The sequence below is a fragment of the Schistocerca serialis genome, chromosome 5 (genome assembly GCF_023864345.2).
Source record: "Schistocerca serialis cubense isolate TAMUIC-IGC-003099 chromosome 5, iqSchSeri2.2, whole genome shotgun sequence".
Taxonomy (NCBI): Eukaryota; Metazoa; Arthropoda; class Insecta; order Orthoptera; family Acrididae; genus Schistocerca; species Schistocerca serialis.
This window is the reverse complement of record NC_064642.1, coordinates 541,325,148-541,397,236: the sequence shown is the minus strand read 5'-3', so window position 1 is coordinate 541,397,236 and position 72,089 is coordinate 541,325,148. Positions and strand designations below refer to the sequence as shown.

At 37.9% G+C, this 72,089-nt stretch overlaps 1 protein-coding gene across 1 annotated transcript; it reads right to left on the bottom strand.

Moving 5' to 3' along the window:
• Positions 1-29,382: 29,382 nt before the first annotated feature.
• Positions 29,383-32,477, bottom strand: LOC126482068 (uncharacterized). Its single transcript, XM_050106044.1, has 8 exons — positions 32,418-32,477; positions 32,206-32,327; positions 31,991-32,160; positions 31,565-31,907; positions 30,118-31,475; positions 29,879-30,042; positions 29,590-29,761; positions 29,383-29,462 (listed from the first exon to the last, which is right to left on the bottom strand). Exons 1-8 carry the CDS (start codon positions 32,475-32,477, stop codon positions 29,383-29,385), a joined length of 2,469 nt encoding a protein of 822 aa, XP_049962001.1.
• Positions 32,478-72,089: the final 39,612 nt, after the last annotated feature.

Below are 72,089 nucleotides of genomic sequence, written 5' to 3'. Positions count from 1 at the left end.
CTTCCTTGCCGAATTGCTGGAAAAGCTAGAACACCTTGCTCATTCTTCAGTTTTCTCGCTTGCTTTACCATTCTTTCTGATACATTAAATGCTGTTGTCGTATCTTTAATTGTCCAGCTTCTTGGAACCAAGGTCAATATTTGAACTTTTGTCCTACGATTTGACACTTTACATTTTTCTTTCAACTCTTCTATAAGATTATCAAGATCTGCACAATTATTGCATGGGCGACTTTTACTTGAACTTGGCTGTTCATCGTAATTGATTCCTACAGCAGCAGCAATTTGATTCCCAATTAAACTTTGTGCATCCAAGATCTTTCTTTTTGCATAGCTTTGCTTATCTCTTTTACTTAGTTGTCTTCTTTTCAATGGTGAAGCACCAATAAATGATAAACTTTTGTTGATGGCTGGTTCAGTTTCATCCGTTGTGAAATCTTGTTCAGATTGGGTTGATAGTGATGATGAATCTTCTAGCTTTTGGTTCAGTGCCGACATGCAGCGAGGGCAAAGCTTCTGACCAGGTTTTATATCAATCACTTCTTTTTTCTTTAACAGGCAAAGTTTGGCAGCTGTTTCATTATCAAGCAGTCTAAGTCCAGCTTTTACATTGTGATTCCTCTTCTTGAATGGATTGCAACATTTCTTTTGCATCGCTTGATATTCATGTAGGAAGAGGGCTTCATGGTGGAAGCAAATGATGGAATTTTCGTCAAGTTTGGCTTCTGAACGCGAAACAAGCAATTTCTGGTCACATTCTGTGAAATCACTAAACGCTTTGAATCCAGTCTTCTTAGCATAGAAGATAACATGGCACTTCGATGCAGCAGCATCTTTTCCAATTGAACAGGGGGCCAACGATTCTTCTTCTTCATTAACTTCTGACATCTCTCACTGGCCAATCACTGAATAAAACACGAATGAAATATCCAATTATATCAGTAATTCTAAGCGACTATTAAGATTCAAATTCCTAGAAATGAAGAAAAATTAGTGCATCGCGCATACAAAATATAACAACTTTGATGTGAGTTAATGAGTACTTAATGGTCGCGTTGCAAAAAAAACAAATGTCAGTCTTGTAGAGCAAGAGTTTCTCTTTTAGGTGATACTATTCACAAGCAGATTCAGGCCAACTATTTTTTAGTAATTGGCTTGAAACTTTGGTAAATTTTACCGTTTGTGCTGACACTGCCTAATTTGAAGAGATACTGCAGGGCGACCATATGGCCTGGATCATTGCAAATCCGGCTGCATTATGTCTAGCACAAGCATGAAGCTTGGCCAAAAGTTCAAGTCCATATCTTCAACTGCAAGGAAATCATTGCAGTCTTAATATTGGTCAAAATTTGTCGCGTTGTGTCACGACAAATTTTGAAGTATACTTTGAGTCGAGTTATTTGACCGGGGTTTGCATGAGTAATGTTATACATAATTTCGTTGGAATCAGCAAAAAAAACTGTACAGGGTCGCATCTTACTAACCATTCTTATGAATTAGTTTCGATTTTATTAGACTCCAAATATGACATTTTTTTTATGTTGCATGCACACGGACTAAGTACACTTCAGACAAGGGGGTCTAGATCAGCAGCTATTGCAGCTAGAGGCCTGAAATCTTGGGAAACTTACTTCAACACTTGACTAAAGCTACAGTTAAAATTTGACGAAAATTGGAGACCATGATGGTGGGAACTTTTTTCAGTTTTAGACCACTTGGTGTGGAATGACCCTATCGCGAAATTTAAGAGAACTGGCAGTATTCTACTAATAAATAGAGATTTGAAGCACATAGTGATGACAGTGTCTTTGTAAATCATACTGAGCGTACTGAACAGGATGGCCCTTACTTTTCAACTTCCTGGAAGTTTAGCTCCCACCCCCTTCATTTGTCCCAGTTGATCAATCACGCAACTATGAGACGACCTTCATCGATCATGAAGTTTTGAATTTTTTCTGTGTGAATTTTGTTATAGTTTCTCATGAACATCATAATTAAATACAGTTTTATTTTTAAAAATACATGCCTTTTATCCTCTTTTACGACTTTAGCCCTAATATATTGTAATATTTAACCCCAATATATAACAAACATCATCCAACATGAGAAGGCATGTAAGTGATAGTGGTGATGACAGTGAAAATTCCTCTGTTGTCAGTCAGCAAATATCAATAACAGTATAAAGAATAACAAAAACTTGAGGTAAACCGCAGTTTTCTACTATTTCTCTTCCTGAAGCTTTTGACAGGTTCAAAATCAGTGATAGACATGGGGTCTACATATTAATGGCTACTGCAGAAGTTTTTGGGCATGAAATTGAAAACCTGGTTATCAACAGAACTTCTTTCTAACATCTCAGGTAAAATATAGAGAAGCGAAACATGCAGAAATTCAGCACAAATCTAACATAAATGATTGCCAAGAATTACGAGTAGTGTTGTACTGGGATGGAAAGATGTTAAAAAAATTAGGTAGAGGGGGCAGTATTAGTAACCATTCAAGTCAAGCAAGTTGTCTGGAGTCCCTGATATCCCAATAGCTTCTGGAGATCAAGCCACTACTGCTTACCAGGCAGTACGGTATGGCTGACAAAATTCAAGTCCTTGCTGTGATACAACTAAATGGTTGTGGCAGCTGTAAAAACCCGGAAAAAATGATCATTCATGACCTGTTAATATCTCCATTGCTATCATCTCATTTTTCAACTGGTGTTACAGAGCTGTTTCAATTTACTTATGGGGGCAACTTCTGACCCGGATTTGGATGTTCATCCAGTTATAAAATCACCTCTGGAACTTAGCTCCAGAAAGTGTGGCTTTAGCTTTCTTTAATGATAATGTTCCCACAAGGATGAAGGCAAATATAGCTGAAGTTATCTTGGAATTAGAAAGACGTCCAGAAAAAGAAGGAAAAAAAAATCAAGTGAAAAGGTATATTATACACAAAAATGACCTTTCTTCTTTTACAGATGTTAATTTTCATCCTTTTAACACCTGCTGTGAAAACTTTCTTCATGAGGTTTTTTTATCAATACCAATTTTTACCTCAAAGACTCTTCAATGTGGGAAGATGATTCCCATTACAAAACTGCAGCTCATAAATTTGAGGGAACAATTTGTTTTATAGATTGTTGCTGCATACCGTAAAAGCATGCCCAGCTGCTACTAAATCTTTTCTTAGGAATAAATAATGTTCAGTTTTCATTCATTTAAAGTATCTTTTGATTCTACAGAAATGAATGTTGTAAATAAAAACTAGATACTTCTTAAATTTTTCAAGTCATTTTTTGAATGCCTCAAATGATTTTTTCAGTTATAGGGATCAAAATGGTTTTATACAATTGTTAGGTTTACTTGAATTGGAACATACATTATCCTCATGAAAGGCATGTATACAGTTGAGATAAGGAAGAATACAATTTAATTTTAACAGAAATAGGTGCTGTTCCAACCTCAAGGTATTTGAGGGCTTTCGGAAAAAAAGTCAAGGGTAGGGAGAAGCAAAATTCTAGCTTTCAGAAAATCACTTGTAGCTAATGGCCACATTAATACACAAATGCTGCATGTTCAAATAATGCTTCTCGGAAATCTACTACTTGTAAACCTTAGCGTAAAGACATCCCCAAAATATCAGCCAACATGATTCGGACTGTAATCGCCTGAGGAAGCTTGTGACTCTTCCTGATACTTGTGAGTGTGAGATTCCTTCTCATGTAAATAATGCAGCAGAAACAGCGAGAGAAGCAGATTTTTTCAAGTCTAGTGCATTACTATCTCGAATAAGAAACCCCCTTCATTTGGAAGAAATCATAGCTTGCTAAGAACTATTGGAATGCTTGCACTGACTGGGACACAAATGTTATATATGTAAACATTCTGCACTGTTACAACTTATCGCCATGGTCACGACACAAACAGTCTTTAAACGTTAATGTTCTGGATACAGCTGTGTTGGTCGAAGGTTTCATACCTCACGTGGCCTTCATTTGAATTACCTTGGAAAAAAGATTTTAACACAAAAAGTAGTCTAAAACAATTAAATGCAACCGTTGTATGTCAAATGCAGGAGAAGTGACACCAAATGCTATATCATCTCCTGATGAACTTGGTGGGCAAAATAAATGTAAGAAGATTTTTATGGAGTACGTGTTCCATCAGACATAAGTAGAATTAATGATAACATTACATCTGCAAATAAGTATTCTAACGTGTTACAGCTACTACACCACAATGTTCAATCTCTGGAAAATAGTTACTATAGTTTGAATTTTTCCCAGGAGCTTGCAGCTTTACTGTATGGTTAAATGATGATGACGTCCTCTTGGGTAAAATATTCCGGAGATAAAATATTCCCCCATTCGGATCTCCGGGCGGGCACTACTCGAGAGGACGTCGTTATAAGGAGAAAGAAAACTGACGTTCTATGGATCAGAGCGTGAAATGTCAGATCCCTTAATCGGGCAGGTAGATTAGAAAATTTAAAAATGGAAATGGATAGGTTAAAGTTAGATGTAGTGGGAATTAGTGAAGTTTGGTGGCAGGAGGAACAAGACTTTTGGTAAGGTGAATAAAGGGTTATAAACACAAAATCAAGTAGGGGTAATGCAGGAGTAGGTTCAATAATGAATAAAAAAATAGGAGTGCAGGTAAGCTACTACAAACAGCATAGTGAACACATTATTGTGGCCAAGATAGACACGAAGCCCATGTCTACTACAGTAGTACAAGTTTATATGCCAACTAGCTCTGCAGATTATGAAGAAATTGATGAAATGTATGATGAGATAAGAGAAATTAATCAGGTAGTGAAGGGAGACGAAAATTTAATAGTCATGTGTGGCTGGAATTCGAGAGTAGGAAAAGGGAGAGAAGGAAACATAGTAGGTGAATATGGACTGCGGGTAAGAAATGAAAGAGGAAGCCGCCTGGTAGAATTTTGCACAGAGCATAACTTAATCATAGCTAACACTTGGTTCAAGAATCATAAAAGAAGGTTGTGTACATGGAAGAATCCTGGAGATACTAGAAGGTATCAGATAGATTATATAACAGTAAGACAGAGATTTAGGAACCAAGTTTTAAATTGTAAGACATTTCCAGGGGCAGATGTGGACTCTGACCACAATGTATTGGCTATGAACTGTAGATTAAAACTGAAGATACTGCACAAAGCCGGGAATTTACAGAGATGGGACCTGGATAAACTGACTAAACCAGAGGTTGTACAGAGTTTCAGGGAGAGCATAAGGGAACAATTGGCAGGAATGGGGGAAAGAAATACAGTAGAAGAAGAATGGGTAGCTCTGAGGGATGAAGTAGTGAAGGCAGCAGAAGATCAAGTAGGTAAAAAGACGAAGGATAGTAGAAATCCTTGGGTAACAGAAGAAATATTGAATTTAATTGATGAAAGGAGAAAATATAATAATGCAGTAAATGAAGTAAGCAAACAGGAATACAAACGTCTCAAAAATGAGATCGACAGGAAGTGCAAAATGGCTAAGCAGGGATGGCTAGAGGACAAATGTAAGGAGTAGAGGCTTATCTCACTAGGGGGAAGGTAGATACTGCCTACAGGAAAATTAAAGAGACCTTTGGAGAAAAGAGAACCACTTGTATGAATATCAAGAGCTCAGATGGAAACCCAGTTATAAGCAAAAGAGGGAAAGCAGAAAAGTGGAAGGAGTATATGGAGGGTCTATACAAGAGCGATGTACTTGAGGACAATATTATGGAAATGGAAGAGGATGTAGGTGAAGATGAAATGGGAGATACGATACTGCGTGAAGAGTTTGACAGAGCGCTGAAAGACCTGAGTCGAAACAAGGCCCCGGGAGTAGACAACATTCCATTAGAACTACTGATGGCCTTGGGAGAGCCCGTCCTGACAAAACTCTACCATCTGGTGAGCAAGATGTATGAGACAGGCAAAATACCCTCAGACTTGAAGAAGAATATAATAATTCCAATCCCAAAGAAAGCAGGTGTTGACACATGTGAAAATTATTGAACTATCAGTTTAATAAGCCATGGCTGCAAAATGCTAACGCCAATTCTTTACAGACAAATGGAAAAACTAGTAGAAGCCGACCTCGGGGAAGATCAGTTTGGATTCCGTAGCAATGTTGGAACACGTGAGGCAATACTGACCTTATGACTTATCTTAGAAGAAAGATTAAGGAAAGGCAAACCTACGTTTCTAGCATTTGTAGACTTAGAGAAAGCTTTTGACAATGTTGACTGGAATACTCTCTTTCAAATTCTAAAGGGGGCAGGGGTAAAATACAGGGAATGAATGACTATTTACAATTTGAACAGAAACCAGTTGGCAGTTATAAGAGTCGAGGGGCATGAAAGGGAAGCAGTGGTTGGGAAGGGAGTGAGACAGGGTTGTAACCACTCCCCAATGTTATTGAATCTGTATATTGAGCAAGCAGTAAAAGAAACAAAAGGAAAATGCGGAGTAGGTATTGAAATCCATGGAGAAGAAATAAAATCTGAGGTTCGCCGATGACATTGTAATTCTGTCAGAGACAGCAAAGGACTTGGAAGAGCAGTTGAACGGAATGGACAGTGTCCTGAAAGGAGGATGTAAGATGAACATCAACAACAAAATCAAAGGGAGGATAATGGAATGTAGTCGAATTAAGTTGTGTGATGCTGAGGGAATTAGATTCGGAAATGAGACACTTAAAGTTGTAAAGGAGTTCTGCTATTTGAGGAGCAAAATAATTGATGATGGTTGAAGTAGAGAGGATATAAAATGTAGACTGGCAATGGCAAGGAAAGTGTTTCTGAAGAAGAGAAATTTGTTAACATCGAGTATAGATTTCAGTGTCAGGAAGTCGTTTCTGAAAGTATTTGTATGGAGTGTAGCCATGTATGGAAGTGAAACATGGACAATAAATAGTTTTGGACAAGAAGTGAACAGAAGCTTTCGAAATGTGGTGCTACAGAAGAATGCTGAAGCTCAGATGGGTAGATCACATAACTAATGAGGAGGTATTGAATAGAATTGGGGAGAAGAGGAGTTTGTGGCACAACGTGACAAGAAGAAGGGACCGGTTGGTAGGACATGATCTGAGGCATCAAGGGATCACAAACTGGAGGGCAGCATGGAGGGTAGAAATTGTAGATGGAGACCAAGAGATGAATACACTAAGCAGATTCAGAAGGATTTAGGTTGCAGTAAGTACTTGGAGATGAAGAAGCTTGCACAGGATAGAGTAGCATGAAGGGCTGCATCAAACCATTCTCAGGACTGAAGACAACAACAACAACAACATGTAACTAACACTGGTTCATTGAACTCTCTGCCAGGCACTTTATTGTGAACAGCTGAGTGATCATGTAGATGTAGACAAAGACCAGATTATGTCAACTTGAATGTTGGTAGCATACATGTAACTAACACTGGTTCACTGAACTCTCTGCCAGGCACTTTATTGTGAACAGCAGAGTGATCACGTAGATGTAGATGTAGACAAAGACCAGATTATGTCAACTGTGATTCCTGGAAGAAAACTTGAGAGTTATTATTGTAGAAGCAATAGTAAATTTACAGCAGTAGAAAAGCATAAAAACTTGGCAAGAGACAAAGACTTTGAAGTAGGTTTAGTTGATTTGACAGATGTTAATATCTTAGCTGTAGCACTCCATAGATCTGGGGACTGGAAAATTATCATTAAAAATTTAAAAAGCTTGCTAAATAATACAACATCAAGAGGGTTTCATTTTATACCGTTTAGGGGTGACATAGGAGGATGCCTTTGGTGAAACAGAAGTAAATTGCATATTCGACAGTTTAAACAATGTGTTTTTGTATTATTTGATATAACATTTCTAATGAAAAAGACGATGATTAAAAACAAGGGTTGGATATCGAAAGGTTATTACACTTCCAGTAGAAAGAAAAAAAATTATCCAGTCTTTCACAAAAAACAATAAAACTAATCCAGAATTTAGAAATTGCGTGAAAAAATATAACACAATATTAAACAAAGTTATAAAAAACAAAACAATGAAATACTGATAACTACATTCCAAGTGCAAATAATAAAATGAAAGCTGCCTGGAAGGTTATTAGAGCAGAAACTGACATAGAATGGCTGTCATCAAAGAATATCTCTCTGCATATTGAAAATAACAGTCTCTCAGATACAAAAGAGGTAACTGATCAGTTAAATGCATTTTTATTAATGTAGCAAATCAGTTAATCCCAAACCTGTACAAAGACAGACCTATGTGTCTACCAAATGCTAGTCATAAATTGTCATTCCTTCAAGCAGTCAAAGAGACAAAGTTGAAGTAAACAATAAGGTTGCTCAAAAACAAGTATCCAAATGGGTTGGATGGTGTGTCAGATTATGCATTTAAAATGTCCTCTGATTATGTAATAAAACCACCAATGTATGTAGTAAACACATCCTTATCAATTGGATCCTTTCCCAGTAGTTAGAAACAGTGAAAGTAGCTCCCCTATTCAAAAAAAGAAGACACTGAAAATATAAATAACAAGCCTCCAGTATTCCTATTCAGTGCTTTCTCCAAAATATTTGGAAGAATTTTCTACAGCAGGCTTCAAAGTTACATTATAAAAAATTCATTACTCTCACCAAATCAGCACAGATTCAGCAAATCCAAGTCTATGTTAAAGTATGCGTATTCAGAAGTTCTTTTCACAGCACTGGAGGATAAAGCCATGCTATTAGTGTTTTCTCTGAGTTTCAGAAGCATTTGACATAACTCATCAAGACTTTCTTACTCACAAATTAGCTGAAAAAGGTGTCACATAAACAATACAGGTTATATCGTTTTTGTTTCTCCAGAAGTTTTGAATTAGTATCCGAACTTTAGGCCTAAACTTTCTAAGAAATTTAATATATTAATTGAGTAGTCTACAAAGTTATTCTTGTTTTAACTCAGACTAAAGCTAATATTTGTTTGCCATGAGTGGGAAGTGTATGACTTGTCATAGGATTGTTAGTTCCGGGGTGTGGTGTGAGCGTTGTTGCGGTTCTTTCATGTAGGTGACTGTAGCAGCATGGGAATTGGGGAAATAAACAAGGCTCATTGGTTGTGCAGGATTTGCTGTAGAGATAGGAAGATGGAACAGGATAAGAAGATTGCTGCCCTTCAGGTGGAAGTAGATAAAGTGGAACTAGATCTGGAAAGATTAAGGGGGGAGAAGGGAAAAGAGAGGTTGGAAGTGACAATGGGTTATAGAAGAAATAGAAATAGGACGTTTTCAGACAGTGTGGTTATGAATGTGGAAAACAGGTTTGATCTATTGTCACGGTTGGAAACTGATGAGCCACAAATAGATTTAGGAGTGGACAGGACACAACAAACTTTCAAAAAGTGTTTGAAAAGTAACAAGTCATAAAAAGCTGTGAAGAAGAGGAAAGTTTTGTTGTTAGGTAGTTCACATGGTAAAGGTGTTGGCCATCTATTGCAGGATGAACTAGGGTCAGATTACCAGGTCACAAGCTTTTTTAAACCTAGTGCAAGTCTGGGTCAGGTGATAGAGGATGTAGGTTCACTTTGTAAAGACTTCACAAAGGAAGACACTGTGGTAATAGTGGGTGGGGCGAGCAACAGCATAGACAGGAACCGAAATTATTCAATTGAGGGTGAACTGGTAAAGATAGCTTCAGCAACGAGACATACTGGTGCTGGGCTTGTGTCTGTTCTGAGTCGCCATGACTAGCCTCATTTAAACTTTTCTGTTAGGAGAGTTAATTTAGAGGTGGAACAGCTGCTTGGATCGGGCATGGGGTCTCATATCGGTGTGGTTCCTGTTGACTCTATCAGTGGGTGGGACTATATAGGCATGGCCCTCACCTCAACAGCAATGGGAAGGGAAGGGAGAACTGTTTGGGCTAATAGCAAATAACTTAAGGTGGGGGAGGGGGGGGGGGGGGGGGGTACTGTCACAAGTGGTTAAGTACCAGTGGTTACAAGTGATAGATCAGCAGTTTTTTTTTTTTTAGGGTAGGAAGGGCAGAAACAAAAGCTGTACAGAGATAGGTTGAAAATAACATTCACACTGATAAAACAGGCAGCCAGAAAGCAAATTTTAATGTACACAATTCATGCAGACAGCCTCCGATTGAAACTAAAGATACTCAAAAATTGGTAGGAAAATTAGGTTCATCCAGTTGTAATTCAGCCAGTGCACAAAAATCAGCTATCACTGTTGCATCGAAATATGCGAGTACTAAGGAGTAAGCTTAATGAGCTGCTTATTTGTGTTGTCACTATTGCATCGAAATATGCGAGTACTAAGGAGTAAGCTTCATGAGTTGTTTATTTGCATTGAAGAATTAGAGTTGGGCAAACCAGTTGATATAATCTGCCTCTCTGAACATTATGTAACCACTGGCATAGATATGTTAAATGTTACAGGATTCAAGTTAGCTTCTTATTTCTGTAGGGGAAGTATGGAGAAAGGAGGAGTTGCCATATTTGTCAGAAACTGTTTTGATTTCAAGAATATTGACATTAATAAATTTTGCTCAGAGCAGCACTTAGAAGCTTGTGCAACAGAAGTAGTATTTCATAATAAGTCCTTTATAATAGTAGATATTTACAGATCTCCTTCAGGAAATTTTAACCTCTTCATAAAAAAATCCGGAAGCTCTGATGTCCCACCTCATAGCAAAAAACAAGGAAATGATGGTTGCTGGAGATTTTAATGTGGATTTATTGAAAAGCTCTGTCAGTGAACAATTATTGCAGTCAGTAACACTATCATTCAATTTAGTTCCTACTGTGAACTTTGCTACTAGGATATGTAAATGCTCTGAGACTGCTACTGATAATATCTTTGTAGGGAATAATATCTTTCTAGGGAAAAAAGTCATAACACAAAACCAATAGTAAATGGGCTATCTCATCATGGCATGCAACATCTTGTGTTAGATGTTGAAACTTTTCAGTATAAAAAAATCTATTAAATGTGAGTACAGGAGGGTAAACTGTGATAGTGTTAGCTCTACAAACATACATGAAAAATTGAACGAAAAATGTATGACATATGCAAAAATTTGTGAATACTGCAATCGTAAATGCATTGTTCGTGGTATTATAACTCAAGTGTCCGGAAATTCACTCTAGAAATAGTGAACTACTGGTATGTATATGAAGTCAAATGAAATGGCTCACGAGTGTGATGTGCGCAATGTTCTGCCACACCGAAATACAGCCGTTGAAAGTGAAAATATACCGTGTAAAAAATATGTAGCAGATATTGAACATTTAAAAGAGTTCATCATAAGTATGCAAGCAGCGATTAACTCTTTAAAGAGTGATCTAACGAAACTTCGAAATGAAAATACTGAACTGTTAGGTAACCTGAAATCGAGTGCACCAATCAAAACAGAACCTACAAAAACTCAAAACAGCGAGAAAGAAAAGCAGAATGAATGGATCAGAAGCAAAAATACTACAGCGAAGGACTCAAGTGCTTGTGCTAGGAAGTGTTCTGATAAAACCAAGTGTCAATACAAATGAAAACTGTAAAAAAAGCGATCAACCAGTGCCCAAAAAATGATACACAGTGAAAACAAGAGACAGAACATATTAATTGACGTCATGGTCGTCACTGTGCAAAAATTATGATCCGCTCTCAAAATCAAAAACACTACACCTCTTCCATTATAAAACCTAACGCACAGTTACACGACGTGGTTTGTAACGTAGATGGGAAGATGAAAGAATATACGAAAAATGACAGTGCCATCATTCTAGGAGGGACAAATGACATCCTAAAGAAATTTCAGGATTTCAAATGTGCCTTAACAGATTCTCTTCATATGACAATCCACACAAAAGTTATCTTGTGCACAATTCTGTACAGATACGATGTACTAAAACTGAACAACAGAATCTATGCTGCAAACGAATTCTCAATGAGCACTGCAAAAAATTATGAGCATGTAATGGTAATGGATGTCAATACATTCCTCAGCAGAAGCGATTACACAAAGCATGGACTTTACTTGTGGATGGAAGGCAAAGACAAATTATGTAGACATTTACAGCTAGCAGTAGGTGCCAATCTGCAAATACCAGCTCTAACCCAAATACAATGTGAAGACCTTTCCGCAAATATGACAGTGAAAACACAAGAAAAATCAGCAGCAAAAAGGGACTTATACAACTCGATAGTTATGAAAGATAAACGAGGAGCCGCAAAAAAGAACTGTACTACACCTTCATCACTCAAAGAAGACACAGCGAAACAAAACTACCATTGACTAAACCAGGCTGTGATATGGGCAAAAGCATCTAACCAAAAGAAGCAACTGAACCAAGTTCCACATCTGAAGATATTCAAGATACAACAAGAAGAACTGGGCACTGGAAACCAGAAGCAGTATCCACAGGAGACCCACTAAGGACACCAGCACATCCAGTCTCAAAAGTATCACCAACGACATCTAATTTTACATGTATCAGTGAACACCAACAATCAACTACTACCATCCCAGCAACAGGAGGAAGTTCAGCAATTCCAGTGAGAAGAAATGTAAGGCGACCATGTCATCTACATGAATTTTTATTCCCAAAAAGCCTCAAAACCAAATTAGGATAACTAGTGCACCTATCAACATAACCTCCAGTAGCAGTCCTTGCAGCAAAAACAGAAACCACCTCAACATCGACCACACAAGTAAAATGACCAAAGAGGTGGAGAACTGCCCCTTTTCACCATCAGGACACTTTCTTATGACCAATGGAAAAAAACCAATTCATGCTTCAAGATGAGAATGAAGATGTCCCACATAATTTAAATTCAGGAATAAAGGTAAGTTGTCAACCAAGTACAATCATAACAAACCTAAAATCTCACCAGGTCACTCTTCTTCATCAGAATATACAGTCACTTAGGGATGAAGTAAGAGAGCTGGAAATCTTGCTATCAAGTGAACTCAGGTATGTTAATATACTTTGCTTAACTGACCACTGGCTGAAAGAAAATAAGTTAAGGACAGTTAAAATAACGGGCTACGTGTTAGCAGCACAAAGTGGTAGAAATCAGTTTACACATGGAGGTAACTGCATATACATAAATTAAGATATAAAATTCAATAACTTAGACAATGTTGAATCCTTAATTCAACACTCAGCTTGATACATTACTAAGTAAAGTAGTAACAAATCGAAAAACAGTTCTTATATGTGGAGACCTAAATGTAGACTTTAACAAGCAAAGCAATTCAAAATCTGAGCTGATAAACATATTAATAGTCAATAATTCGGAGATTACAATCCACTCCCCTACACGTGAAATGAATCATTCTAGTACTACTATAGACCAAATAATAATTAGCTCCAAAACAAAATATAAATCAGTTTTAATTAAAGCTGGACTAGCAGACCATCATGCACAGGCTATAAGCTTTTGTGTAAACACTAATCCATCCTATAATTATGGAGCTAGTGAGTGTATAGTACAGAAAATATTTCTGGTAAGTTTCAGACATTCATGAATATTTTTAAATATTATTTTGATCTTGCATTTCCATTGAAAGCCAAAACAAGCCAAACCACTAAAAGCAAAAAGTGGATTACTAGCAGTATAAGGAAATCTTGTGCTAGAAAACGGTACCTTCACAATATTGCAAGAAGCTACAACACAAATCAGGAGTTCCATATTTACTTTAAAAAATATAAATCTATCTTAAATAAAATAATAAAGCAGGCAACAAAACAAGACAATGACAAATACATAGAAGATGCTTCAAACAGAACCACAGCAATCTGGGAGGTTGTACAGAAACAAACCAAATCTTACAAAAATAAGAGTTAATAACATAGTACTAAAGGCAGGCTTGGAAAACATTAATAACCCACAGGAAGTAGCTAATATGTTTAATAACTATTTTATAAAAGTAACAGAGAAACTACTACAACAGAACTCTAACAGAAAACAGCATACACAAACAGAAAAAAAGTCTCAAGCAAATCAATGTTTCTGTACCCAACAAATGTAGAAGTAGTACAGGTTGCAATAAAAAGTCTCAAAATGAAACACTTTGCAGGCATAGATGATATACCTGATTTCACTATAAAGAAATGTGGGGACTTGATCACTGAGCCCTTAACTCACCTATGTAACTTATCCTTTGCTACAGGAACTTTCGCTTCATGTTTGAAAATAGCAAACGTAAAGCCATTATACAAGACAGGAAACAAAGATGATATTTCCAACTACAGACCAGTGGCACTTCTGTCTGTTTTCTCAAAAATATTAGAAAGGCTCCTCAATTAGAGACTAACAGACTTCTTACAGGATAACGGCATTCTGTCAGAATCTCAACATGGATTTAGAGCAAACTGTTCAACCAAATCAGCAGTTCACTCCTTTCTGTTAGAGGCACTGATAGCATTAGACAACAAAAAACTTACCAGGAGCATATTTTTAGATTTGTAAAAGGCATTTGACACCATAAATCATGACAAATTGCTACACAAGCTAGAAAATCTTGGCATTAGGGGAACAGCTAACAACTGGCTCATCTCTTATCTAAAGAACAGGGAACAATATGTGGAAATAGATCAGGAAAGGGATAATGTCATTAGAAAATATAATTCCAAGCTACTGACTGTCAAATATGGAGTGCCACAAGGATCAGTAATGGATCCTGTTCTATTCTTACTCTATGTAAATGACCTAAACATAAGCAATGACAGCAGTAAAATATTTCAATTTTCTGATGATACGAGCGTTCTAATTACAGGAAACTCAGAAGAAACTCTTGTAAAAAACATAAGAGAAGCCACTAATACGCTAACTTGTTACTTTCATGACAATGACTTAATAATAAACACTGGAAAATCTGTAGCTATGGATATACACACAGCACAAACAAAAACTCTGATATCACCCAATCTAGAGCTATATAGACAGACAATTGCCAAAACAGCCTGTACCAAATTTCTTGGACTTCATCTACAAGACAACTTGAAATGGAAAGCACATATTGAGCAAAAGAACAAAAAATTAAATATGTTCTGGAGAAATTCTGGAGATCCATCAAAACATTCAAAATTTTAAAAAAATTATAACAATAATGGAAGGGGTAGATAATTGCAAATCATGTAGACCATTGTTTCAAAAACGGATGATACTGCCAATTCCTTACATACATATAAACTTGAAAATATAATGTATTCAAAGTAAAACTTACATACAAAAAGACCACTCATCACTCAAAATCACAAAATACACAGCTATGATACAATACAAAAATTGCATGTACATGTTCAAAGCACCAACACAAAGTTATTTCAAAACAGTCTTATCCATCCTAGTATCAAACTATACAATGTCTTACCAGATACCATTGAACACATACAAAACATTGGTCACTTCAAATCTAAATTGAAGTCGTGCTTGGTCGATCACTGCTTTTACACAGTAAATGAATACCTACAAAAATAAATTTTACTATGTTAACCCAATGTAGTCTCATTAAGAAGAAGATTTGTATTTTATCTCTCTGTATATAGCGTAACAACATTTATTTAAGTTTTCATAATTTATTAATATATTATTATGTACAAAGGTATATTATATGTAAAACTGTTAATATTAACATAAAAATCCAAATATCTCTTGCACATTGTGCAGCTGTAGATGAAAATGGATCAATAAACCAATAATAAATAAGTAAAAAATTGAGAAATTCAGGAAACTGCTCAAAGACATGGACTGGATGGTTGTTTACAATACATATAACTCAAATGGAAAATACAAAGCTTTCATTGATAAAGTTTCCTCCACTTTTGGGAATTGTTTTCCCCTAAAGGTAACTCAGCTCACACACAAGAAAAAAAATATTTCGTGGATTACACAAGGAATAAAAATATCATGTGGGACAAAAAGGAGACCCTGTCTACTATTTAGGAATAACTCTGAGGTTAGAATTGTAATGTATTACAAAGAATACTGCAAAATACTGAAGCAAGTAATACAGAAATTGAAGCAGCATTACTATGAGAAAAAGATATTACATCAGGTAACAAAATAAAAACTGTATGTGATATTGTGAAGACAGAGGCAGGCGGGGCCAAAAAGGGAGAGGAACAGATAGCTCTAAAAATAAATGAAGCTTGGGGTTATCAGGTTCGGTGAACAGTGGAATGGAGTATCTAATACCAGTTATTAATGATAACTTTAGTAAAATAGAAATGACACATCTCCCAAAGAAGTAGCATCCATCATAAAATCCTTAAAATCTAAGTATTCAAGTGGGTATGATAACATATCAACAAAGCTAATCAAAGAGTGCTCATGCAAGATAAGTTCTATCTTAAGTTGTTTTTGTAATCAACCTCTTATCAGCAGAACATTTCCAGACTGGCTAAAATATGCTGAAGTTAAGCCTCTTTACAAGAACGGGGACAAAGAGATACCATCAAACTACCAACCAATTTCACTTTTGCCAGCATTCTCAAAAATATTTGAAAAGGTTGTGTTCAAGTGTCTCCTTAAGCACCTGACTGCAAATGATATATTGTCCAAGTCACAGTTTGGATTTCTGAAGGATTCTGATATTGAGAAAGCTTACACTTACAGTGAGAATGGACTTAATTCTTTAGATAATAAATTACAGGCTACTGGAATTATCTGTGACCTGTCAAAAGCCTCTGACTGTGTGAACCACAGCATTCTCCTAAGTAAATTAGAGTATTATGGTGTCACCGGCAGTGCTGCGAAATGGTTCGAGTCTTATCTATCTGACAGGAAAGAAAGAGCGTCATTCCGAAATACCTGTGCAGTAACCCGTCAGTTTTCATCTGACTGGGAATTAACTACATGTGGTGCTCTTCAAGGTTCCATTTTGGGTCCAATGCTTTTTCTTGTGTATATTAATGACATTGTTATATTGCCAGATGCTGCCTTTTTTTTTTTTTTTTTTTTTTTTTTTTTTTTTTTTGCAGATTATACAAACATTAAATAGCAAGTCAAGTACATATTTAGAAATAGCTGCTAATTAAATTTTCAATGACATTAATAAGTGGTTTAAAGCTCATTCTTTGTCATTACACTTTGAGAAGACCCACTATATGCAGTTTAGAACCTGTAAGAGATTTCCTTCCAGCATAAAATATGAAGACATGCAGATCGAAGAGGTTGACAGTGTTAAATTTCTGGGATTACAACTCAATAATAAATTCAGTTGGGAGGGCATACCACAGAATTGCTTAAGAGCTTAAACAAGTCTCTATTTGCCATGAGAATGATGTCAGATGTAGGAGATATAAATATAAAAACTTTGCTTACTTTCATTCTATTATGTCGTATGGGATCATATTCTGGGGCAACTCATCGAACCGAGAAAACTTATTAAGGTGCTAAAGCGTGTGATAAGAATCATTTGTGGTGTAAATTCAAGAACACCTTGCAGAAACCTTCTCAAGGAACTTTATATTCTAACCACTGTTTCTCAGCATATTTATTCCTTAATGAAATTTGTAGCAAGAACTACATCTCTATTTCCAACCAATAGCTCAATACATAGTATCAGTACCAGGAATAAGAATAATCTACATAAAGGCCTAAAATCACTTACTTTGGTCCAAAAAGGTGTCCAATATTCAGGAACACACATTTTTAGTAAATTGCCAACAACAATCAAAAACTTGGTTTCACATAAAGCACAGTTTACAAGAGTTTGAAAGACTTTTTGATAGGCAACCACTTCTACTCCATAGATGAATACCTTAACAGAGACTGTTAAGTCAGCTTAAATAAAAATATCTGTTAGATTTCAGTTTTTACAACACATTGTCACAACAGTCAAGATTAGGTGTTTTGCATATGAGAAATTTATTAATAGTGGATAACAGTGTTTCATTGTGTCTGTGTTAATTCTGTAAATATTAGCTGTCCCAGATTACTGTATCATATTGGCTTATTTTCGGCTATTTCCTGATAAATGATCAGAGTAGTAAGTATTATATTCAAATGTTTTATGTTATACTTTCTGATATGTTCCACACGCACGAGAATCATCTCATTTTTTGGGCCTATGGAACGAAAATTGGATCTAATCTAATCAGAGACATCCCAAATCAGTGGATGCAATCTTATCTAACAGACAGGCAACAAACTGTCATTTTACAGCACGATAATATTAAAGAAAATGTCATAACAACAACACATCTATCCTATAAATCACCAATAATGTTTGGGGTGCCACAAGGCCCTGTCCAATGACCTCTATTGATTCTCCTTTTTATATTGATGAGGTAGGTGACTTCATTAAAGTGAAAAAAAACCCTAACTGGTTTAAACACAAAAAAAAGCAAAAAAACTGTCTTTACTAATTTCCATTCTTCTCCACTTGTACAAGAATTTGATACAATAACCCTATCTTGACGACACATTACTGAAATTAAAATGCTAGGGATACGGGTACGAGACAATTTAAAATGGCATTGTCGTGCTAAAGAACTTGGAAAAATCAAACAATGGAAACTCCAGGTTAGAATATCAACTATGTAGGAAAAGACAGACTGCTACTTACTGTAAAGAAGACACATCAAAAGTTGCAGACATGCACCTGGAAAAAAGCTTTAAAAGGCTCGTCATGATGAAGTGTAGGAAGAACAAGTCATTCAGGTTTATTATGTATACTTCCATTCATTACTCAAATATGGGCTAATCTTCTTGTGGATCTCTGCCACCAGCACACAAATCTTTAGGAAGTGAGCAGTTAGGGTTACCTGCAACCTAAATAAACTGAAAACATATACACCCCATTTTATGCAGCTGTAAATAATAAGGCTGCCAACCCTTTACATACATGAGTATACCATTTGCAAATGAGTACCTAGTACTAGATATCTGTGACAAAATAAGCATATCTGTCGCCACACCACAAGAAATATCAGTGATCTCCACATTTTGGTGTAGAATAGTACTGTATCAAGAAAGTGTTTCACAGATAACAGTTAAATTATTCAACCTGTCGAGTTAAAATTGCAGTGAGATAAAAGTACAATTAAATAGGAATTTTAAATTATAAAGAGCAGCCTTGTAAATTGAATATATAATTATGGCTAAATTCAAACTGTGTTGTTGTTGTTGTTGTTGATTGTAATTTAATCCTACTACATTCTTCAGTAAAGTCTAGCTGTGTCATCATGACCCAAATAATAAAATCTACACCACTTATTTGTTGGAGTTTTCAATATTGGAACCATTATGATTGTTATATAAACAATTTTGTATAGTATCTGACTGGTCCCATAGTCAATATATGTACTATTTAAGTACGTAATGAATCATGGACCAAATAAATACATGAAATGAAACAACAGTAACGGCAATGTGAATGATTTGAAAAAACATATTCAATAGATCCAATAATGATTACTCCGTAACTCGTCTACTGTATGAAACATTCGGCAATGTAATACAAATGCATTCGCAGAACATTTAGTATGCACTGATTACTGCCCAGCCTCTCCGTAATTTACGTTATTATTATTTTTTAAATACACTGGAGTAAACTTTTGATCTGCGATTGTTTACCAGGAAAATTGGTGATTTCCACATCGATGTGCTTTTGCACACAGATAACAGTTAAATTATTCAACCTGTCGAGTTAAAATTGCAGTGAGATAAAAGTACAATTAAATAGGAATTTTAAATTATAAAGAGCAGCCTTGTAAATTGAATATATAATTATGGCTAAGCCGAACTGAATAGCTTATTTCAAAAATCACATACCGGACACTCCTTCGCGAAAAGTTCCCAAATTTTGAGCGCCTCTTCCACCGTGTAACATACTTTCATTACCAACTTCTCGAACCATTCCTTAATCTTTAGTAGTACTCCAGCCATGCTACCTGCTTTTACGTTTTCGATTTACTTTAAAAGATAACCGTACTCTCTACCCAAATTAGGTCCGCAAATAACACTAGCATTCGAACGTGCACGATTCCAAACGTCAATCTGCTCGTACGCGAGAAGATAACGAACACGAAGACGTTGAACTACTTCCGGCTGGCGTTCGGGTCACGTGACGTCTCTCGCTTGCTTTAAACAATACACGTCGTTTGTTACAACTACCTTTTTATTTGGCATTCGCAATTTCGCATTCGTTGGCTTCGCAAACTCACAGTAAAACTCTCATATTTCCACCGTCGGGCTACATCAGAGATCAGTTTGCCACCATAACCACAGCGACCGAGTTCAGCCGAACGCCATTTGTCCACATTTTACCGAATGACAAATTACAATGACAATTACCACAGAAGTCACCTATAGCTCTACTTGAAAGTTGGCAGTTTCGTAATACCTACGTGGAAGCTTTGATAAATTCAACTCATATTGTATTTGAACTTATTTACAACAGCCGTTGTCATTTACGGGGAATTCCCCACAGCAATATTCAATGAAACGATAAATAGTATCGATATAGACGCTTGTGGACACGAGAACAAAGAGTAGTAACAAAAATTCTGCATTTGTGCTTACGAAGTTTTGCACACTGTTGCGAGGAGACGCTCCCGTTTATGTTGGTTCGATCTGAGAGCAATCAAAACATGATTCACTGTTTATATCAGGTTTTACGGTGCGTACACACGATACATTTTTTGTGTTCGATCTGCGTATGTGCATAAATTTCCAACAGCACAATTAGGCATGCATCATATTTCTTTGTCAAAGTTGATATGTCAAATATTTATGTCGAAGAAATTTGATTGTGTATTAAGGAACTTTTTCAAATCTCGCCTGTTGTCAAATAAATATGATCAACTCTAAAAGCTCCAAGCTAGCGACCAATGAGTGTTCAGAAGTGGGCGAAACCGAGTATCCAATCAGATAGCGCCTTATAAAAGCTGTATTGCCGGGCTGGGAACAGCTGATGATTGTTGTAGCCTAGTAGGAAAGTACATACAAAGGCGTGGATATTTATATTTAGTTGTGAAAACTTGTTTTTTTTTTCTGTGAAAGTTATATTTCTTCGCGGAAATTGTACGTGCTTCTTTATGAATAGTGTGCTAAGATTACAACAAGTACGAATATGTTGTGCCTAAGTGATGATTATCCGCCGTACACTCGGAGAACTGTCGATTTATCGCGTAGAACGTAAAGCTTTTGGTGTGGTTGTTACTATAAACTTTGAATGTAATTTACTCTTGATTTTGTATTAACACAGTGAAATATAATACTCATTCTACTATAGAACAATAAAACTGTCAGCTTAAGAAAACGTGACAAATCACAAATTTTGTTGCGCTAAGAGTTTGTTTATAAATAACTGAGCTACCAGTCACAATTTTTTCTGTTCTTATATTTTGCACGAAGCGTTGTGCTAAATAATAACCATTTTCAATTGCATTCTTCACCAACCTGTGCCATTTTTTCGTGGTGTTTTCGCTTGTAACCATATATGTGCGTTTGTTATTTTTTGACGTATGCCTGTATTGTGCTCAGAAAATTGGACCACAGAAGAATTTAAGGACAACAGAAGAACCAGAACCCCACACAAACACCACGAAAAAATGGTACAGTATACAGAACAATGCACTTCAAAATGAGAATTATTTCTCGAAAAGCGTCGTGAAAAATATAAATAAAAGTAAAAATCGTGTGGTAGCAGTTATTTATAAACAAAGCCATTGTTTCCACAGTCGTTGCTGGCTTTCACAAGCCATGTCTAACGCATAAAATCAAATTATTGCGGTATTTTTATTAATTTTTAAAGTTTATGTGTCAGCAGAGAAATATTAATTAAATGGTACGTGTTTATTTTTTAAATTACACACAGATTACTAGTTTTGAGTCTGTAAGAGTGCAAAGGATGCCACAGAACATTATTGGTGTAAATGATTCCCACACATTTGGTCAAAGATATACTACAAATTTATTAACTAACATTTGGGCTACTGCACTGTAAATGAGTATTTGAAATACCTGTGGACAACCACATATTCATCAGTACTATGTAACAACATGTGCCATAATCAGGAATGTCAGCCTAATTACAGAAAATCGAAAACTGTAAGAAACTAGAGGTCAATGGAAGCGTCCATTCCCACCTGTGTGCCTTGACTCGCAACATAAGGGTGCTGTGGTGTGACACGTCATTATGGCACAGAGTTATGAGCTGGTTTATTATGAGAAAACTAAGACATCTGGATCTATAAGAACATCATTCTATTGTCAGACATTTATGAAATATGGTCAAAGTTTTCTTAAATTTACTTTCTTTTTTTTTTAGGTGCCTATTTAAAAAAGTATTTTTCGAAGTTGCGTTTGTATTGCAGATGTTTTGATCTTATGACCCAACTTTTTACTGTGCAAAAGTAATCTCTTCAGAAAAGACTGACCAAGGCTCAATAAAACCATACATAGAGTTTCACAGCTGCTGACCAGTATTTTGGTGTATTGCTCATACATTTATGAACTTGATTTTTTTTCTCAAACTTGAGTAAGAACTCAATTACACACAAAAAAAAAAAAAAATTCCAAAGCACACACAACATATGTATGAGAGGTCAACATATGTAAGTATGCAACAGTACCTATGGGGATTTTTGGGGCATTATCCTGGATAAAAACAAGTAGAATATAATACAATACATTTATCCCAATTTTGCTAAAAAATGATTCCATGGCGGCAGCCTTAAGTTTCTGTAGATAAAGAAAGTCAAACCAATCTAATTAGTGTATTGCTCTTTCATGACCTTTTTACAGTATTAAATGTTACTATTTAACTGACTCTTTAATTGTTTCTAGGACTGTACATCATTTTCATGCACGTAGGATGAAACATGGACACATTAACAAATGTATTAATCTTCCAGTTTGTTAATATATCTGTTTGCCCCAATAGAAGTTGAATGTAGCACAGTCAGCCATGATACATTAGGTAAATTGCCAGTACCAGAACTCAAAGGCTTTTAAGGCACAGTAAAATATGCTTACTATAGGCGTGTTGTGATGGAATCATTATAAAGAAGCATAGAATGTACTTACCTTCAATAGATTTTTTTTAGTCGAATCAGAAAATAACATGTGCTCATGTAATAGTTCAGGGTAAGCTCATAATACTACATTCATGTTGTTGTTGTTGTTGTGGTCTTCAGTCCTGAGACTGGTTTGATGCAGCTCTCCATGCTACTCTATCCTGTGCAAGCTTTTTCATCTCCCAGTACCTACTGCAACCTACATCCTTCTGAATCTGCTTAGTGTATTCATCTCTTGGTCTCCCTCTACGATTTTTACCCTCCACGCTGCCCTCCAATACTAAATTGGTGATCCCTTGATGCCTCAGAACATGTCCTACCAACCGATCCCTTCTTCTGGTCAAGTTGCGCCACAAACTTCTCTTCTCCCCAATCCTATTCAATACTTCCTCATTAGTTATGTGATCTATCCATCTAATCTTCAGCATTCTTCTGTAGCACCACATTTCGAAAGCTTCTATTCTCTTCTTGTCCAAACTATTTATCATCCATGTTTCACTTCCATACATGGCTACACTCCATACAAATACTTTCAGAAATGACTTCCTGACACTTAAATCAATACTGGATGTTAACAAATTTCTCTTCTTCAGAAACGCTTTCCTTGCCATTGCCAGCCTACATTTTATATCCTCTCTACTTCGACCATCATCAGTTATTTTGCTCCCCAAATAGCAAAACTCCTTTACCTCTTTAAGTGCCTCATTTCCTAATCTAATTCCCTCACCATCGGATATAAAATGTAGGCTGGCAATGGCAAGGAAAGCGTTTCTGAAGAAGAGAAATTTGTTAACATCCAGTATTGATTTAAGTGTCAGGAAGTCATTTCTGAAAGTATTTGTATGGAGTGTAGCCATGTATGGAAGTGAAACATGGACGATAAATAGTTTGGACAAGAAGAGAATAGAAGCTTTCGAAATGTGGTGCTACAGAAGAATGCTGAAGATTAGATGGGTAGATCACATAACTAATGAGGAAGTATTGAATAGGATTGGGGAGAAGAGAAGTTTGTGGCGCAACTTGACCAGAAGAAGGGATCGGTTGGTAGGACATGTTCTGAGGCATCAAGGGATCACCAATTTAGTATTGGAGGGCAGCGTGGAGGGTAAAAATCGTAGAGGGAGACCAAGAGATGAATACACTAAGCAGATTCAGAAGGATGTAGGTTGAAGTAGGTACTGGGAGATGAAAAAGCTTGCACAGGATAGAGTAGCATGGAGAGCTGCATCAAACCAGTCTCAGGACTGAAGACCACAACAACAACAACAACATGAATGTAGTATTATGAGCTTACCCTGAACTATTACATGAGCACATGTTATTTTCTGATTCGACTAAAAAAAATCTATTGAAGGTAAGTACATTCTATGCTTCTTTATAATGATTCCATCACAACACGCCTATAGTAAGCATATTTTACTGTGCCTTAAAAGCCTTTGAGTTCTGGTACTGGCAATTTACCTAATGTATCATGGCTGACTGTGCTACATTCAACTTCTATTGGGGCAAACAGATATATTAACAAACTGGAAGATTAATACATTTGTTAATGTGTCCATGTTTCATCCTACGTGCATGAAAATGATGTACAGTCCTAGAAACAATTAAAGAGTCAGTTAAATAGTAACATTTAATACTGTAAAAAGGTCATGAAAGAGCAATACACTAATTAGATTGGTTTGACTTTCTTTATCTACAGAAACTTAAGGCTGCCGCCATGGAATCATTTTTTAGCAAAATTGGGATAAATGTATTGTATTATATTCTACTTGTTTTTATCCAGGATAACAACAACAACAACATGAATGTAGTATTATGAGCTTAGCCTGAACTATTACATGAGCACTACATTCATATGGGCCCAAAAGTCTTACTTGTGTTATTTTTATACAAATTAAAGAATTTTACTAAATTAGTTTAAGTGTAAAGAAACGTGTTATGATAACACCAGTTACCTTGGATCTTAGCGAAACAAAATAGGCTAAGACTTTTCAAATGGTAACAACTTTCAGATTTAAAATTAAATATGCCAGACTGAGTGTGCAGTACAGATTAAGGTGTTGGGTGTCAGCTTTTTTTATACCCCCATTGCTGTTAAATGATATGGATGTTTTACATCTGTCCATCTTTTGTCTTCCACTGTATTTTTTTGTCTTCCACTGTATTTTTACCTCAACTTTGAATCTAAAAATGGGCCCTAATATTTGTTTCAACTGTATTATACTACATATAATTTTAAGAACAACAGAAAATGTGGAAATATACTTTCAGTTGCTTGTTCCACATATTGTCTCAGATTTAAAAATTACATCTATCTGGAAAAATTTGTCTAGTATTACTCCATACAGTTAAAGATTTTTCTGTGGGCAATAGTGCTTTTTTCTGTTTGTGTATGCCTTGAAGACAATCTACACATTCGAAGCACTGGTATCCTAAAATATTATCACATAACTGATGTTTGAATGTTTATTTACAAAGTAGATCACTTCGAGAATTCTCAGAGTAGTGTAACATGTGCTCTGCTAAAATGTTCACATGTTCTCCTTGTTCCAGCTGGCAACACATTAATGCCCACAAATTTACTCTCACATGTTTTAATCGATCTTTGTTAACTATTAGTCAAACCTCACTATGGTTTTTATTTGAATGGAAGTTCATACAGTTAGTTTTCTTTATGTTTAGGGCCACTTTGTCTTTATGTGATGAATTTTAACCATCTTTGAGACATTTATTTGATTTCTCTGTCAGCTGGCTTGGATTTTTATTTGGGATTACTTAGTACCATCGTTAGTGAATGGAATTTATCCTCCATGCATGATAGTTTGTGGGAAACATTCATGAAGAAAAAGACTTTGTATAATATGGTCCCCTTAGTGAGACACACCTATTTAGGTTATGATAAATGTTTTATTAAGTTTTTTTGAAGTGAGATATCTCAACAACTTGAAGCACCCTGTGTGACAAGTGTGATGGAGGAGTTTCATTAGGAAGACATTGACTGAGACTTAATGTTGTAAGGCATAAGTCTTAAAAGTGAAGCTGGTATAATATTAGTTATGTTTAATGCATTTTCCTGGGCAAGCTGGTATACCTGTCCTGTTGTAACTCATTCCAGTTTCTTTCCTGATACATACTGTTGTTTCCTGTGCACCTTAATGTCACAAGATAATGACTGAAGATTGTATATGTATATACATAAAGGAAATACAGTGCATCACTTACCTGAAAGCTGATATCTGGCAGTGGTGGATAAGCATGACCACCTCCTCAGATATGGATCACACAAACAGCATGCAATCCGTAAATGTGTGGTGTGCTTGTCTCTCTCTCTCTCTCTCTCTCTCTCTCTCTCTCTCTCTCTCTCTCTCTGTGTGTGTGTGTGTGTGTGTGTGTGTGTGTGTGTGTGTGTGTGTGTAATTGCAAAATTAGAAAATCAAAGTTACTTAGGCATTACATGGTTCAGTTTTTAGTCCTTAATAGGCATTCTTTATGAAAAGAGCAATTAAAACACAATTTTACTATGCTGAAGTCCTAAAGGACTATCTTGTGAACTAAATAGCCTGTCAGTTCATTAGTAATATGTTCCAGGGATTACTTTGCATTATAGATTGTAGTGATGTGCAACACATCACAAATTAATTTGGACATATGATTGCATTCTCAACATTTTTAATTTTGCATTTTTGTTGATGGTAATATCACTAAAGTTGAACATAACTCCACTAGTCAAATGGCAGTGAGAGATGTATGTATAACCTTGCTGGCAATTTGAAGGCAGCACTGAGTGGGGTTTTAAGAGCACCAGACATCTAGGTCTAAGTGAGCTTGGTATGGGTTAGGACAGAAACACTACAGTACATTACATGAAATCCCAATTAGTTTAAATAACACAACAGTCTGTATAGCAATACAGTATCATTTTTTAAAAATGCTGTAATATGAATAACCCCAAATTGTGTTTTACTGTCAGTGTTGTTTTGTGGCAGTTGTGTACAAATTGTAATCATTATAGTCAATACCTTTCTTAAATTGGTTTCTTGAATGTAGTAAATGTGTGCCAGTGCTATATTTATATTCTTATTCTTTGTCATCGATGCATGGAGTTGGACATTAATACATATACAAAATTAAACAAATCATTACTCTCTCCTGTCCAGTTAATAGCTCTCTGTAGACTAGGCAGTGATTTGAAACACACAGTTAAATTACAAGAATCTAGCTTTCATCCACCTACTCATGCCAACTCTCATCTGCAGGTTGTTTACCACACAAGCATAGGTCTCTTTGGACCCTGATTCTGTCTTATTACTTTCTCACATATTTCACAATTTTTCCACACTCCTTTGCTTTTCCCCTTTGTCTTTACTTACCAGAAGCAGAACATTGCGTCACCAAAAGCTGGACATAAACATTCATGGCGAGTACACTTACCTAGTTCAGCTTTCTATCTGCTATTCAAATAAAAGTTTAAAGAGATTCATTGTCCTTTCATTTTCAGAATGTTAAAGTCACAAACTGTGATATGAAGACATGCAGTCTGACTAGTTGGCTTGGTATTTAATGAAAAAATTAAGTTTTTTACAACATTAATGCATTTTTTGTTTAGTTTAGGATGGTTGCCTGAAAGTGTGTTCTCCCAGCAAAAAAATAATTTACTTCCCTTTTAGTTAATTTGAGATGGAAAATTTTTGTTTAGACTCTACATGCCAGAGGAAGCTATCATCATAAGCAATTCCTTTATGCCAACCTTGGTGTAAATGGGGGCAGTCTGTTCATAATTCCTATTTAAATGTGATGCTTATATTAACATTGCAAAATATCTTCACTTAATCTTCTAAAATAAAGTTTTAATACCAATTAATAAAAATAACAGTTCGTTCCTGCCAATATTAGTTTATTATTGCCAATATATATTAAAATGCAGGAAACTTTTTTCATTATCAGCTGACAGAAGTACTTCAGAAAGCAGACATAATATGACAAATTAAATAAGCTACATGTAACCTGAAGGAACAGATGTAAATAAAAAAAAGTAATATGCAGAATATAAAATGTAGTTTACATTTTAAGAAAAGATAATTCACATTTCCCAGAAACTTGTGCAACATACACAATAAGTATCCACATTGTTGGGATATCCCAATTTAAAGAAGAACTTCTATATTTCAATAGTAAGTTTGGTCTGAGCTTTAAGAAAAAACTTATTTCAATAATCGGGTTAGAAAATGGCTCTGAGCACTATGGGACTTAACATCTATGGTCATCAATCCCCTAGAATTTAGAACTAATTAAACCTAACTAACCTAAGGACATCACACAACACCCAGTCATCACGAGGCAGAGAAAATCCCTGACCCCGCCGGGAATAATCGGGTCAGACCAGAGCTACAACAAAAAAACTTATATATTTCAGCAGTCAGGCTAGGCCTGAGCTTTAAGAGAAAACTTAATTACTACAATCATTCCCTTAATAGTTCCATTACGTTGGATCTCAGATTAAGAAAATCCTACACACTATGCTGCAGTAAACAGTCGCGCACCTTCAAAAGTCTGAAGCTGACTGGGATGATTGCGTAGCTGGTGATGGAAAGGTAGCCTGAAAAGAAATTAAAATCCACATTAACATTACTGAAAACCTTTATTTCTAAATTATGGATTACTAAGTTTGTTGCACTAATACTGGGTTAATGTTGGGGAAAAATGTTTGTGTAACATGGCTTTTCTTATCCATTTCTGTATCGAAATATTCAATGACGGAATGAAACTCAAAGTGGCTCCACATTTGTGTGTATTTACATCTTTATATTGTAATTAGCTACTTAAAGTCATAATATGTATATGCCACACCTTAAAAAAACACTTAGATAACTAATAATAAAAAATATAGGCCTAGTTAATTGTTGCAATTTAGATGTCATGTAATGAGAATTTTACTGTACATGCAAGACATACTGGACCAAAGAAACAAAATGCCATGATGTTAATAACCTAACATCTAAACAAGATTAGCAAACAGTTTGAACGTGAGTATATTAATATGGGTGATAATACCAGATGTAGTTTTTCTGCCTAGATGGTGTTATAGTCAGGACTGAGATTTTAAGCTAATGGGGAACTTGAGGCAACTGCCAATCAGGAAGTTGTGTTAACACAAGATATGAGCACTTTTACCCATCAGCAATTATTCCATAATGTACTAATGCCACTGCTTTGGAAGAAGACGTGTTGTGAACTATGTTTGAACATTCACATTTGCATGAGAAAGTCACAAGCCAATGGAAATATGCAATGCTGCTTGCACAGAAGGGAACATCATGTACACACATCAATTTTTTTTTCGAATGAAACAGAATGTGTAAACACTTTATGACTGATTTGCAGTGTATCATTCAGCTGGCTTGCTGTGTAATGGAAGTATCCACACCAAGTTCAAGGTGTGGAGTGACTTCAGTTTTTTCAATAGCAATGTCTACAAATTATTCCACGTGACAGTCACATCAAATCATAATTAAGTATTTTCTTTTTCTTTAATTATACTAACAGAGCTACCTTCAGATAAAATAAGAATTATTTTAAAAATGGTGCCAGGAACTTGCATGTCATAGCCTTTATCAATACTGGATGTGAGGTCAGTCTGGAGGCAGTTTTCAGTTGCAATTTCTTATTTCTTTTGTGGATTGTTTCGGTTTTTACACCACCATTAGCACACAGTATTAAATTTATGCAAGTTAGCCAATAGCACTGTATGTCCAGCAGTGCTCCCTCAAACTTAAAAATGTTAAATAAATAATAATTACTTTATTCCTTAATATGCCCTTTGGGGAAAGGAAAGTTGCTAGATAAATTTCAAAATGCCATACATGACTTTAGAAATGTAATACTTACCATTTCAGAAATTTCTACTGTCTTTACAAATTCATTGCTTTGCTTAGAGTGTGGTCTTAGTCTTCCCCCCGGATGACATCTGCGACCTGCCAACTTGTTTTTTCTTCTGCTTATTGCAGTGGGCTGAACGGGAATATAGTTACCACGATTTTTTCTAGATTTTCCTGTAACAAAAATTAGAATTCATACAATATTGAATTACTTGCCATAACATTTATATAAAAGTATGTTTTACTTACCTTCACCAAAATTTGCCAAATAAGATGCACATACAGATGGCGTTTTAAGCTTTCTCAATTTTTCGCACATGACTTCAAGGCCTTTCCTCATTTCCTCAAGGGATTTATTTGAAAAATCTATGAGACGAGCTTTTATCTCGTCGATTAAATTATTATTTCTATTGTCTGGAACTGTCTCCATGTGAAGTGTCTCTGGCATCTCTTCTTGGCTTTCACAGAGCAAACCTGTGTCCATTTGCTCCAAACGTTCCGAAGAACTTGAAGCCCCTGCATTCTGAGAGCAATACAGAGGCTCTAGCCACCCTTCAGGAGGCTCCTCATTTGAAGCAATAAAATAATACAGTCTGCGTATACTGTCACTATCAGTCACCTCCCTGTAGTTTCCTGATGGTAAAACAGTACTGCCCCAGTCTATATGTTTGCAGATCTTCCCTGTATTGCCTTGGCAACAAGTGCAAACAAGAACAGCCATATTAACAATGTAATAATGATTCTCCCTTTCTTCACTGGGAACGAGCAGAACATCCTCATTGACTTGTCTGATTTTTGCTAGAATCTCCTGTGAAGGAGCCTTTATAGGCCTACAGAAAGACTTAGGACTTGCTCCATTAGCAGCATCAAGAAGTCTCCTCTGAAAATACAAATTCACCTTTGTGAGAAAAAAGTCCACCATCTGAACCACATTGAAGGCACGCACCCTCTCAAAAATCCTGTCCTTTAAAATTCTCATGAAGGCCTCACTTATATTATTTGTGTTGTGCCCTTCTATAAGCATACCTCGCCGATGTGAAAGGGTCCACAGTTCTCTCCTATCCCAATACCCTTCCAAGTATTTCAATAAATTTTGATGATTTTCACCGATGTTCCCTCTTGTTACATTATAGTTTACCACTGCTTCATTTTTTGTTTGCGCAAACATTATTTTTTTGAATTTCTGGAAGAACTCACACTGTTTTTGTTGTGGTATAGCATTTTTTGCTTTGAGAAGCCAGCGCCACACTGCCTGCAGGATATGGAATATACACAACAAAGTTTTTGTGTTTGGGAAGCACCTTCTAATTGCATTTTGTTCTGACTGGCTGTCGTCAGTCAGAAACACACTTGGGCCATTGATGTTTCCCCCAAAAATATTTTCCCCCACTATCTCTTTCAGCAACTCTAGTCCCATTTCTATAACTCCGCAGCTTTCTGAAGACATAATCAGAACTCCTAGTGGTAAACCTCCACACTCACTGTGAGTAAGTAAAACGAACACTCTGCTGCTATCATGATCCAGAGAACCAGTGGAATCCATAAATACAAGTTTGGAAGCAGCTTTTACATGAGTATGGACTTTTTGCATCAGTGGTGAGCAAATGCTGAAAAACAATTATACAAATATTAATAGTAGCTAAATGTATATGCATAAAGTTTTCATCAGACTACAAATTTGTAAATATACTCTTACCATACTATATAATCATCATCTTTCTGAATCATCTTGGCACACACAGCTCCAACTTCGCTGTTGTATTCCTCTAACCTCTGTTGTAACAGCTGCTTTCCTTCTTTGTTGAAGTCTGTTGGCCCATACTTTTTCTTAAAAACTTTGTTGAACAAATAGTGGCAAAAGTTGTAATCAGGACACCTGCTTCTGTCTGCAAGGACTAAAGGGTAATCTGAACAATTCAGCTGAATTTCAACCTTTATTGACTCAAGAGCAGTGGCTGGTGAATGACCTCTTTCAAACAGGGATATTAATTTTTCTTTGACATCACTTGATGGTTGCCTAAATCTTAAAGCAGCAGCATCTCAACACTGTGGTTATGACCCAACACCAAATTAACCTCACACGACATTTCCTTGTAGAGCATTACTTTCTCTACAGACTTACCTCTGTATCTATCATGCACAGCGTGAATTGTCACTGTCATTTTTGATGGACAGTTAGTGTTTTTTGTTGCCCTTTGCACTGAACCATGAACTTTTATACTGCGAGTATTGTGGTGACAGACCAGCCTTTGTTTGAAAGCAACATACTTTCCTGATGCAGGTTCAGTGCACCTTATTGTATAAGTTGTTTTTGTTTTGTTTTAAAACTGTGCCAACCACTGTCCAAACTCCTCGCTTGTTTTAACATCAACAAGGATGTTTAAAGATTTAATTTCTTGCACATTACAATCATTTCTGTGCAGCTCCAACACACGTGTTTTCCACTGCGGGAGAATTTCCTGTTAAGAGAGAAGAGCATGTATTACTATCACTTCTGTACTTGGTTTCATTTAAATTATTTCAGAATTTTCCTCCCTACAGTAACATACATTTGATATAAGAAGTGCAGCAGGTATGTAGACACATGGTAGACCAGACCACAATTTCATAAAAACCACCAATAAGTACACATTTTACCTTGGGTAGGGAGGGGTAAAAACAAAATAATATTTAAACTTTCGAAATTTTGGGTGAAAAGCTTTTGTACTCGTCAGAATATGGTTAAAAGTGTTTCATATTCACACAAACATTTCGCTGAAAAAAGAAAAAATACTTGGGGGGCACAAAAAAAAGACCTAGTGACTAAACTGAAGAAAGTGCCTACACAGGTGACAGAACAATAAAAGTATGAGGCAAGATAAAAAGAATTCATATAATGGTCTATTAGACATATCTATGTCAAACAAATTAATGTATTATAAGTTTTGAGGAAAAGGGTAGATTTTTATACAGAGGAAATATTAACTATGTCCATTAATGTTACAAACAGTATTTAAACTAATAGTTTTGGCCTAAACAAATTTTTCTAGACACTTCAGTCTGATAGTTCCAATTCCAAATCTTAAGGGAAAGACAAATGGACATGTTGGTGTGCTCCTATAGATTATTTAAAATTTCTGAAGTTTCTGGGTGATTAGAGCTGGGTGTTTGGTAAAATCTGAAAACCAATCCTTACTGGCAAAACTTCTTTTCTCTGGTAAATATGCTTTCTGTAGTACCTGAACAAACTCAGCAACAAACTGTTTTACCTTGAATGAAGTTACAGGAAGGCCCATGTAGCCAAGCAAGTATATTCATCTTTACTGAGAACAGATCTTTGTGTATTCAGAACTTTTTAGTATTACTCTCAGATACCAGTGGTATGTTTAAATTACAGTTGAGTAACAGCTTTTATTTACACCTGGCATTAATTTTAAACTACCACAGCATACTCTGTGTCTTTCTCTTAAAGGTTGCAGTTTAATGTAATTTCTAGGCATTAAACACTACTGACAGTCTAATGATTTCCAAATTGAAATACAGAGAGTAAACAAAAAAGTTACTAATTTTTTAAAAAAAAGCAAACACTATTTGTAATTAATCTGAACTTAGGACGCAGTCAGCTGCTCAAGATATGATTGCCTTCTGTTTACTCCACTTTTCCTCCACCTTTCCAAACAATGGAAAAAAACAACTCACAGTTTATATACAAATGTGTTTTATAATTCCAGTACACAATGTTAATTAGTTTTAGCTGATTCTGAAACTTCTTACACATATACATGTTTCACATATATGTGAAACATAAAGAAAAAATGGCCTACGAAAAAAGCCTTCTTTTAAAGGATCATTAAAAGTCTATGTGGGTAACAAGTAACATAAAAACCAAATTAGTACAGAAACATGTATTAAATGGTAATTTTCCAGTACCGAGAAATGAAAATCTGTCAAAATAGGTATACCGCTGTTTTATATTACGATTTGCGAGCGCTGTTTCATACAGTTATTAAATCTCCTGCTTACTATCACACCATTTAAATTACTGGAGCCCACAGCAAGATTTTTAAATGAGGATTTCTGATCAGGTAAACAAGTTGGCTGTACCTTCACCTTATTTCCTTCCATAATTTACTCTAATAATAGCTATTTTTACCCGATCGTGCTTATTATAATTTTACCCTACCAATACCCTTATCTTTCATGTTTTATTTGATCCCCGTAATTCTATAATCTTAAGTAGCCAACATTACCAAGTTGCCAATAACAACTATCAAGTGAGCAGTCTGGATTAATAGCTTCAAAAAGCAAGCAGAGAATACACCCACTTGAGAAATAGTATTAACTATTTCACTCTGCCTTTCGTTCGCCGACAGCATTATCATTGAAAGCAATGAATTTCAACGCTTAAAAAAAACATTAAGTGCAGAAAATTCATACTAAATATGGTACTTACAAATACTTCAGCCTTTCGCTCATCCACAACACTATCTTCGAACGAAATCATTTCGAAAATACAGTACGGAGGACACGCTGACGCAGGAAACGCATACACATACAAACACAATAGGGAGTAGTGACTAACACAAAATTTAATTTCGCGCGCACGCGCCTGATGCACAGCACTTTTTCATTGGTAGTCGTCTGGTGGCTTCTTATTCGTCGCTAGCTACAGCGCTCAGACAGTGTGGAGGGGAGATGGCTAGACCCCGGGTCAAGTCAGTATTCGCGTTTTGAAGCCAGGGGGGCGTGGCTCGCTGCCATGACACTCTGACCAAAACATTGCCAGTGTGCTATAACGCTGCGTGTATTAAGGTCGCTAATTGCACCATATACGCATGTAACGTCATCAGATTGGTTGTTTCAAAGTTTTTGTTTAAAATAAAATCTCGTAAAGGCGAAATTCCGCGTTTCTTCTGATTAAAAATAGTTTTTAATGTAATATTACAAATAGCTAGTCTTCAATGTAAACGATACAATTTTGTTAATTCAGTAATCAACGTGTATCACAAACTAGGGTTCTTTCTTTACTTATTCTTACGATCATCTGATTGGACGAAGCAATGCCAGATTTACGAAAAGTGACGACGTCTTTTCCGATTTTCGTGAAATACAAACCAAAACTTTTCAGTTGTTTGAGTTCAGAATGATGTATTGTAGCAGCTATTTACTAATGTGTAACAGACTGATATAGGTTCTGACCACCACCTATATCTGAAGAGGTAACCAAATGATCTGTCTTTGTTGTTCATTATTTAAACAATGAAGCAGCAGATAAATAAGTCTGATAAAATAACTCAATGTGAGTTAATGTTTAGCCAACAACCTGTCACATTGTGCACAACTTCATTCTGTTGTCAAGTGGAATATAACTGCGGATAATCCCAAGAAATATAAATTAGGTGTTTGTTATACACAAAACAGGTACTTTCAGTTTGCATAGCATTGACCCTGAGGAAGAAAACAAAACTCTTTGCCATAGAGTTCATACACACTTCAATACATACCCACATTTCTTCTCTTAAGTGATATGCAGCAGCTCTAATATGAGACTAGGGCACTTTTTTTAGTAACTAATAAATCAACTGCAGCAGCAGCACTTAAATGACATGCCTGTTAGCCAGGGCAGTATAACAGTGTTCCAATTTTCATCTGCTATGGGACTCATTTTAATATTAGTAAGGAGTTCTACTTATTGCTTACTTACCTTAGGTTCCAATTTCTTATTTTGGTATGGAAGAGATTTCTTAACAGGGCAACAATGTCCCAGTGTTTTTAGGTAGCTTAGGCATAAACCATTCTTCATTGAGCTTTGTTTATGTCATTCCCTATTTTATAACTTTCATTCTTTTAAATGCAAGCCTTTCTTGTCAAGCTGACAGGTATTTACAGTGGTACAAAATGAAATGATGAAGGGATTGAGACAGATCATGGAGCAAAACTTTACATCATAGTTTGAAAAGTGTGGAATGTCTCATTCAATAAGCAGAAGCTTCATTGCTTGCCAATGACAAAGTTTTACTAACATTGAAACTAGGATTTGCTTTTGAAATCATTGTCCTAATAAAAATATAGGCTATATATTCCTTATTCATTCATAAAAAGTATGGGAACTGGGAATGAAATAAAGCATAAATATTAGGTACTATATTCAGAATTTTATTCCAGCAAAAAAGCTTTTCTTGATCTGTTGTTATCCACTTTGTTGAACTGCTTGTCAGTGGTATACAGAAAAATCATTACAATGTGACTTTTCAGTTAACTGCCTTTTTCACAAGATTGTGGAATTTAAAAATAACACAGTTCTATGTAAAAAAAAAAAAATATATTATATGAAATTGAAATTGTAACAAAGTCCACATCATTGCTTGAGAATGAAAGAAATGTCTCAGTCTCCTGACTGATACAAATGTAATATTATTTACCATTCCACATACATGTGATTTATCACAGTGGTCTTGCATAAACCAGGAAAGTAGTCAAGCAAACAAACATAAGAAAATATGCAATCATTTATAAAATATGTCTTACTACAGATATAAACGTTGGGGGCTGTAGTTTCTGTACAACACATGGGTTACATTTCAATGGATTAGGGGAGAGACTGCTAGAAAATTTAGTGCCCGATGAAGTAGTGAAAAACCAATAACGCCCACCTGCGAACACTACTATCTCTCATTTTTTGAGAGTAAACCACTGTTGGACTAGATCACAAAAAAATATAATTTGTAATGGCACACAAGCAAAAACCAGAACATACCACACAATGATGGGAATGTATTTCAATGTGCCAAAAATGAGGCAATTCTATTTCTCATTAATATGTTGTCACTCTTGGAAACTTAATTAACAACACTGGCTAGAACATACTACAGCATACTCTGCCAAACAATGGCCAAATATTTCAAAAAGAAATGTGTGTCCCATTTGGAAGCACACAGGTCACAAGCTATTGCAGAACCAGTACTGCATACTGGTATGGTGGAGTATCAATCACTTGGAAACACTCTACATATAATGTAGTTCCAAATGTTGGTTTGAGGAAGATATATTTGAAAGGTATTACACACACGCATAAAATTATAATTGTCTGACTCCATCACACACCAGGAACAAATTTTCATAGATACACTGAATATGCTAGTACTAATAGTTTTAAGATACAGACATCACAAACATTTTGTAGCTGGTTATAACAACATATACATAACGGAAAAGGAAGAATGTGCATCATTTATTAATTACAATAAGGTTACATTCCCAGTTTGCCTCAATATAATGAGTGCTTTATACAAGATGCCTCACACACTAGACCTCTGTGTACAAATATCAGTTACTGACCTTTAAAGAGTACCAGTTTTGTATACGTTGTCCTGATTTTATTTTTATGCAATGCATCACTTATTCTCTTGGCTGCATGTTTTTGCCGTGCCAGGAGGTATCGTGTGACAATTGTTTTAATCAGCAGTATCATATGATTGTCCAAGGGATGCTGATTTTTCATGTGGTCTGCTAACTCCTTAAACACTGGCTTGAATATGAATTCACTAAGCACCTCAGACACACATTTGGAAAACTGATTTTTCAAAGGAACTTTAGAATTACCTGTAGTATAGCACCTGAACACTTTTTCTGCATACACACAGATGTCAATAACACCATTCGATGGTAAAACCAACCATCCCCTACTCTTCCTATGAATGAGAGAATAAGCAACATGGCTACCATCCCCTCTCAACACGGATAAACATGGTTCACATTTTAAGGTTTTCTCTAAGTGACGCACCACAAATCCAGCTATATATACTACAATATGGACTGCTACTTCAGAGAGATAAATTCCAGTAGCAAAGTAATCGTGGTCGTTGTCAGTTGTCGCTGCACTATTTTCCGTGCTTAGTAACTGCCACCGTTCCGAAGTGTTATTTATGTGATCTTCAACATTGGAACTGCTGAAAGTAAGAATGGGAATCTCTTCCAAAGTTATACAATTCCCTCTTTCTGATCCAACGGATCTCACTATGAATTAGTAGCCTCTTGTATGCTGCAACAAACTGGCGAGCAGTGGGGTTGTTATTCCAACCACCACGACTTCGGATGGCACTAAAAAACATTTCCAAGTGGTCCTGAGAACATTTGTAAAGAGGCAGAAACTTCAATAGAGGAGCATGAGTTTGTGTCCCCACTACTTTGCTATACATGTGTAAAACACTGGATATACATACCAGGAATCCAATAAACTCTGTCTTTCTATTTGGGTCAACAACTCTCATTGCTTGAGGATTTGGACCAACAGTGAGTTCCTTGATGTACCTCTGTGCCTTTAAAAGAAATCCCTCTACAGCACTAAAATTTGCTGTATTTAATGCCTGTTTGAAACCACTTCGTAAAAGTGTTCTGGAATTGCAGACATCAAAGAGACAGTTAAAAATGCGTATAAACTTTACTGTTGCAGATGCCTGTTCAAAACCTGGGAGTTTCATATCACAACAGTACTGTATGGCATCTGCCACAGAATTGCTAAGCAGCTGAGTAGCCAGTTTCACCTTCATTTTATTTTTAAAAAAATTTGGGTGACTGCCAGTGATCTTGTTGCCTATGTGGAGCCCTTCCTTGACCTGTAATTTATGTAACAGTTCCAAAAAGTGCCAAGAAATGACACCACCTTGCTCATCCCAAAGAAATTTTTTATCTCCTAAAGTGTTGCGCACAAGTTTCAACATATGTGGAGGGTCTAGGAAAAATGACATTTCATGATCATTTCCTTCAACTGAAAAAGTACTTTTCAAAGTTTCACAATTGAGATTGCAGCCTAAACATCTAGCCATTGACAAATTGCTAGCTGAACCATCACATGTGAGCGAAACAACTTTCACACCACTTGAATTGGCAAGATCAATGCACTGTTTCACTATTTCTGCTTTTTGCTCACCAGTTATAACAGCAGTCAGGAAATACCCAACTGGGAGCTTCCAAGAAGCATTAATAGCCAGCCACAAGCATGAGCACAAATGCTTCTTTGTCAACATAACCGTAATAGCATGTACCATCAAATTCTACATGTTGCCTGATGGCAATTTCATCAACTACCAAGCTACATATAGTTGGAAACTTTGTTTCACGGTGACAAGCTTCTGCCGTAATTACCTTAAACGCCTCGGATGTGAAGCCAGGTGCTCCACCCACACACTGGTACCACTTTGTTAATGTTCTGGGGTGTGGCAAACATGTATTAAAACAGCGCCTAACATAATTATACGCCCTGTGGGAATAAAAATGCAGTGTTAAGGCAAAGGAGCGCAGTTCTGGGCTGTATGACCTAGGTACAGCCTGTGCCCCAGCTTTCGCAGTTTGTCGCTGCAGCAAGCCTCTCTGCATTCCAGGTATGCTTTATAGTATATTTAGTGAACTTTCATCCACAAGATGCTTGTCCTTCAGTACCTTAATGATAGCACTCAAAGAAGCCACTTCCTTCTTAAGTCATCGCTTAGATTGCTGGAGAGTTTTAATTTGTTTTTCGTACTGATCAGTTTTTCTTATGAGGTGTTCACACTTCGTCTTCAGTTCCTCACTTTCAGAGGATGTCTGACTACGTTCTGGTGGTCCTGCAGTGTACTCAGGAACAAGAGCAGGAACTTCTTCATCCTGCACTCTGCTGACGGCAGCCAAAACTGAAGATGGAACGGAAGAGCTCTCCTTCCGCAATGGTGGCTCTCTCTTCTTGTCTCCCTAAATGAAATAAATGGATGGAAAACATTAAGAACTGTTTTTGACAGATGGTTGAAGGTGTTACAGTCTTTATCATGAACAGCATGTTACAGCCCACTAATTACTCCTATTCTTAGTCCTTTCCAGAAATATAAATTTTATTTTTCCAGCAACTGTTTATCTTGTTCATAAAATACTCATTACTCTAACAAAAACCGTTGTTGTGTTCAGCAGACAACTAAAAATATAAACTTTGAACATGTAAAATATTTCTGCTGGGGTGTCTTGTTTAACTATCACACTGTATCGCTATGGGTGATGTCAGTTAACAAGTTCTCTATACAAGTGGTCCAACAGTTAATGATATAAAATTGTGTGTTATATCTAATTTTGCATTAGTGGTTGCTGCATATTCAATGTTCCACAGTAGTGGATAATTTAACAAGAAGGTACTGCCAAAGCTTTTTAATCAATGATATCTTTCAATGGAGAATGTCAATGAATAGTGCATCAAACAAAAGAAATGTTAATTTGCTGTGCTTAACCCAAATACAGAGTTATATTTAACACAGCCCAAGTGTTAATTTCTGTGACTTCACTAAATAATTATACCAGACAAACTTGTTAGCTTCAGTAGTCCCATAATCTAAACAGCGAACCTGAATTTTCTTCTCAAATATTCTCTTGTGTGCAGAGGCTGATGCTCATCAAAAAGGAGTTTCATAAATTTGTTTCTACATGACAATGTGGAGAACCAGATTATCTCTTTATAACATACTGTATAGCTGCAGAAACACTTGAGTGTTCCAGCACCTCCCCTCTTAAATTCTATATACAGCATGGAATCATTCCTAGCAAAAGCTATGTATAAGGACCTAATCAGGTGGAAAGTGAAATTAATGTATTCAAATGACCTGAAGGAATCCTCCCAAAATCAACATATATAAGTAAAACTAGAGCTGTATCAATTACTCCTAAAACATAACTGCCATTAACTAGCAAAGACAGTGCAATAAAAATGTTGTACAACACAGTAGACCAGACAAAGTGAGATGTTCACAAACTACTGCCTTAAATATTCACATAACTGATATAATTTACTTCACACATGTATTCCATTACTTTCGGAGTTAGAGCTAAATAATAGAAACTGAAAACTAAGTTAGCTATACCCTCCATCCAAAGCCCCATAAATACATCTTGTTTGTAATACGTACTGGGACATTTCAGTTAAGTTACACTACTGGGAAACACTGTTCATTACCACCAATATTTACTGAAATACGGTACATAGAATGGTAAATCTACACAGTGTCCTGTTTAGGCCTATACTTTACACCAGTTAATGTAGTGTTAGCTTTTAATTTGGTACATGATGAAGACAAAGTGAGTTACTCAACACTTCGATTACCGACGATACGTACGTATTATACTGAAACGTGAACCTGAAAACTAAGAATTTAATTCTTTGAGTTAACATACCTTCTGCAAATGTTTTGGGTGTGTAGGGAAAACTGATGGTACAGCATTTTCTCGGAGCCTTACTGTTGAAAGGGAAGTTCAGTCTATATCCTCTTCTCGGAAATGCTGAGAACATATAGTGCTCCATGTAGACGCACGCCAATTCTTCCTCCTCACGGCATTCTCCCACAGAGCTTTCCAACTTTCATTTTTAGGAAATCTAAAATCATACAGGAGAAAAACACGCTATAGTACAAGTACCGATGTAGCACACGTTCATTCACAATGAAGTTGTAAAATCACACTTAACGAGACAACTTATACATGAAATGTTATTCCCTTCGATTTCGCATCACAATCAGAACGATTCGTACATCCAAACACCACACAAGTTACCATAATAGCGCAAAATCCTTCCAAAAGCGAGCGACAAGCCTATGCACACAAGCTTACAGCAGCAAATTTTTGGTCGGACTGAGATGGCTACCCTCGGCTTCACATAGCTTCGCAGCTGTGACGTCACGGTGTCTCCCTCTATTCTTACCTCCATGGTGTAATAGGAACTTCGTTCAAATGTCGTCCAATATTTGATCAAATCTAGGGCCTTGCTGTAGATTTGATCAAAGAAATCGCTTGTCTTCTGTTCACTGCAATGTGACATGTTACCACATGGAGCGCTAGCATCGCTTCAGCATTCTGTCATCTGTAGTGTTTTATAAACATTGTCGGTAAATACAATTGGTGTGTGCCGACAACTACAAAATTAATAGAGATGTATGAAGCTGATGAGGTGCTTTACAATGTGAGGCACCCTGAATACAAAAATAGATTAAGAAAATTGGAGACCTGACCTGACCTAACATAACATAACATAACCCTCTCATGTAGCAACGAATCGGAGTGTTACAGTGAGCCTGTCTTCTGAAGATGTAGCAGTTCTTAAGTGAATATTGTGCTTTGTGATATGAGGATATACTTCACTGAGCATATACAGAAATGTATGCTCATCCATTCTTAAGTAATTGATGTACGACTTGACGTCTTCCACTGTAAACTCACGTAACAAGTTTTGTTGAATGCTTTTATCGTGTCGTTGTAAAACCCATGGCTTCACCCAGATTAGATTAGTTTTTCGTTCCATAGATCCGTGCTGAGGAGTTCCTCATGGCTGTGGAACATGTCAATTTTTTAAAACTGAAATAACAATGCTAATAGTATGAATAAATACAATACATCATTTGTTTGTATTGAAAATTTCGTCAATGGAGCAGAAGGAGTTGGCCACTAGTAAGTCTTTCAGGCTCCTTTTAAACTGATATTTATTTGTAACTTAATTTTTTATGTTTGCTGGCAAATTATTGAAGATGAGTGTTCCTGAGTAGTGAACCCCTTTTTGAACTAAAGTAAGTGCTTTTAAGTCCTTGTGCAGATCATTTTTGTTCCTGGTATTGTATGTATGAACGGAGTTGTTTATTGGAAAAAGAGATATATTGATGTAACTCTTCAGGCTTTCCCGGTGATCTAATGACATCTTGGGTTGTCGGGTGTTCTGCCGGATATCAGCGTTGTACTTGCACGATATTTTGGTCACGTAGCTCGTGGCCTTCATCAGGTGCGACCTGAGACTACTCCTCGAGTGGACCTGGTCCAGTATTTATGCCTATGGCCTTCCCCCTCCACCAACGGCTGCAGGCGCTTCCTCTGTGGTCCGCGCCCATTCCTAGCGACCTGCTGGAGCATTGCTGCTCCGTTTTCTGTCCGCTGCGGTTCTAGGTGCTCCCTCTGCGGTTCGCGCCCACCAAACCCGCTTCTGGGGGTTTCATCTATGGTATGGGGTACCAAGCGTTCCCCCTGCGGTCTGCGCCCGCTCACCACGACCTGTTGGAGCGTTGCCATTCCGTTTTTTGTCCGCTGCGGCTCTGGATGTTCCCTCTGCGGTCCGCACCCACCAGTCCCACTTCTGGGTGTTCCATCTGGTGCGCCTGGCAGTCCGTCAGGGGCTCGTTTTCCATCTCCATGTCTCTGGTTCTTCTGTTTGTGTAGTGTTGCAGCTGGCCCCGTTGCTCCTTTAACAATTCCAGAGACGGATCCCAGGCTCTGCTTAGCTGGTACCCTGTGTCATGGTTCATAAGATCGTCAGCCATTTTAATTTCTATCGATTCTCTTATAACAGTGTCTCAAAATATGGGTGTTTGTGCTAGAATCTTGGTATCCTCATACTTCATGGCATGGTCTAGTTCTAGACAGGGTTCAGCAGTGGCTGACTTAGTCACCTGTCTTAATCTAGTGTGCCTCTGATGTTCTTTGCACCTGATCTCCACAGTTATTGTCGTCTGGCCAATGTAGGACATGCCACATTGACAAGGTATATTGTAAATCCCTGGTTTTTGTAACCCCAGGTCGTCTTTGACACTCCCCAGCAGTCCCCTGATCTTGTTGGATGGACAGAAAACACACTTGATATTGTGTTTACGGAGGATCCTACTGATTCTGGCAGAAATAGAGACAGCATAGGGCAGATATGCCACCTTCTTTGCTTCATCTTGGTCTTCTTCAGGAACCTGTGGTATAGTGGCTGGTTGGAGTGCCCTCTCAATTTGTCTGTCCATGTATCCATTCTTGGAGAAAACTGTTTTGGGACGTTCTATCTCTATAGGTAGATTCTCTTGGTCTGACAGGGCACGTGCTCTGTGGACCAAAGTCTTCAGAACCCCATTCTTCTGTGTAGGGTGGTGACAGCTGCTGGCCTGCAGATATAAATCAGTGTGTGTTGGTTTTCGGTACACACTGTGGCCAATTGATCCATCTGCTTTCCTCTGGACTAGTACATCCAGAAATGGCAGCTGGCCATTCTTCTCCAGTTCCATGGTGAACTTGATATTAGGGTGGCATGAGTTAAGATGTTCAAGAAACTCATTGAGCCTGTCCATCCCATGTGGCCAGATCACGAAGGTGTCATTCACATACCTAAAGAAGCATGTGGGTTTAAATGTGGCTGTCTCCAATGCCCTCTCCTCAAAACTCTCCATAAACATGTTGGCAACCACAGGGGACAGTGGGCTCCCCATAGCTACACCTTCAGTTTGCTCGTAGTATTGGTTTCTGTACAGGAAATACGTGGATGTCAGTGTATGACTGAACAGGTCCAACAGAGCACCGTCAAATTTCTCTGCAATCAGTTCTAGTGAGTCCTTCAGTGGGACCCTGGTGAACAGCGATACCACATCAAAACTAACCATGATGTCCGAATCTGTGATGTGCAGTTGCTTGAGGCGTTGCAGGAAATCTTCTGAGTTGCGGGTGTGGTGAATACATTTCCCCACATATGGAGACAGGAGACCTTTCAAGTACTTGGCTGTTGTGTACGTAGGTGCCCCAATATTACTGACAATAGGCCATAGGGGCATGCCCTCCTTTTGTATTTTAGGTAGACCATACAGTCTAGGTGGCACTGGCACTTTTTCCTGTAGTTGTCTGATGATCTTATCGGGCATCCCTGTTTCCTTCAAGAGAGCACTAGTCTTCTTGCCCACCTTGTCCGTGGGGTCACACTCCAGAATTCTGTAAGCAGGGTCCTCCAGAAGTTGGCGTACTATCTCATCATAATCCACCCGCTGCAAGATGACAGTGGAGTTCCCTTTGTCTGCTGGCAGTACCACAATGCTGTTGTCTTCCCGTAGTTCCTTGAGTGCCAGCCTCTCCTCAGTTGTGATGTTCGATTTCGGCGGCCTGGCCTTGGTGAGGGCCCTGCAGGTCTCTCGGCAGACTTCCTCTGCCACATTAGGTGGAAGTGTGGCTGCAACTTGCTCTACTGCACTGACGAAACCTGAAATGGGTACATTTCTAGGGGTTGTAGCAAAGTTGAGACCCTTGCTGAGTACCTTTAAGGTTGTATCATCGAACTGTATGCCACTCAGATTCGTCACAGTGCATGTTTCTTCCATCTGCTGTGCTTTCTTATTCATGCGGTCAAACTTTGCAGATTGGCAAGATGAGGCATTCCTTGTAGCACACTCAGCTAAAGACCAGGAGGCACGGTCTACCCAATCCCAATCTTCTCTTGTTAAGGAGGCTGCCATGTACAGACAAATGTGTAACAGCGCCACAGGTTAGATGTTGTGGCCACACACACACACACACACACACACACACACACACACACACACACACCACCACCACCACCAGAACCCCAGGCCCACCCAACTTACCCCTGTACTTAATAAACTCAGAACATACTTCACGACAAAACGAAAACCAGTAAAGCACACTCCTCTCATTCACACTAGTCTCATGTGCCCAAAAACTGTGAGAGTATTTATAACAAAACTAGTATGTCAACAAAACAATCTCACACATGACCAACCTAGACTTCTCGAACCAGAAACTGCGATGTTTTGAGCTCCATAGGTTATCCCTATGGCACCACCACATATAACCGTCCCTGGTCCGAGATGCCGGAACTTTTGCCAGTTTCATGTCATGCCCACAAACAGCACTTCACAACCTCTGCCAACAAGCCAAACAGCTGCAGAAATTTAATCAGTTCCAACGGACTCGCCTCCATCTCAGCATGCAAGTGCACACTGTTAATTTTATCTGTCATATCCATACCTAACAAGAGCAGCAACAAATTAATTCACTCAAATTAACACACGACCTACAGCGAACAGCACTAGAATAACTTTCACACAAAAACACTAAATTGTTAACTCACTGAAAACAATTCCTCTCCACACACAGCCAAAATGAGAACCAGCCAACACAAGCAGTAACACCAAACTGAACCCAATACACCACACAACATGAAACCCCTAAACACACCACCAGAGGGTAACACAACGACACCTACAAACATGTCACACTCACAAACCAAACTCTGCGCCATCATGACATCACACATCTCAACAGCCTTACATCACGGGTCAAAGCCGATTAGTGGGATCGGACACCTCGGTCGACCCCTTTCATTTCCTTCACTGATTTCAGTTTTTGTTCACAAATCTTGCAACAAGTTGTAGATAGTTTATTTCGCAGTTTGACACCAATTCTCCTAGCACTTAATGATTTAGACAAAGGCAAACTAACTGACCTCAAGGATTTTTTTAACTGTCTACCTGTGTATTTTGAAATATTACTACGAAAACAAGCAATTTTTGGCAAAATAATTTAATTGGACAGATAAAAAAAATGTACTTGCCAAGCAGTGGCAGAACACACACATAAAAGGAGGTCATAATTAAGGAAGCTTTTGGAGCCAGTGGCTCCTTCTTCAGGCAGAAGGGTTGAAGGGAAGGAAGAGGGGTGAAGGAAAAGGACTGGAGAGACTTTCTGGTCGGGGGGGATTTACCGCATAGGATGAGAAGGAAAGACTGAATACACTGGCAAACAATGAAAATGTCACAGGCTCAAAAATAGTTAATTCCCATGTTTTTCTGTCTGCTGAATTAAAAAATCACCATAAAAATGACAGATTAGTTCTTGCATTGGAGACATTTCATTTTTATAGTCAATGTTTTCAGTTTGAGGCACATTTCGTTTTTGGAGTTGGCGCACCTGACCAGTAACAAAACACAAATGCTCTTAAGTTGCTTGTAAGTCATAAACGTAGATACTGTTGCTGTGACTGTGAATTTCGCATCATTTCTGCTGTAATTAAACCAAAATTTCTGGTTTGAGAGTGATTTTGTAGAGTAAAATTTATAAAAATGCCATGAAAATGTGTAAATAAGATGAATAATTTTTGTTACATTTGTGGTGAAATATCATTTTCCTCACATAAATGCAATCTGGCGCCTCTTGTGAAGACTGCCTATCAGCATTATTTTGTTATGAAAGTAGGGGACTAGGATAAGTCTTGGGCTCCATATATATATGTTGCAATGCATGTTCAATTACACTGTGAGAATGGTTGAGAAATAAGATATAATTTATGGCTTTTATTGTGCCTAGGGTTTGTTGGGAGCCTACAGACCATAGAGATAACTGCTATTTCTGATTGACTCCATTTATAAAGGTAGGATTATCTATGAAGAAAAGAAGAACAGTTCAGTAACTGAATCCTCAATCTGCTAATTGGCCCTTTCGCATTCAGGTAGTGTACCAGTTCCTACTCCACCCAAAAACTGTTTGAAGTAGAAAATGAAGGCAGTGTGAAACAAGAAGAAGAAGAAGAAGAAGAACCAAAAAAACCTTCAACATCCCATAACCCTGATTTTGAGGGAAAAGATGATAAACAGCACAGACTGAGTCAAGCGGAATTGAGTGATCTCATTAGGAACCTTGACCTTTCAAAGGAGAAGGCAGAAATTCTAGGGCCTCGACTGCAGCAACGGAATATTCTCGAAAGTGATGTCACAGCCTCACAGTACTGAAAACATGGAACTGCTTCCCTTTTTGGAGAAGAAAAACAGTCTTGTTGTTTTCTGTGACGTTAATAGCTTGATGAAATCTTCGCATTTGAACCATGATCCAACTGAACGGAGTCTATTCATAGACTCCACCAAGCTTAGCCTGAAAGCTGTGTTACTTCACAGTGGCAACCGCCTTCCTTTTATTCCTATTGGTCATGCAGTTCACATGAACAAGACATATGCAAATATGACAGCTCTCTTGGACTCAATGAAATATCATGAACACAGATGAAAAATCTGTCGTGATCTAAAAGTCACTGCAATACTCATAGGAATACAACTGGGGTACACAAAACATTGATGCTTCTTATGTTCATTTGACAGTAGCATCAGGAAATTGCATTATATTAAAGCAGACTTGCCTGCGAAAAATCTTAACCGAGTGAGAAAAATATCATTGCCGAGACTCAACAGATGTTATTCCTCCACACCTGCTCATCAAGCTGGGTTTGATGAAAAAATTTGTCAAAGGTATGAACCAAGATGGGCCTTTAATATAAGAGAGAAATTTCTGAAATTAAGTGATGCAAAAGTTAAGGAAGGTATTTTTATCAGGTCACAAATTCGAGAACTTGTAAAGTTTTGGAAGAGAGAGAAAAGAAGCTTGGGAAGCCTTCAAGTGAGTTGTTCTTGGGTTTTTAGGCAAAAAAAAGAGATGATAACTACACTCAGTTGGTGACAATGCTCCTGCAAAAATACCATAACCTTGGGTGCAACATGTGCCTTAAAATTAAATTTCTCCCCTCTCACACAGACTTCTTCCCTCCTAGTTGTGGAACTGTCAGTGATGAACATGGAGGAAAATTTTATCAGGACATTTCTGTTATGGAACACAGATATCAAGGTCATTGGAATAAAGCAATGCTTGTATATGATTGTTGGTCTTTGTGTAGGGATGCTCCAGAACTCCGTCGCAAGAAGCAAGCTGAAAGACAATGATCTCATGCAGCCACTACATGGTTCTCTTCAGACCCAACCATCTGTGTAGTATTCTTCCAGCAATTTAGAACTCTTAAAATGTAACTACCATTAAAAAAAATCAAATACATTTTCAGTGTTGTTGGCATGTGTAGTTAAAATTTATCTTTTTCTCTTAATCCGTTAATATGAAATACTTCCACCTAGTGTGTATCACAGAAACTTGAGCTAAGTAAAATTTTTCATTGTCATATTCATTTTTCTCGACCCAAAATTAGTAAGAACTGACTCACGAAGTGCAGGAACATTCAAACATTGTTTTTTGTTGGCCAGTGTTGTTGGGGGACCGCATTGGACGAGATTTGAAAACCCGAGATGTTAAAGGTGGAAGACAGGGTAATATGCAAGACAGAAATTACTGCTTAAACATTGTGCATGAGCTAATAATAATGAAAAGCTATGTGCATTGTATGTAACAGAGATGGGAGAGGGGCAGTGAAAAATACACAGGTAAGACAATGAAAGACGTAGAAAACTAAAACAGAGTGAAGAAAAGAGTAGTCACTGTAGAGAAATGCCGAGACGGAAGAAATTAATGTAAATTAAAGACAGGTGGGTGGCAAGAACCAAGGACATGTAACGCTAGTTCGCACCTGCAGGGTGCTGAGAAGCCGGTGTCTGGGGGAAGAATTAGGATGGCACTTGTGGTGAAACAGACACCAAGGTCACAATTATCATGTTGTAGAGTATGCTCTGCAACAGGATGTTGTATGTTGCCAGTATGCACCCTCTGCCTATGCCCATTCATCCTTATTGATAATTTACATCATGCTGATGTAAAAGGCTGAACAGTGTTTACATAATAGCTGTGTCATTTCACATGTGGCTCTCCCTTTGATAGTATGTGTTTTGGCAGATACAGGGCTGGTGGTAGGAGGGTGGATAGGGCAAGTCTTGCTGTTGTGAGGGACAGTCACAGGTGTAGGGAGATGGGTGCAGAAGGAGCACGGGGTCTGACAAGAATATTGTGGAGATTGGGAGGCTGGTGGAAAGCTGTTCTAGGTGTAGTGGGCAAAATCTCAAACAGAATGGATCTCATTTCAGAGCATGATTTCAGAAAGTCATGGCCTTGTAGAAGTAGCTGATTAATACATTCCAGACCAGGATAGTACTGAGTGACCAGTGGTGTGCTCCGAAGTTGTTTTTTGGAGGGATCAGCAATACCAGGATCGGATGTGGTGGCTTGGGAAATCTACTTTTGAACTAGTCTGGTGGGGTAATTATGTCCACTGAACACTGAGGTGAGAATGGTGGTGTGTTGTTGTAGAGAGTCTGCATCCGAACAAATATGTTTGCCCCCAATATCAAGGCTGTTTGGGAGGGAGTGTAATTTTTTTTTTCTTTTCTACGTAATTCTGTAGCTCTCAATTCGTTCGAGCAATCCATCATTCATGATAGGAAACACAGTCATAGCTCAGTCACTAAAAATGATTCAGAAATTTTACTTGTTAGAATGAAATCAGGCGATGATTCTTCTTCTTTGCAGGCTCGTGCTTTGCGGCAGTCTGCTAATCTGTACAAATAAAATGCCTCGTAATTTTGGGAGCGTTGTATAATCAGTCGGGAAACCTCAGATCAAGCAGATATTTGGCTTTGATGAAGTTTAACCTTCCGAAGAAGTAATGGAGCTCTTGGATTATTAAATGCAGGTTCGTATCCAGTCTTTCGGAAGTCCCTTCTGATTAACAACTACACAATATATCAATAAATATCATTAATTCTCAGTTGTCAAATACACACCTTTGTATGAAGGAGCAATCTATATATATATTTCCTTTTTAATCGTACAGTTCATATCAGTTATCTTCTGTTATAAATCTCAATAATCAGATTACAGTTCTTCCAAACCAAGCTCAGGCTAATCGGCACGAAGAAAATCTCTGAAGCCTTTCTCTTTCTTTTCTTCTTCTAACAACCACCAGAGAGAGTACTACAAAGAATACTTATGCGCTCATGGCATAGCTATTGTATGAACTACTTTTCGCTTGGATTCTGCGAGTATGAAGATAGAAAATTAGTAAACGTCATTCAAGGGTAGAATTGTATCAGAATAATTCATCGAATATAAAGAGATATTACAATTGCCCTCGCAGCGAGCAAAGTTAATGATAATACACTTTGCGAGCTAACAGAAAAAATTTGTTGGGTTGTTTATTCAAAAGAGGAATATTTTGAATTAGTAGAATTTTACTATAGAGAGTATGGGTAACGTGTTGAGACAATAAGTTACGAGAATACCTAAGCTGTAGCTTTTACATGTACCGGGGTATACCCACATCCCGAGTACATAACCAGGGAAGATGTAGATTGGTGTAATTACGAAAAAGGTCTACCCATTTGGGAACTGGCCTTCACAGGGAAACCCTGGAAAACCCGGAAGAATAGACCCCAGCTCAGGTATTAAAGAAGATAGGAAAGCCTAAATGCAGTAATTTTGAAATATATAGAAGCTCCATAGATTAGATTGAAGGAAAAGTGCCCCATAGCCAAAAAAAAATTTTACAATATTGCTAAAAAAAAAAAAATTTTCAAAATTCTTCTTTCGACGATGTAGCCGGCGATATCGTTGTGAAGTCGATGGAACAGGAACACTGGGTACGGACACCGGGTAGGCGACGTACAGCGTTTGGTGGAGGCGGCACAGAGGACAGGCGATGGCTTATGGTACAGGATAGAAGCTGGTAATGTGCAGTAGAAACAGGAAGATGATCTCAGGAACAGATGGTCAGGGATATGAACATGAAACAGGTTTAAAGTGGATTAAGAAAAGGTTCTGACTGAATAAATCCCTGGAAGAGAGTGGATTAAGGCAACGAAGTCCATATTTCATCGTTGAACTCAAAATCGGAGTGAATTCTTATATTCTTCCATCTGTACTAGACTGGAACATCCATCAGTCCTGACAATCGCGAATTTTTTTTTGTAGTCCTCAATACCAAAGTTGTTTTGCATTACAACTGCTGATTGTCCAAAACATTGCCAAATAGACTGTGGGCATTTAAATTTTGTTGTAGCTCATATAGAATGTATTCCTCTCAAAAAAATTTTTAATCAAATCTTCGTTTTGTTATAATGCAGGTGGAAGTAGAGCATTGAATCTGTCTGAGGTTTGCTTTCAATTACGAAATTATGGATAAAATTTAAGTTTACACCTGATGAAAAATTTTAAACATAGGCATATGACACTGACTCCACAAAAGGAAAAATTTGAAAAATTTTCATTATTCTTATAATTAATTGATTTATAGATCCACTTGCAAATAAATATCATTAATGATGACGTATGTTCATTTAACAAATCATCCAATCGCAGAATCTTCTTCATCCTCTCATGAACATTTATGGAAATATATTTCAACAATTATGTCCATAATATGAAACACACAAACTGCTATTCTTAAAAAGTTAATTAAAATTCTTAAATTAATTCTCCTGGTAAAGGAGGCATAATGAAAAATCTAAAAATTATAACAATTTTCTCTCGTGCAACCAGAGAGTTTCTTCAATTGTTTGCAACAGTGACATTATCGACTGTTGCTTCATTTCACAGTTCATTTGTTTTCTTGCTTGAACAGCGTACATCATACTCACAGCATATTTACCTACATATCCCACAATGTTCAAGTTTCACACGCAATTCTCACATAAGTGCCGTGTCTTGAGGAAATGTAGATTCACTTTCATTGTATATCACTGTGGCTTCTGCTTGTAGTCCACACTTACAAACACTAGTAATTAACAAATTCTTCTACCTATCTTAAAATTTTTGTGCTAAACTATCACAGGAGTAATCTCACTGTCTCTTAACCTATCACAGGAGTAATCTCACTGTCTCTTAACCTATCACAGGAGTAATCTCACTGTCTCTTAACCTATCAAGGAGTAATCTCACTGTCTCTTAACCTCTCACAGGAGTAATCTCACTGTCTTGTAACCTATCACAGGAGTAATCTCACTGTCTCTTAACCTATCACAGGAGCAATCTCACTGTCTCGTAACCTATCACAGGAGTAATCTCACTGTCTCTTAACCTATCACAGGAGTAATATCACTGTCTCTTACCCTCTAGACAACATAAACATCTTGATATTTATATACACATTCGACTCATAGTCAAATTCCACTCTAAATTCTTCTCCATATTTGGTATCACAGATCTACAATCCTTCAAAAAATTTCTTAATATCATTATGTGGGAATAATCCCTTTATTCTTTTCGATTTGGGATATGCCAACAAGTATGATCCAGGATTTGGTATATTTACAATAACATATTGTCCGGTATAAATAAGATTCCATTTCTTTATGTTCTTCATCAGTTTCGAGGAATGGATGTGTCGCCTCAATAAAACCTTTTCTCCAAGATGAAACGTCTGAATCTGGTGAATCCGTTTATCATATGTCAATTTCCGTTGTATTGCCTTTTTAGTTAAATTGACAAGTGCGAGTCGAATCTTTTCCTTCCATTTTAAATTCTGGTCTTCATACTTTGGCAGATGGTTTATCCAGAAGTTCTTTTCAATATGACTAAACATAAGCTCTGTTGGAAGAAAGTTAGTTGAGGTGTGTGTCAGATTATTAAATATTTGTTCAAATTCTGACAAATAATCAGCCCATGATGTTTGTTTACTGTGACAGTATGTACGCATAAATCGGTTTAATTCTCGGAAAACTCGTTCTATTGGACTAGCTTGTGGATGGTAACATGATGTCAAAATTTGTCGAATACCAAGTTGTGTTAATGTTTGCTTCCATTTAAATCCAGTAAAAATTCTGCCATTATCTGTAATTATGGATTTCGGTAAACCTACATGCGGAAGATAGTCACGCACCAATCTCACTACAACAGCTCTGGCAGTAGCAAACTTTAATGGATATAGTTTTACGTCAAAGAATCCAACAATGAATTTGACTCCTCCTCTTGATCGTGGGAGAGGGCCGCAGATATCACACGAAATTAACGCCCTTGGCTCTCGTGGAATAATTGCTTACTACCTCTATTATCTGGTTTTGCCTTTTGACAGAGTAAACAGTTTTGTATTGTTTGGTGCACTTTTCTCTGAACATTCGGAAAATAACATTATGCTCCTATTTTATTGGCACATTTAATTACACCAAAATGTCCCCATGATAAGTGGGTAAACCAAAATTAATTTTTCCTCATATTCCTTCAGGATACATACACACCACCGTGGATTGTTGTCCTTCCCACGTCTGAAGAATAATACTCCATTTACTAATTTATAATGATCTAAACTAGCCCTTGAATTTTGTTGTTCCTTTAGCTGAATTATCTTCTTCCATCGAGGGTCTTTTCGTTGTAAATTTCCCATATCTCTACAAAGATGTACATAATAAGTCTTGTAGATATTGTCCTGCAACAGTAATACTGGAAAATCCGAAGTATTTACTGATTCTATTTCCGGTGTTAAACCTTCTGGGGATCTTGACAGTGCATCCACAATAATATTTTCTTTGCCAGACACATGAATAATTTTAAGTTGGTACTGTTGTAGTATCATTGTCCAACATGACAGTCTAGGATGTAATAATTTACATGTTTGCAAAAAGGTTAGTGATTGAAGGTCACAATACACAATCATTTTCGAACCATATAAATAATAGTTAAACTTCTTGAATGCCCAGATAACCGCAAGTGCTTCAAGTTCTGTGGTCGTATAGGCTCTTTCACAGGGCGATAACACTCGACTAGCAAATGCTATTGGACAGAATGTTGGTACCCCTTTTATTTTCCTTATTTGGAAGAGACAAGCACCTAATCCAACATCCGATGAATCCGTGGACAGACAGAACTCACAATTCATATCAGGGTGATATAATAAGGATGCGTTAACAAGTTGGTCTTTAATGTCTCGAAAAGCTAGTTCACATTCTTCAGTCCATTGCCATGGCACATCCTTCCGTAGAAGCCGGTTTAATGCCTCAGAATTCATGGCTTGAGTCTTTATGAAATGACGGAAGAATGATGCCATACCTATATATCCCTTCAGCTGTCTTTTATTCCGTGGTGATGGAAAATTTTGAATTGCACTTATCTTCTTCTCGGTAGGCAGGATACCTTTCGCATCTATCATATGTCCTAAGAACAATTTGTGGTAAAGCAAAATGAGACTTTTGTAAGTTTACTGTAATTCCGGTTTTCTTGAAAACAGCAAAAATCCTTTCCAAAATATGCAAATGCTCTTCCCATGTTTTCGTGACTATTAATAAGTCGTCAACAAACACAGTTATACGACTACACAATTCTGGTTGAAGAACATAATCCAACGCTGAAATAAATATTCCGGCACTAATATTAAGTCCGAATGGGACAACTCTAAATTGGTAACTTCTCCCAGCATAGATAAATGCGGTATATTTCCTAGATTCTTCATCCATTTGGACCTGCCAGTACGAACTTCTCAAATCAACACTAGTAAAGTACGAATCATCCTGGAAATTTTGAATTAATTCATCTATATTTTCCGGGTGAGCTCTTACAGGTACTATTATTTTATTAATCTCTCTCGCATCCAGAACTAATCTAACGTTACCGCCAGGTTTTGGGACAACTAAGAGGGGAGAACAATATGGACTAGTTGATGGCTCACTCAAGTTCCATTCTAACATTCTATTTATCTGCCTTTGAACGGATTGTTTTAAATGTCAGGGGATTGGATAGTGTGTGTAACAGTAAGTCTGATGTGGCTTCACTTGTAGGTGACAAATATACCCTTTAATAATTGCTGGTTTCTCATCAAAAATCTCTTCATATGCCTCTAACAAATAATGAAGCTGCTGCCTTTGTTCTCCGGTAAGCTGATTTTATTCACTAGCTTTTATCATTGTTGTTTGGTTAAAGTCCTCCTGTTGTATCAAATCCTTTGAAAGCTCCTTCCAACGACCATTTGTAGTGTCAATTAATTGAATTATGGCACCGTGACAATATTTCTCATGCACCGTTTCCTTTCTATTTAAATCCAGTGCTATGTCTTCTCCATTTAATCTAAATTTAACTATTCCCTCCAAAAAATCAATCTGACAATCGTACTCCTGCATACTCCCAATACCAAGAATACAGTCCACTAATAACTTCTCCACTACAAGGAATGTGCATTTTATTGCTACATTTCCCATTTTCATCTGTAATTGTGTTTGTATTTTGACATTGGGAGAGCGTGCTCCAACAGCTCCGATGATTTTGCAGTTCTGTACTGGCAAAATTAGTACCTTCTTCTTCCTAATAATTCTCCAAAAAAGAGCGCCTGAGATGACATTGGCGGAAGCGGCGGTGTCTAATATCACATTTGTTGGAACTTCCTCTATTTCAACAAATACTTCCAATACCGGAACACTCGATCTGTCATTATGACACGTTATTAAATCCTTTGTTAACTCTTCAGTCAACAGCTCACCATCATTATATCTTAACAATTGTAATTTTACTGTTTCGCCCCTAACTGATCCCCTGACCGCTCCTCCGGGGCACGATGCGGTCATGTTTAGTTTGACTAATTGTTGGTCCGATTGGTGTTTGTCTCTTCAGCTACTTCAGTGATTATCGGTTGTTGTGGTGAATTCTGTCTATGTTGTCTTGCTTGATTCGTGTAATTATTGTTGTTGTTCTGCTGGTGTTGGTAGAACTGTCCTGTGTTGCCATACATTGGATTATATCGATTAAAATTCCTACTGTTCCTAAAATAGCCCCTCGCTGCACCATTACTAAAGTTTCCATTATGGTAATAATTATTGTTTGCATTTTGTCCATTGCTAAGTCTCCTCGGAGAGTGTAGTTGGTTATGATTATTGTTACTGCTACCATTACTGCCATTCCCACTCGAGTTGCAGCTCGGATTCGCTTCTATTGCTCTTCTTTGATATGACATTTCTCTTGCCCTTTTATTGTCCTCCTCAATTATATCAATACGATCAAGCGTAGTCATAAATCAGTCTATATCCTTATCATTTATATATAACAGCTGACTCCTTATACTGGTGGGTAGTCTGGACTTGAGTATTCTAAGTATATCCGGCAAAGGAATCAGTACATCCCAATACAAAGATTTATTAATGTATTTCTCAAAATATCTCTTTAGAGATCCTCTAGAAAATGAAAAAGGCTCAGGATATAATACTTCCTGCCTAAGTCTTTCTTGTATTCCAGCAGACCAATATTTTGCTAGAAAAGCCTGCTCAAATTCTTTGTAACATTTACAAGAAGATGTTTGTTTGGATGCCAACAGTGCTCCTGATCCTTGTATATATCCAAAAACAAAACTAATCTTTTGCCATTCTGTCCAAGATCGTGGAAATAGACCTCTGAACTTCGAATAAAGACTACAGGATGAACATTCTTTTTGTCAGGGTTAAAGATTTGAAATTGTCTCTGTTTAATCATCTTTTCCTCAATGGTACTACGATTCCAAAAATCATCCTGTTCGTACTTTTCCCTGTGGCTCTCCGTTATATCGAATCTAACTTGTGACGTTCCAGTTCTGTCTACATCGGATCTTGACGTGGACGGAATTTCACGTGCAGATTGAGAATGTTGTTTCCTACTTCTTGCTGTTTCTAAATCCCCCTGCGAGAGATTTAGTGATCTTTCGATATTTTCTTTCCAACGCGAGAATTCTTCGCCAAGTTGTTCTTGAACTTCCTTTAACCCATTGTTGAAAAAATTCTCCTCGGAACACCCTGAAATTGACTGTAAAGCTACTTTCACAGTTTCTTCTATGGTTTCCGAAGGAAAATTTTGCCACTCTAATGTCATTTCTGAAAACTTTCGCTCAAGTACATTCATTCTATGTTCCACTGTCTCCTGTTTTTCCTTCACTTCGTCAAATTGCTTCTTTAGATTATCTTGGGATTCTATAATTTCTGGTATCATAGCTACGGAACACTGTATGTCCTCTTGAGCTTGTATTACTTGAGGAAACAATTCTACTTGTTTTTGTATCGTGTCAATTTTGATGGATACATATTCGGTTAGTTCTGCTTTTAATTTACTATTGTTTTCTTGGCATTATTGGTGGACCTGCTCAGTTTGAGCAATAAGATTCTGTTCAGTCCTTTCTGCCTGTTCTTTTATTTCCTGTGTCTGGGTATTTAATGTCTGATCTAATTCAGTAAAGGTTTCTCTTAAGTGATTTTGTAATTCTGTTTGATTTTTGGCTAGCTGATTTTGGAGTTCATTTTGTATAATGGATAAGTCTCGTTTTACCTCCGCTTTGCCTTCGGCTAATAGAGACAACTGTTGCATAATAACAACTAATGTTTCAACAACAGTCTGATCAGGTGTTGTATGAATGTTTTCTGAACCAGCGGGATTATTTATATTGCTACCGCTAGCCACAACAGTCTCAGAATTGCTATCCGTGGCCTCTGCTTCTGCGCAAACAGCTGAAGGCTGTTGCACGTCTCGTTGCTGATTCAATGACATTTTAAATGCCGCTCTAGTCAATACTATTAAATAACTGTCAATATCAGGTTCTAATCACTAAATATAGTTTCAAATTTACTGTCATAGACACACTTAACTTTCAAATTACTTCACAGATGTTATAAAGTTCAATGTCCAGACACGAAAATCACACAATATACAGTTCTACAATCTAACTACTATCTGGAAAAAAGTTCTTTCTAAATTGATTTCAAACTATTTTAACTACAGGATAAAAAAATTAGATTTCTCTGGCCTTGTTCTGTAGTCTCGGTGTTGTCCAATAGTTGAAATCATTTCTTGGTATCAGCAATCTTTTACTATGGGCACCGTATCTAAACAAAAATTACATATATTATATAACAATCCAAGATAGTCCTGTCACACTGGTGCCACTGTAATTTTTCCTCCTATCTACGTAATTCTGTACCTCTCAATTCGTTCGAGCAATCCATCATTCATGACAGGAAACACAGTCATAACTCAGTCACTAAAAATGATTCAGAAATTTTACTTGTTAGAATGAAATCAGGCGATGATTCTTCTTCTCTGCAGGCTCGTGCTTTGCGGCAGTCTGCTAATCTGTACAAATAAAATGCCTCGTAATTTTGGGAGCGTTGTATAATCAGTCGGGAAACCTCAGATCAAGCAGATATTTGGCTTTGATGAAGTTTAACCTTCCGAAGAAGTAATGGAGCTCTTGGATTATTAAATGCAGGTTCGTATCCAGTCTTTCGGAAGTCCCTTCTGATTAACAACTATGCAATATATCGATAAATATCATTAATTCTCAATTGTCAAATACACACCTTTGTATGAAGGAGCAATCTATATATATATATATTTCCTTTTTAATCGTACAGTCCATATCAGTTATCTTCTGTTATAAATCTCAATAATCAGATTACAGTTCTTCCAAACCAAGCTCAGGCCAATCGGCATGAAGAAAATCTCTGAAGCCTTTCTCTTTCTTTTCTTCTTCTAACAACCACCAGAGAGAGTACTACAAAGAATGCTTATGCGCTCATGGCATAGCTATTGTATGAACTACTTTTCGCATGGATTCTGCGAGTATGAAGATAGAAAATTAGTAAACGTCATTCAAGGGTAGAATTGTATCAGAATAATTCATCGAATATAAAGAGATATTACAGGAGCATTTGACATGGAAAGAATGGCAACTCTAAAATGTAAGTACTGTGGTTTGTTAGTAGGTTTAATGGGGGCAGAAATGTATAGCTGGCCATATGAGCTCATGGTGAGGCTGACCTGTTAAAATTCCTGGATCTCTGAATACCTGTTCCCAATTAAATTTTACATGGTCCTATTCCGAATCCCATGCCACTTTCCTTGATGTTGATATTATCCTCATGGAAGGCCAGCTACACACTTCCATCCACATTAAACCTAGTAACAAACAACATTGCCGGCCGAAGTGGCCGTGCGGTTAAAGGCGCTGCAGTCTGGAACCGCAAGACCGCTACGGTACAGTACAGTTCATATCAGTTATCTTCTGTTATAAATCTCAATAATCAGATTACAGTTCTTCCAAACCAAGCTCAGGCCAATCGGCATGAAGAAAATCTCTGAAGCCTTTCTCTTTCTTTTCTTCTTCTAACAACCACCAGAGAGAGTACTACAAAGAATGCTAATGCGCTCATGGCATAGCTATTGTATGAACTACTTTTCGCATGGATTCTGCGAGTATGAAGATAGAAAATTAGTAAACGTCATTCAAGGGTAGAATTGTATCAGAATAATTCATCGAATATAAAGAGATATTACAGGAGCATTTGACATGGAAAGAATGGCAACTCTAAAATGTAAGTACTGTGGTTTGTTAGTAGGTTTAATGGGGGCAGAAATGTATAGCTGGCCATATGAACTCATGGTGAGGCTGACCTGTTAAAATTCCTGGATCTCTGAATACCTGTTCCCAATTAAATTTTACATGGTCCTATTCCGAATCCCATGCCACTTTCCTTGATGTTGATATTATCCTCATGGAAGGCCAGCTACACACTTCCATCCACATTAAACCTAGTAACAAACAACATTGCCGGCCGAAGTGGCCGTGCGGTTAAAGGCACTGCAGTCTGGAACCGCAAGACCGCTACGGTCGCAGGTTCGAATCCTGCCTCGGGCATGGATGTTTGTGATATCCTTAGGTTAGTTAGGTTTAACTAGTTCTAAGTTCTAGGGGACTAATGACCTCAGCAGTTGAGTCCCATAGTGCTCAGAGCCATTTGAACCAGCCACAAACAACATTACTTACATTTTGAGAATTGTCATCCTTTCCATGTTAAATGTTCCCTCCTACACAGTCTTGGCATTCGAGGCAGAGATATTCGTTCAGATGCAGACTCTTTACAACAATGTACCACCATTCTCACCTCAGCATTCAGTGGATGTAATTACTCCACCTGCCTAGTTCAAAAGTAGATTTCCCAAGCCATCACACCCAATACTGGTACTGCTGATCCCTCCAAGAACCAACTTCGGGGAACACCACTGGTCACTCAGTATTACCCTGGTCTGGAATGTATTTATCAGCTACTTGCATAACTACTACTGTAGACACAGTTTCCTGACAAGTGTACATATGTTTTCTCCTTTCGGTCAGCAAGTTATGAAGTGTGCAAGCTGCTAGCATTATTGTGGTAACTTTTTCTGGAGGTAGTATTATTGAAATAAGAAAACCCTGAAGCAACTGGCAAGAATACTGGAGATCCTTTCCACTAGTCTTCTTCCTTGTGAGAACCTGTAATTGAAAAACTTTTCTTTCTTAGTAATTCCCTTCAAGGGATATGGGTTCATAATGTTGTAGGTTGGAGGGAAAGCATCATCAGCTAGCACAGCCATTGGAGTTGTTATATTTGTGTTCTGTAGCTTTCTGGCTTCAGGAATGTTCATTATAGATCTGTCGATAAAACAGTCCCGGAGCTTGTGTTTTGAAAACACTCCAGCATCACTGGTGTGTCCATTAGTTACAACATCCATGTACAAGAATTTGCAGATAGCATCTACCAGGGCAAAGAGAATTATGCTGTTGAATGATTTGTAATTGAAAAAGTGGGAGCCACTAGCGGGTGGCCATTTGATGTGATTATGCTTTCCATCCGTAGCCCCTGTTGTGTTACAGGCACTCCACTCTTTCTTGAAATCATTTGCAATTTGCTCCCATTCTTCATTTATGTATGTTTAGTATAATATGTAACAATTGGTTTATTGATCCATCATTAAACATTTTCGCTGCAGTTGACATCATTTTACATACATTGTATAGCAACATAATAAGTTGTACATTTCTTACATGTTGAAGGAGTATATATGGTTTATACTGGACACTTTTAATAATCATTCTGTATAAACATATGTAGAATGACAAAAGGAGAAACAGTATGTGTGACACAACACATGCTGAGAAAAACATTTAAAAAAATATAATGAGACATGTTTGATGTTAATCATTAGGTATAAATGCATTTTGAAAATAAAGCATAACAATATGATACACTAAACATTTTCAAAAAATCTCAAGTAATATAATGGTCATATTGTACAGCAGCTACAGTAGATTGGATCAATTTTGTTACATATTTTAAGTGCAATTGTATAGAAGGCTTTTTGCTCAAGCCACCTTTTTGTAATATACCTGAAGGCATTCAGTGACACTGTGTGTCTGTAGTTGGTAATGTATCAAATAATTGTGTCCCTATATAAAGGTGATTATTTTAGGTTTCATATCTGTACTTAGAGCAAGAATCAGAGGATCAAGAGTCGCTGGAGGAGGGTGAGGTTGCCCACAGTGAATCACTGCCCCAGCTTCAGGGTCAGCCTCCGAGGAAGAAAAGGGTGAAACCATCACATGAGCTGGCTACCAGAAGGCTGAATTAAATGCAAAACCCGCCAGAGAGGACAGGTTTTGTACCTTCACAACCCACATCTTAGCAGAACTGAGGTAAATGAGTGATGTGGGGGGTGAGGCATTTGCCAGAGGCACAATGCAACAAATCATTCATGTGCTGATGGATGGGTGGAGTATGCTGCAGATATCACAGTCATCACATCTACCTCTGCCTCTGGTCTCATCCAGGCTGCATTCCTACAAGGAGGGTTACAGGAGGACTCAATATATACTTATGTTCAGAAAAAAACTGAACACCTTCAGTGATCGGAGGTGATGTTGTTGTTGTGGTCTTCAGTCCTGAGACTGGTTTGATGCAGCTCTCAATGCTACTCTATCCTGTGCAAGCTTCTTCATCTCCCAGTACTTACTGCTACCTACATCCTTCTGAATCTGCTTAGTGTATTCATCTCTTGGTCTCCCTCTATGATTTTTACCCTCCACGCTGCCCTCCAATGCTAAATTTGTGATCCCTTGATGCCTCAGAACATGTCCTACCAACCGGTCTTTTCTTCTTGTCAAGTTGTGCTACAAACTCCTCTTCTCCCCAATCCGGAGATAGGACGTTCACATTCACAGGACCCACACATTAGTATGTTCTGCTGAAATGATCAACATTTGAACCATGTCATCCCTGCAGGTTCAAGGTCAGCATCGATATTGTGGCACGCTAGTAAAATGTGCCTGCAGCTCTTGTTGTCACTATAAACTGAAGGTAATAAGTTAGTGTGACTTGAGCAGATGAGCAGGATGCCTCTCAGACATATGTGCAGACTGTACTGTCAAATCAGTGAGTTAGAAAGAGGGTGCATATAATATACATGTCCTGTAAATATGAGCATCAAGATTGGATGACATTGTAATACCGCCTTTTAGCTCCACATCCAGAATTCTTGACCATTATTTGATCAAATTTCAGTGTCCAATAAATTTGATAGTGTAATTGCCTCCTTAAGCCTAGTTGAATTGGACCACTCATAGTGTGAAACTAGATGCACACAGATGGTTTTGTATATATCTGTAGACACGGCATCATTGGTGTATGCTTCAGTTTCATTGTTTTAAACATGTTGGGTTTGTGACTATATTAAGAAAAGACATCAGGTGAGTTGCTATAAGTTATTTTAATCATCTTAGCATCCTTTATTGTATGATTATATGATAGCAGAACAAACACTGGTAGCAGTTACGTCTGTAAAATATCTGGGAGTATGCGTGCGGAACGATTTGAAGTGGAATGATCATATAAAATTAATTGTTGGTAAGGCGGGTACCAGGTTGAGATTCATTGGGAGAGTGCTTAGAAAATGTAGTCCATCAACAAAGGAGGTGGCTTACAAAACACTCGTTCGACCTATACTTGAGTATTGCTCATCAGTGTGGGATCCGTACCAGTTCGGGTTGACGGAGGAGATAGAGAAGATCCAAAGAAGAGCAGCGCGTTTCGTCACCGGGTTATTTGGTAACCGTGATAGCGTTACGGAGATGTTTAATAAACTCAAGTGGCAGACTCTGCAAGAGAGGCGCTCTGCATCGCGGTGTAGCTTGCTCGCCAGGTTTCGAGAGGGTGCGTTTCTGGATGAGGTATCGAATATATTGCTTCCCCCTACTTATACCTCCCGAGGAGATCACGAATGTAAAATTAGAGAGATTAGAGCGCGCACGGAGGCTTTCAGACAGTCGTTCTTCCCGCGAACCATACGCGACTGGAACAGGAAAGGGAGGTAATGACAGTGGCACGTAAAGTGCCCTCCGCCACACACCGTTGGGTGGCTTGCGGAGTATCAATGTAGATGTAGATGTAGATGTCACAAGACCAGTTCACTTTCCTTCTAAATACTGTTAATAATGCAATAAGGCAAAAAGATACTGTAATGCGTAAGCACTTGTTGCCAGAGCTAAAATTATATATAACATTGCCTTTCCTGGCAAAAGGGGGATTCATACTCTGCTCTACAGTACCCGTATAGTGTCCATTAATCCACAATTGCCAAATTTGTTCCCGTTGTTTGTTATGCTATCCGCATGTGACTTCCAAAATAGTTGAAGATTAAGCATAACACTGCGTCTTTGGTGGGAATGTTTGTGCTTTTTAGCAGGCAACTGGGGCTTACGTGTGTTTGTGTAATGTTTTGAAGTTATGCTGTGACACAATTTGTTTGCAATAATGTGTTGAGTCCAAAGGAAGTGCACACAAATTTATATATGATTACAGACAAAGAAGCGTCATATGGAATGCCACTTCTATAACATTATTTGAATAAAAATTTAAGATGTGGTGCCCTGAGTATCAAGTATTAGGTGAGTTTCTGATTATTACAGTAAAGAATAATATACAGTAATTTTTTTTTATTCCCATTTGTCTGCAACTGAGCAGGAGGAAAGAGGCATCATGTGGACTTACCTATATCTTTATTGCTACATCCATGAGAGTCTTGCAATGGATTACTTACACATTTATTGTGTACTTTTTAGTAAAGTTAACAATCAGAGGTGAAAGTGTTGTCATACAGAAATATTAGTCGACCCTGAACCCAATACAATATTTTATTTTTCTATTGGAGACTATTATAGTTTACTAAGTGAGTTGCAAATGATAATTTCAATCCCTGTTAATATATTAGAATAAGATGTAAAAAAGATAATCAGCTTTAAAGCCAAATGGTATCATTCAGATGAAACAAGAAAGGAAAGTACTGTAATTGGGAACTGAATGCCTAATTAATGAAATAAAACATATTAAACTGACTGTAATTGCAATCATTAGAATAAATAACAGTTATGAGACTTGTTGTGGAAATAGACCCTAGTACCAACCAAGGAGGTTAGAATACCAACAGACATCACTATATCGCAGGACGAAATAAAGCTTGAATGTAGATTAAATCATGATTGCGATGATTTATTTATCTGGCCCATAAGGCTGCATTTACATGTTATTTACTTATTTGTCCATAAACCATTGATTACAATAGTATTGGACATGTCAGAAACATCACAGAAATAATATATACATATAAAACACTGACAAATTGGGATGGGATAAGGTGAGGATAGGGCAGGAAACCAGCCATGACCCATCAAAGGAACCATACCAGTAATCATCTTAATGACAAGGGGAAACCATAGAAGACCCAAGTCAGGATGGTCGGATGGGTATAAATCCCAGTCTTCCCGAATGCAAGTTAACTACACTGAAGTGCCAAAGAAACTGGTATAGGTAGGCATATTCAAACACAAAAATATGTAAACAGGCAGAATATGGTGCTATGGTTGGCAATGCCTATATGAGACAACAAGTGTCTGGTGCAGTTGTTAGATCGGTTACTGATGCTACAATGGCAGGTTATCAAGCTTTAAGTGTGTTTGAACGTGGTGTTATAGTCAGTGCACAAGCAGTGGAAAACAGCATGTGCGATGTAGCGATGAAGTGGGGATTTTCCTGTACAACCATTTCACGAGTCTACTGTGAATATCAGGAATCTGGTAAAACATCAAATTACTGACATTGCAGCGGCTGGAAAAAGATCCTGCAAGAACAGGACCAAAGATGACTGAAGAGAATCATTCAATGTGGCAGAAGTGCAACCCTTTTGCAAATTGCTGCAGATTCCAATCTTGGCCCATCAAGTGGCATTGTGCAAACCATTTGATGAAACTTCTTCAATATGGGCTTTCAGAGCAAAAGGCGCACTCGTGTACCCTTGATGGCAGCATGACACAAAGCCTTACACCTTGCCGGGGTTTGTCAACACCGACATTGGATTGTTGATGACTGGAAACATGTTGCCTGGTTGGACGAGCATCATTTCAAATTGTATTGAGTGGATGGTCATACACGAGTATGGAGACAGGACTGTGCATATAAGCTGATGGAGGCTCTGTAATAGTGTGGGGCGTGTGCAGCTGGAGTGATATGGGACCCCGAGACATCTAGTTATGACTCTGACAGGTGACACCTACACAAGCATTCGGTCTGATCACCTGCACCCATTCATGTCCATTGTGGATTCTGACGGACTTGGGCAATTCCAGCAGGACAGTGTGACACCCTACACATCCAGAATTGCTACAGTGTGGCTCCAGGAACACTCCTCTGTGTTTAAACACTTCTGCTGGCCACCAAAGACCCCAGACATGAACATTGTTGAGCATATCTGAGATGCCTTGCTACTTAGTGTTCAGAAGAGATCTCCACCCCCTTGTACTCTTACAGATTTGTGGACAGTCCTGCAGGATTCATGGTGTCAATTCCCTCCAGCACTACTTCGGACATTAGGTGAGTCCATGCCATGTTGTGTTGTGGCACTCCTGCATGCTCGCAGGGGCCTTGCACAATATTAGGCATGTGTATGAGTTTCTTTGGCTCTTCAATGTACATTAAGACCCTAGTAGCCACCCCACTTGCTACATGATTGGAAGAGATTCACAAAATACATTGTCTACATTGCGAGTGCAACATGCACAGTAAGTAAATCAAGTAACAAGAAATTTTGAAAATAAAAACCTAGTGAAAATGTGAAAACAAATTGCATAACGCTGCAGAAAAGTGAAAAATGCACAACGTGTCAGTCACTTTATAAGATAGTGCCCTGTTGTTTTTATATTATTAAAAGCCCATTAGGACTATGGAAAGTACTTGGCACTTGCTTTCCTTTGTGCCCATATTTCCTTCATTCACTTCCTGTGGGCTTCTATCCTCTCTTCAGACCACATTGTTCCAGTCTCCTCTTTTAGTTTTTCCTCTTGATCAACTTGCTGTTTGTAAATTTTGGGCCTTAAGATTTTGTAATTTTTAACATCTTCAAGAACCTGTCAGTTTCAGGTTAGTTTTGATCCCATTGCTGTCACAGTCAAAAAATATACTTGGCCTGGACTTCACACCAAACTAATTGTAGGTTGCTATGTTACTTGGACACACAGTAGCCTATTACAGTTTAAACAATACTTTATTTTTAATCCTTCCCCTCTCCTCCCACTTTCTTTCTTTGTCATTTACACATTGCAAATCTTATTCCTGCTAATCTTCATTTGAGAGCAAGTGTTTGATGTGTTGGAGTAGAGACTTTTCAGGTTCTAGTATCAGAGATCAGCCTTAGGCAGCCTTCCTTTCTCTCTATTTCCTGATTTCCTGCTTGTGTTGCTTCCCTTATTTTCCCATTTGCAGCAAATATCCAGCAACACGTATACTTTGCTGACTGTCCTCCCCTATATTCTGTCCATATCAGCCACACACTACATAACCTGCCTTTCATTTATTCATAATTTCTACCCCTCTGCCTATATTTCCAGTCATTCTCTCTGCTTTTGATGCTACTGCTCAACTTCCTAGGAAGCATGCTGATACCAGCCTGAAGACCCTGTGTGTGGTGTCATGTGTGCACCCTCTGCCCCCCCCCCCCTCCCCAAACACAATTTCTGCCTATCTTCATCCTTTGACTTCTATACTCCCCACTTTTACAGGTACACTTCTATACTGCCTACTTTTACAGGTACTGGTCTCCCTCTTGTGGATGGTGCTGCTCCCCATTATGTGGTATCTGTTTCGGACAGAGATACGGGCCCTGCTGCACACCATGTTCCCCTTGCTGTCTTCCAGCACGCTTGCCAGCTGTCATCCTTACTTCCCACCGAAGTCATCCTAATCAGATATGTTAGACTTTTCTACATTGTCTGTTTTGGAAGATATTATGTATTAGATCATTGTTTTATGTGTGAGTCATGTCTTCAGCCAGCTCAGTTTTCACATCTCCTGTAATTGCTTTTAATTCCTTATCAGTGTTCCTGATATCTCTCCCTCATTAACCCCTCAATAATAATTTTAATATAATTGTTTTATGCACGCTTCTTGTCAGTTTGATATGGAGGCCTCTCCCTGCAGATATTCCCTGAGGGTGGGGTCTTTTGCCTCTGATCTACACTTCTGCTGTATATTGAATCTCTTTATATATTTCTTGAAAATGCTTTCAGTTTTTCAATTTGTCAATGTTATGGACATCTGCATGCTATTATTTTCCATTTGAGATGATAAAACATTTAGATGGGTTACTGTACTATTTAGCAATGCCATCCTCCATGGAATAATTTTGTGAATGAGACCCTGATAACTTGAAGGTTTAGTCTCTTAGTCCCCATAAGACTAAACAAAAAACCAACATGCTTCCATTTTCATTTCTGTATTAATGTTTTACACAGCATGTCCAGGTACATGTATGTGTCACCAAATACATCTGATATTCCAGTAAATGCTAGAAATGTACATTCATAGTTTGTTTTGTACATGTAGATTTTCAGTCATACCAATTTATTATTCTTGTCTGCCAAATGCAACTAAGTCTATTTTTAAATGGTCGATCCTACTTTACTGTGATGTCAGACATTGAGTCAAACAGGAGTGAGGAGGATAATAGTGTCCTGTACTATATATTTACTTCGTCTAAGTCCATACTCTCAAATCATTGTTAAGTGTATGGCAAAAGACACTTCCCAGTGTACCAGTTTTAGTGTTTCTTCCAGTTTAATTTACAAATGGAGCACATAATGGTTTAAATGACTGTGTCCACTTTAATTTTTCTAATCTGGTCCTCACAATTCCTGTGGGAGTGATACAATGGGGATTGTAGTACGTTTCTAAATTTATGATTTAAAGCTGGTTCTTGAAGCTTTGTAAGTAGGCTTTCTCAGATAGTTTGCATCTATGTTCAACTGTATACCAGTTCAGGTTTTTTTTCCCCTCAGCACTTCCATGACACTCTCCCATTGGCCAGAAAAACCTGTTAGTCCTGTCTGGTACAGGCCCCACACACTGCCTGTATGTTTGAGCACATAATATCAAACAATGGAAAAGCCAAGATGGAATAATGATAATATTATGAAAGGGATAGAGTGCTACACACAATATAGTGGAAATATTGAGTTGCAGACACTACAGGCACAACAAAAAGACTGCTAAACAAGTAGGCTTTTGGGTAAAAAGCTTTCTTCTGAATTAGACAACACACACACACACACACACACACACATACACACACACACACACACACACACACACACACACACACAAAAAAGCAACGTTTTCACACATGACCACTGTCACTGGCTGCCAAGGCCAGACTGCGAGCAGCTGCACACGACAAGGTTGAGAGAGGGTAGGGAAATTAGGTGCAGTTTGGTGATTAGACAGTGGGCAGGGAAGGGGGGGGGGGGTGATTGAAAAAGGAGAGCAGTAAAAAGATTTTGGGTGTTTTGGTGGACTAGAAGGTGGTGTAGCAGTGTAGTGATGATATGGGAACAGGAAGGGGACGATTGAATCCAGGAGGGTTATGAGAATGGAGGATATATTGCAGGTAGAGTTCCCACCCGCACAGTTCAGAAAAGCTGATGTTGGGAGCAAGGATCAGATGGCATAAGCTGTAAAGCAGTCACTGAACTGAAGGACAACATGTTGCCCAGTGTTCTTTGCAACTGTGTGGTCCAGCTGTTTCTTTGCCACAATTTGTTGGTGGCCATTCATGTGGACAGGCAGCTTGTCGGTTGTTGTGCCCACGTGGGCATGTCTTTTCACTTGCTACATGAGGATATGGATGTGCTTTAACACTTTGAGTTGATGGTGTCATGGACGGCTATAAGTAAGAGGGCCACCAACATTGTCAACAGGTTTCCAAAACAAATGAATCACTTTTTGATGTAAAAAGATGGGATGATGTATGACCTACAGGTCATGCGTATAATATTGTGTAGAAGGTTTAGACTGTCTCAAGTTGTAATTAAGGGTATCTGTCATTATTAGAGAGGAAGAATTTAAAATGTGGAGAAGTGAAACTTAAGAGTTTGAAGTTAATTTTGTAGCTTGAAGTAGTTGTGATCTCTTGTTTCATCATCACCCTGCAAAAGATCAAAGTCCGTGGGAAGGGAAAGTTCATACGCAGTGGTGGGACAGAGTAGCTGGACCACCAGAACAATTCATGAAGCTGACTGCGCATAGTGAAAAATGATATGAAGATGAGTGAGAGATCCTACACAGCAAAACATACCAAGCACTAGCAGCAGCTGAAGTATGCCACAATTTGGATTTATAACATTATACAAATAACCACCTTTTTTGGATTTTACAATACCAGAGAAGGAAAGTTGCTACTCACTATATAGCGGAGATGCTGAGTCACGGTAGGCACAACAAAAAGATTCACACAATTATAGCTTTAGGCTATTAAGGTCTTTGTCAGCAGTACACACACACATACACATACACACACGCGCACGCACACACACACTCACGCAAATGCAACTTGCACATACATCTGCAGTCTCAGAGAACTGAAACCACACTGCGGGCAGCAACACCAATGCATGATGGGAGTGGCGACTGGATGGGGGTAAGAAGGAGACTGGGGTGGGAAGGGGGAGGGATAGTATGGTGGGAGTGGTGGACAGTGAAGTGTTGCAGTTTAGACAGAGGGCAGGAGAGAAGTTGTGGAGGGGGTAAATAGTGGAAAGGAGAGAAATAAAAAGAAATTAAAAGACTGGGTGTGGCGATGAAATGATGGCTGTGTAGGGCTGGAATGGGAACAGGGAGGGGGCTGGATGGGTGTGGACAGTGACTAAAGAAGGTTGAGGCCAGAACGGTTATGGGAATGTAGGATGTATTGCAGGGAAAGTTCCCGCCTGCGCAATTCGGAAAAGCTGGTCTTGGTGGGAAGGAGCCATATGGCACAGGCTGTGAAGCAGGCATTGAGATAAGGGATATCATGTTTGGCAGCCTGTTCAGCAACAGGGTGGTCCTCTTGTTTTTTGGCCACAGTTTGTTGGTGGCTGTTCATGCAGACAGCCAGCTTGTTGTTGTCATGCCTACAGAGAATGTAGCACAGTGGTTGCAGCTTAGCTTGTAAATCACATGACTGGTTTCACAGGTAGCCCTGCCTTTGATGGGATAGGTGATGTTAGTGACTGGTCTGGAGTAGGTGGTGATAGGAAGATGTATGGGACAGGTCTTGCATTTAGATCTATTACAGGGGTATGAGCCATGAGGTAGGGGATTGGGAGCAGGGGTTGTGTAAGGATGGATGAGTATATTGTGTAGGTCTGGTGGATGGCAGAATACCACTGTAGGAGGGGTGGGAAGGATAGTGGACAGGACATTTCTCACTTCAGGGCACAACGAGAGATAATCAAAATCCTGGCGGAGAACGTAATTCAGTTGCTCCAGTCCTAGATTGTACTGAGTTACAAATGGAATGCTCCTCTATGTTCGGACTGTGGGACTTTGGGAGGTGGTGGGAGACTGGGAAGATAAGTCATGGGAGATTTGTTTTTGTACAAGGATCAAGGATGGGAGGATAATTACAGTCAGTGAAGGCTTCAGCGAGACGCCTCGGTATGTTTTGAGAGGGACTGCTCGTCACTGCAGATGCGACGACCACAGGTGGCTAGGCTGTACGGAAGGGACTTCTTGGTATGGAATGGGTGGCAGCTGTCGAAGTGGAGGTATTGCTGGTCATTGGTAGGTTTGATATGGATGGAGGTACTGATGTAGCCATCTCTGAGGTGGAGGTCAATATCTAGGAAGGTGGCTTGTTGGGTTGAGTAGGACCAGGTGAAGCAAATTGGGTAGAATTTGTTATGGTTCTGAAGGAATGTGAATAAGGTGTCCTATCGCGACTCGGCGGTATCTCTGCTATATGGTGAGTAGCAACTTTCCTTCTCTGGTGTTGTTACATTCTATCTTGGATTTTCCATTGTTTGTTTTTTGTATTTTACTGACATGACATATTTAACTGATAATTCGATAATATTCACACCTGTCAGCTCTGGTTTCTTTGGAATTAAAATTATTACCTTCTTCATGGGGTCCGAGGATATTTCCACTGTTTCACATATCTGGCACTTCAGGTGGAGTAGTTTTGTCATTGCTGGCTCTCCCGAGCATATCAGTAGTTCTGAGGAAATGATGTATACTGCATGGGCCTTGTTTCCAGTTTTATCCATTTTCACTTTCTCTCTGTCTCATTTTTTAGATTTGTATATTCCCTTTCTCCTGCTTCATTTGCCACATTTTTATATATTTCTCCTTTCATCAATTAAATTTTGTGCCTTCTGTGATATTCAAAGATTTCTGCTAGGCGTTGTCTCTTTATGTATTTGATCTTCCACTGCCTTCACTATTTCATCTCTCAAAGCTATCCAGTTATCTTCTACTATATTCCTTTCCCCTATTCCAGTTAGTTGTTGCATAATAAGCTCATTTTAAAACTCTCAAAGACCTACAATTTTTTCAACTTATTCTGGTCCCGTGTCCTTATTTCCTACCTTTTTGCAAATTCTTCAGTTTTAATCTACAGTACAT

Bases quoted from the DNA above. Each gene is read 5' to 3' on its own strand.
- LOC126482068 (XM_050106044.1), bottom strand. From the start codon at position 32,477: ATGAAATTGTGGTCTGGTCTACCATGTGTCTACATACCTGCTGCACTT. The intron at 32,161-32,205 runs GTTGGCACAGTT...TTATACAATAAG, and splicing joins AGCGAGGAGTTTGGACAGTG to GTGCACTGAACCTGCATCAG. The intron at 29,463-29,589 runs GCAAGTTCCTGG...AATAATTTGTAG, and splicing joins ATTGATAAAGGCTATGACAT to ACATTGCTATTGAAAAAACT.